Genomic DNA, 72,089 nt, shown 5'->3' with positions numbered 1-72,089 from the left:
GACCCAGGAGTAAATTTACACATGAGCAATTTAGCACACCTGTGCATTTGCGTTCACATGACAGCATATGCACACCTGAGCAAATTTGCACATGTGTAAAAAAATACACACGTGAGCAAAACAGTGCATATGAACGAGGCATTATATTTAGTAGCTGCACCCTTAGTACTTTCAGTATTATAGTTATTATAGTTTATAATGAAGGTAAGTTTAATTTTAGAATGGGCAATTAAAAAGTGTCATTTGTAATACAATATCATCGCACACTAATTTCCATAAAGTCATGGTCTGTTGTGGCGTTGCAAAAAATCCATAGCAACCCTTGCCGTATGAAGGTGAGCATGGCGTTGCAGAAAAGGAATTGCCACAGGTCGAAGAATCTGATCACCCCAGTTAACCCACACCAGTTAAGTTGCCCTGAACAATCACCAAAGGAGTTCTTTGGCGTGCTGTTATTCCACTCCAAATCATCACGGAACTACAACCACCACCAAAGCGATTCCTCTCCAAGACACAGGCCTGTGCTTAACGTTCTCCCACGCGTCTATAGGCATGTTGACGTCCATCACTGTGGGAAGTGTTAAACCTGGACTCATCTGTAAAAACAACATTTCTCCACCAAAACAAGGGTCTGCGGACATGACTTCGGCACCACATTCGGCGAGCATGTCGATGACGTTGTGTCAGGATAAGTCATATGGCGGGACGTCGTGGTCTGATCCCGTGATGACGTGAACGTTGTCGAACTGTTTTAGGGTGAATACGGCAAAGTCCTGGGATGGTCCGGGCAGTCATCACTGCACTCTGAAACCTGTGGTGAAGATGGGTCACCCTTATCCATCTGTCCTCTCTTGGCGTTGTTACCCGTGGACGTCCAGAATGTGGCCGATCAATGACGTCATTTGTGTTTTGGTAGCGTCTCACAAGTGCAGAAATGGTGTTTCGGTGGTAGTAGAAATGTGCAGCCACGTTGAGACACTCCCCCATGGACCATCCTAATGGCCTCATGATGACGTTGTGCAGACGTTAGCCTTGGCATGCTATGCGTTTCAATAGCCGTTCAATATTTTTAACGATCGCAAGGCAGTAGCTGAGATTTCCAAATTGACTGTATTGTGTGGCATTCATTTGCTCATTGTTTCATTTGTTTCTCTTTCCCGGAATGCACGTGCAACAACGTACTGCGCGTCTCAACGGCGAAACCGCTGACGTCACGGAATGTGGCACGTGCATGCATGTTGGATACATGTCATAAATTACTGAATTTAAATAGTAATGTATCTACACAGGTTTGATAAATTTAGATTTTAAATTTTTGTATGAACAGTTTCTTTATATGACTACAATAAGTTGCTTTCAACTTCGAAAAAAAGCCGCATTGCTCATTTCTGTACTACTGCTTGACAAGTATTAGGTGAGCCACGACCTGACAAATGACCCCAATTTGCATATATGGGAACGCGCTCCAGGACATTCCATTTGAAACAAGAGGGAAACAGGCTGTCGTCGAAATATTAAAAAGTACAATTTCCTCGTGCGAATCGTGTCGTGATGGTATTGATTTTAAGTGCTTAATCGCAAATTTACCTGTAGCAGCCAATTCGTCCAGATTACTTGCCCCGCCTGCTTGTCATTAACGCGTTCACTGCGCTAGCTCATTTAATACTTGTCAAGCAGTAATCTGTCTTCAGTAAAATCGTTTTTCTAAGTTACCTATCTCCCTACCACTCAGACTGTAGTTAGGCCGAATTTTATTTAACAGGTATTTCACATTTTCATATATTAACTACACTGATTGTAGATATAAATGCGAAAAATGTTTTTATTCTATTTCCAACAGTACTTTAGCATTAACCTCCACAGTAGGTGCAAGTAGTACCGTCTGTACTATCACTTTCTCTAGCGCGAAAAGCTTTACATGTAAAATTATAAAGAAAGCTTCTTGAAGCATGTATCCGTTCTTATCTTACTTCTAAATTTTGTTGAAAACAGTGCACGCTTCAACACCCTTACAGGATTCGATGATTATGATTTAACATTTTAGGTGTACTGGGATTGTAGCCCATAGTCTACGCAATTTCCGCACCATACTTAGTCTCACGTGCATACGGGGATTGGGTGGCCAGGCTTAGTGACGCTGGTGACGCATACCATGGTTTCTCAATTGCGTAGGACGATGCTTATGGTGTTGACCACTAGATTGTCGGGTCTAGACTCGATTATTTAGTTGGAATTTTGCGGCGTTAAACATCAAAACAAATCACGTGTTTATTCCAACCCTTCACTAAGGGTTTACGCATCATCATCATCATCATCATCTCTTGACATCTATTTCGTGTTAGGAACACAGTTCTTGTCAACAGTCGAGATGTTAGGACTAATAGTGGAATAACAAGAACGAGATATATGCAGCTACTTCTATAAATATGGGTATTATTTCAGAGCAAAATAAGAACTCTGGGTTAAATTCCTTTGATCCTCACATTAAACCCAGAAAGAAAGCAAGCTTTGACCTTTTGATGTTCACTTCCAGCATCAATGAACGCCATTTTGCACAATGTATGCATGCATCTGTTATACCATTCACGCTTTGCGAATTCGGTTTGTAAAATAATAAAACCCTACAAATTCCTGCTCTGGGTTTTGCAAGCACGTACGTTTGCAATAGAGTAAGTGAAAAATATCGGCGAAATATAAAAGATCGAGCGGCTCATGGCAAGGGAGATAAGTCCTAGTTTTAAGAACCAAAAATACTGTCTTCTAACTGCTCCTGCAGCTTCACTTTAATACGAAGAAAATGTTTACATCCGATTTGTTTATAAACATTCATCTTGCTGACAGTACGTTTGAATACGCGAACTGTTTTTAGGTGACGTTTTGTTGAGTATTTCTGTTGTTATTTAGTCTTTGTTGTTCTACTCATGTTATGGCGTGAGAGATTGTCGCTAAAAGCCCAAAGTAATGCAATCGAAGAAACTTACCAGCATGAATATGAAACTGAAAAAAGCTTGAAACTTAATCAGCGATTTTAACCCACGATCAAAGGTTTCTGTCATGCCTTGGGCAACATAGCACAGCGAACTGCGCTGCTTAATTTTTTTTTAGAAAATGACACAAATGACTCCGGCGGTGTCAGATATAGCCAAAGGCTAGATTTAAAGTGTATCACAGAGTACATTTAATCAACCATATAAGCATACCGATTCAAGGTGTCTTGCTGCCGCAGTAAGACTGTCAAATATTCTCGCTCAAGAAAACGATGTCTTTAATGCCAGAGTAAGCACTTTACGAGCATTAGTAGTTATTAAGGTTTAATCGCATAATCGAATCTTGGCATGCATAACCGGTGGCTGAAAGAATGAGCACCCAGCAATGGCATCAGGATCCGAACACAAGGGCCCGGCCAAACCGCCGAGTCTCACTTCCCCGCCATGTAATACTAGCAAGAAGACAAACGTTGATGCTAAGGACCTAGTCTACCTATAATTCCTTTGGGTGTATCTTTATAGCAACACTGAATTTGGTGTCTTTTTTTTTTTTTTTTTTTTTTTTTGTTAACTGGTATCTTGGACAGGAACACCACTAATCCTCGGAAATAAATCTAATATTTTTTTTGCCATAGGCTCTGGCGTAAAATCTCGTTTCCGGTATTGTCGAAATCTTTGACACCCACATCAGTTCTTAAGGAAATGTTGTCAGGTTTGCCTATAAAACATATCTGTGGTATCACTGGTAGCTGAAAATTTCCAATCCTTCTGCTTTGGTGGAGTTTGTTGCTGAAACAGCCCAATTTCATCAACACGCCTTTTCCCACGCGACTGTGGAACCCACTGGAGTAAAAGGCACCTTTAATGAATTGTCCGCCATGTGTAGTCTCGGTGTTCTCATTCTCATTAGCGTGAATACACGATTTAAATAGTGTCGCCTCAGCAAATTATAATACTGTCCATAAGCGGTTATACAATTTTCGGTCCAATAGGAATTCTCCAGAACACTTAAAGGGAGTCAGTTGACAGAGTCATTGTTCTTCAAAACAAATTTTGCCTTCTTCAAGTTAGGGAGCATGCGTTCTCTTGATATTAATCTGTGAATCATCTATGGAGTATTTCACGTATAACGACAATGGCTTACAGTACTGGAATGATTTGAATCTAGAGTTGCAGCCATTTGGCTGGAGTCTAGTTTAGTATGAGTCGAACGTCGCTTATATCTAGCGGCAACTCGATTATTTAAGAGTACAGTGTTGTTGTATACGACCACTGCACAATCCTGGTTTCACTCTGGCAAGCCTGTATCTCAGACTTGTGGAGCTGTAAGCTTATATCGTAACAAACAAAACGAATCAATAGGTATATTTAAGGATACTCGTTACTTTTAAAACGCGTATTTATTGCCTAACGTCATCGTATATCCCCTTATCCAAGTCAGGAATTTGAATAATGACGTTTGCATAGCCGATCCTCAGATGAATCGATACCGAGCTTGACCTAAAACACTGATCTACTAAATGTAAATTGGAACTGTACACTAAACTATTTCGCCGAACCACCGGCTTTGGGTGCATGTGCGCTATCAATCCAGTCAGACAACGTACACGCGGCTAATGGCATATTTATTCTAAGATCCTTTGTTTTACCGAGATGTAAAACATGTTATAATGACGTTTTCATCGCCCCCTCCTTCCACCCGTCGTAAAACATCCGCCCTAGGATGTTTTATACGTTGCAATAAAACGGCTGAAATAATGTATGAGGACAGACGTATTTTCAGTGTGTAAAGGGACTTAAGTATATGGCCCGCATGCTCTCCGGATGTACACTCAAGAGGACATACCGAATGATACACCACACCACTGTTTAGACGAGCGAGCGCAGTGAACGCGTTTGTGACAAGCAGGCGGGGCAAATAATCTGAACGAATACACTTGGTTGCTACTGGTAGATTGGCGATTAAGCACGTGCAATACATGCTGACCGTGGCGTGAGATCAATACCACTACTACCGACACGTGTCTCGTAGTGCGATTTAGTTCAGCAAAACACCATCACGACACAATTCGCACGAGGAAATTGGAAAACTTCTCGATACTGAGACGACAACCTGTTCCCCTCTTGTTTCAAATGGAATGTTCTGAAGGGCGTTCCCATATATAGAAATCTGGGTAATTTGTCAGGTCGTGGCTCATTTAACACTTGTCAAGCAGGAAGCAAGGTACTTGGTACACAGCAGGCTAGTACAACTCCCTTTTGGTCTCATCTATGTCTGGTAATGTAAATAGGCCTTACATTTTGTGTTTCGATTCCATCGAAAACTTTTGAGGTTTTTTATCAAACCGTCGGAAGTAACCATACATTTTTGTTATAAACGATTCTATTCCTCGAAAGGTGTGGACGCTTCAAGTAATATGAGTGTTTGATTTCTCGTTGCCTTTAGCACCATTCGAAGTATATCACCCGAGATGGGCTTCACATATTCTGTGGGAAAGCGAACCAGTGTCCTTGACAACCTAGCGCTTATCCACCAGGCTACCCCGTCGCACCAAGGGTATTTGGATGTCGTAAGAGGCGACTGGCGGGGTCGGGTGGTTAGACTCGCTGACAATGAATCCAAATTATGTAGATCGATGTTCATGATGTTGATCACTGAACTGATCGGTTTAGACTCGATTATTTACAGAATGCCGCCATACATCTGGAATACTGCTGCGTGCAACATTAAACAACAACCAACCAACCATTTGTAACAGAAAGCAACATATGTCATATTTGGGATTTCACTTTCTCAGTAAAATACAAGTTCTAGTACTTTTTTGGTTGAGTCCCATCCGAGATTCGAACCCGCACCCTCAGTGTCAGGAATCTAATCGCCAGCACACAAAGTCAGCCACCCAGCCCGCTCAGCCACCGCGACTTCCACCAAACTTCCAGTCGCGAGTGACGGGCGTAGGGGCTACGACAACATCACAGCACTGCGGACCAGAACCTCGTCTACATTGCGGCAAGATCGCGATATGCCACCACCACAGTTACAAAAATAGCGCTGTCGGTTTTGTGCAATGAAAACTATTTGCACACATAACATAACGAAAATCGTGGATAAAATTTAAAAATCGGGCACTATTCTTCTCCCTGTTTACCGCTACACAGCGCAGAATAACGCATCATTTATCAAGAGAAAGGATTTTTTTTCAAGGACAGATTTGTTCGTGGATGAATAAATATTGTAAAAGTAAACCTTTCCAACTTTCAGAATACACTTGTGTTTTGCTTTTGCAAAGATCCGGGTTAGAATCATTCTCTTCCCACGGTGGTTACTTGTCATATCTTCCTACGTAACCTCTGTTCTAATATGACCCTTTCATGGTGCGAGTGTTCAAGACTCGTGATTGGAGGCAATCAGATTTAGTCTTGCAATCAGAGACCTTGTTTCAAAAGTGATCGTTCGCAAGATCTCGGATGCATCGTGAAAACTAGAACCTCTATACTCTAATGTTTCTTCTAGACAGAACTCAGTTATGTCATATTTGTTTCTCCACATTGCTTCCATATGTCATGTTGAATCTAGGTCGATGTAACACGTATTCTGATTGGACAGAAAAAAGGGAGATCAATCTGCTGCCATTTTTTGCCGGTAGGGGATTTTATGAGAACCGCGAAATATGGCCGTATTAGAACAGAGGTTCGTAGGAAGATATGACAAGTAACCTCTGTGGGAAGAGAATGGGTTAGAATTGGTCTTCAATAATCCATGCTTGTCGCGTAAGAGGCGACTAACGCGATCGGGTGGTCATGCTCGTTCAACACTTAAAGGGGCACTGATGCGGAGCAGTTTCCGTGGACTGGTGTAAACTTTTGTTATTGTTTTTCTCCCGTGAGTACCCGGATGATATCCCAGAATTCGTGACTGGTTCGTGACCTCTGCTGCGCAGTCCGTAAGCGCAATTGATAGTTTAATTATAGACAGATCAACTGAGGTGAAGTCATTTTTACTTCATTACAAATGTATTATGAAAACAAATGAAACACTTTGAAGGTTAATCATCTGCCAGTGGTAGTAATGGTAAAAAAACTATTAGGACGGGAAAATAACGAAGCCAATGTACGTCTCTATATTTTGTCTCATAACCCTAATTAGTTTACTGTCATATCTGTATGATTCTGAAAATTAATAAAAGAACACACGATTTGCTCATACTCATAGTAAATTTCTAACATAACAGCAACATTTATACATTGTATAGATTGCCAATGTGGATCCTATTTCACACACATACGCGATCTAGTGTGTGTTTTCTGTCATACAGATTCTGCTGAATACTACAACAAATAAATTAAAACAAAATGCAAACAATGAATGTAAAACAGACTAATTTTATAGCAACAATGTCAGGTTACTACCTTGTTCAGGAATGTATCCATCAATATCCACGTAAAAGAAATCGTATTCCATTCATCTGCAGCTGGTAAATAATCCTGCTCTGTTTCGCGTGTCTTACAACTGTCTCATTTGCGAAAAAGTAACACATCGTTTCACGTCTTTCATTGGTGAAAACCAGAGAAACCTCTCATTGGTCTCCCAAGATAGTACACCTGGCAACTAATTGTATGATGTCCACTATTCTAAGTAATTTAGTTAACCAATATTGAGCAATCAATCAATCAACGCAAGGGTGGTTAATTCTTTGAAGGGAGGATGTTGTTTTTGCACTCACACTTTACGACAGGGTGTAGTCATCTACACACACTGCCTTTTGACAAATCCGCTAGAAGATAAAAGTAATTAATCAATCAGTGTGTTATCGGTTAATCCTTTGATCGATGTTTGTTTTTATAACTCAGCTGATAAACCCTCTTGCATCACTTACATGCATATATTACATAACATACAATACATTTGCCATTACAGACCTTAATTTATAATGTTGAGTATTTACTCCAGACAGGAGAAATGCCAAATGGGAACCTTTGTTGAGTAACCGAAGTGGTGTTGCTACTAATTATACCTGTTATAAATTCATGAATTGACCATCCAGAGAATGATGACAAATAACACGTGTAGGTTTACACCATCAAACGCGAGTTACAGCAAGGAAGATGTAATCTCTGTGTCGCATGCAGCCTGAAAACACTTATGGGCCGAAACTGTTTTGAGGATACCAACGGAATTTCGTTACATAAGGAATACACACAGGCATTTGCTGTGTACTTTGGTAAATAGGTGAAATAAGGGGTTTTTTTACGTAAGACAATTTTCAGATTTCTCTACCAAAGGCAAAGTCATCGTTTTTTGGTTTACGAATTCAAATACATCAACTGTGTGTTATTATTATCATAAATAACAAACCATTGTAGCTACCATAGCTACCAAAATTTACGTATGCTATTTGCTATCACAGCTCAACCAACACTCAAAACTACCTAAATATAAAGCTTTGCAATCTTCCGTACTGAAACAAATGGCTTGCTACGTGCCTGTAGACATCATATTTTCATGTAACATGATTAAATATCGAGGTTAAAAACACAGAAATAGGATCAAATTGGATCAGTAAGTATACCATCCAAGCATCCGAAAAGAACTACACTGCTGGGATATATGGTTACGATCAGACAAGGAATACCATGGATATTTTTAAACAAATGGCATGTGATGGGCAGCCGGCCTCATGACTGCTTAGGTGAAGAAATTCTGCTAATATGGACAGGAGCCCAGTTCCTTTGTCCGTCACGGTCGAAGGAGTGAGCGCTGACCAATTTGCGGTCTGCTTTCGTAATTAGACCGTTGGCGAGAAGCATTATTCGCTCCGCATCAGTGCCCCTTTAATGCTGCGTAGAACTAAACTCACTAAATCACGTGTGTTTTGTTTGACTCACTGGGGATCACTGGAGCTGGTGGTAACGTATAAGCATATTGAGTTGAGTACCTGCTTTATACCATTAAAACAATCTGAGGAAAGTAAATTAAATCCCATTACAGGTGTGACAAGGAAATGGCGAATGGCATAGATCCCGATGCGATTGCCGCCTCGCTGGTACATATCTCCACCGGAGACCACCAAAGACTTGATTAAATATTGTACTCGTCTGGGAGTGCTATACGGTGTAATGACCTCACGATTTTGACTGGAGACTTATCAGCTTTCGGACAATCTCTCTGAAAGATTTCAACCATTCAATATCGCCCCGCCCCGTGCCTTACTGGGTCTGTCGAAATTGTGAACCTCGGTTATGGAGTATTTATCCAAAGGTTAAACATGTCAAGGGACTGAGTGCTTGCGTGAAAGTTACTGGGACGAAAATGATGAAGATGTGATTTTATGGTTGATATATATGTCGTGACTATTGAAGGCCGAGGGATACGTTCAAAGTTCATTCAAGCCAAGTTGCTCTGAGGCGATATAGATTGATGGGGTGAGAAATCTACAGGCATTAGAACGCGTGGCTATTACATCTGGCATTATTCTTCTGACTTTGAGAGATGTAAAGGGGCGTTACAGAATAGAAAGGGCTTTGTAGGATGTAAAGTGTCCTGTAGGACGTGGATGTACAGTGTGCTGTAGGATGTGGATGTAAAGTGTGTTGTAAGTTGTATAGCGTGCTGTATGATGTAAAATGTGCTGTAGGGTGTGAAATGCATTCATTTTTGTAAGTTGAGTTGAAAGGAGGGTAAAGTGCGTTGTAAGTGCGTATGTAAAGTCAAAGGGGCTCTAACATACTTCAAAATATGTAAAGAATCCGCACAAGAGCAATACCGAATTTTTATCAGGTACCGGGTGCTCTTCAGTTCATGACTTAGTGGGGCGGTAGGGTAGCCTGGTGATTAAAGCGTCGGTTAGTCACGCCGAAGATCCGGGTTCGATTCCCCACATGGGTACAATGTGTGAAAAACATTTCTGGTGTCCCTCTCCGTGATGTTGCTGCTGTTGATCATACTTGTATTTGATTCATGACCAAACGCTATATATTCCATATATCATTCTCCACTACGTCTATAGGGTGTATTCCATATATCATTCTCCACTACGTCTATAGGGTGTATTCCATATATCATTCTCCACTACGTCTATAGGGTGTATTCCATACCCAAGTTCAAAGTGTTTATTGCACGAAAGGCCATTGGCCTATATACAAACCATAGATACAATATGTGAGTCTAATTCATGCTGCTCTAGTCATTCATTCAATTTTTAGAAACATGGATATTAACCTTCAGTATGCAGCTAGAATAATCATACGACAGAATGTCTTATAGTTTCAGTGCGTGATGTACATGTAATGCCAGACCATATGCTTCATTTTTGGAAGCCATCAGATTAGCGAAAACGGTATAACTGACATGTTTTGGACAATGATGTTCGCCGATATATTTTCCTCGCAGTAGCTTAAAAGTTGGGCACGAAAACATTAAATGGAATTCATCTTCAATTCCAGAACTACACAAAGGACATAATCGTAAAGACTTTTCTAGATCACGTTTTTCAACCTTCATTGATCAATACACTTGTAAGAGCCAGCCTAAATCGAACAACTGCGTGTCTAATATTTTTGCCTTGAGACAAGATAAATATTTTTCAGGTTCCAAAGTATCTTTAAACTAGACATAGGTGCCATAACATGAACTGTCTCTTAACGTAGATATCCTCATCCCCATATTCCAAACCCGTAACCCAAACTTTATCCCACAAAGTCAGTCTTGAAATACATATATAACTCGCTAAACAGTTGTTTCATATTCACCATTCAAATCTATTCTTGAAAACACCTCTACGATTCAAGTCATCAGTTAAAAATACACACTGTCTTGGAATGACGGATTCTGCTCCAACTTCGGAGCTTTACATATTCTGCACAATTATTGGTAAGGAAATCGATACAAAGTACACGTAGCTACGGTAGCTATGTAGTTTTGAAGAGTTGCTTGTCGCTGACAGGATCCGCTAAGGTACTCCATCTTTCGTCGGGATGTCTTTAAACGTGAGTGATAGAGCGATTGGACAGCGAGTGGTGGGCGTGTTGGTGGTGCCCGATTGCGGAGGGTGCATAAGTGGGTGGTGTCCGCGTGGGTGGTGCAGAAATGGGCAGTGTGCAAAATACTTTCTAAATTTTACTAATAGGCGGGGTAATTGCGCCTGAAAGTTCCTAGCCTACAAACTAATTCACCAGCACGAACTTTCAATGAATGTATTAAACAACAGATAATAAAAGTAGATGAGAATAAGAAATTGCCGCCATGCACGGGTTAATTATAAAGCTAGGTTTACATGCGTACGAACTGTATGCGTAACTGGGCGATACGTAGTGTATGTTCGTAGTGATTGGCTTCGATCATTTGACGGACAGATGCGATCACGTGGTCGACACGTGATCTTACATTGTGACAATGCTGCCAGTCACAAGTGTGCCATTGTCAAACTGACCAACGTGAAAGTTCATTTCTTACCCCTAAACACCACATCGCACATTCAGCCAATGGATGCTGGCATCATAACATTCAAGGTCCACTACAAGAAATATCTCGTCAAACATTCATTCGTATGTTTTTGTATTGCCATGTCAAAGGGAAGTTTCAGTAGTCCGTACGTTTCACTATCCGAACGTTTTTGTTGAAAAAACAGAAGTGTCCGGATTAACGAGGCCTGACTGTATTATTATGGTATTAGTGCGGGATACACGTGAGCTGTGTCGATTGCCATGTGTACGTGCGCAAAAGGCTATGTGATGCTTTAAGTCAAGTCTTTCTTTTCTATGTGTGCAAACCACGTGACATAGGGAAAACCCACTGGGAATCCCTACTTCCGGCCTGCGCACATAGCTGCCTGATGCGTGTTCGGACACTTTAATACCGTCAGCAAATTCACACACTACGTATCGCGCGTCATGTTTTACGCCTGCATGGAAACTGCTATTACCATTTAGTAAAAAAAAAGTGTATACGCATTAGGCATTACGCATCACACACTTAGTGCACATGGAAACCTGGCTTTAAAGTGTTAATATGCTGAACATTTTCTTCAGGCCACAATACTGTATGAGTTCAAAGTGTATCTTAAGTCGGAGAGAGTGATGTATTTGAAGACTAATATCAAGAAAATTCACTGGGGCGATGGTTATTTCGCGCACTGCGTATGTGTGATGTCAGTGTGGGTGGATGAATGGTTGAATGGTTCAATGGTTGAATGGCTAATACCTAAAACGTATTTGTACAGGGTTCCGCACGGGGAACGATTAGTCGACAGGAACGATTTAATTGCGATAATGATTATCGGCCTTCATACCCGTAAAGATACCCGTTGTAATTGGTCTTCAGTGACCCAAGAGGCGACTGACATGTCGTCGTATTCCATATGAGTAGATCGATCCAGACGTGATTACTTAAAGACCGAAGCTATAAAGCTTGAATCTTGCTAATTGCTGCGAAAACTAAACTCACTCACTCACTCATCGAACTCACTCACTCACTCACTCACATGATCGGATGCCCAGAATGGCCCAAAATAGAAAGGCTTTGGTTCGACTTCAAATAGAGATCATGGCCCTTTAAATACAGAAATCGTGGGTTTGTGACTTTCGTATGTTCTTGAGACAGTCCTCACGTTCAGATTTACTTGTAGAACCGGACTCAGTGCCTACTTATACTACTACTATTGTATGTAACAACCCCAAAAGCAGATTCCAATTTCAAAGACGTATGTAGCCCTGTGCGTGTGTCACCTGTACTATATTTGTGATAAATGTTCTGAAAATATCTTTCAGTTACCATGGCAACAGGTATACTGTCAACACATGTTGAATGCAGTAATCGAATTTCACTCTTAAGCATGTGAAACGGTTGCTCCATGAAGGATTGTCATAAATATCTTTTCTTATGAGATCAATTCAACTAGCAGTTACAGATGCTTACCCAGACGCCAGATTCCCTGGCGAGACAGTCGGAGACACTGTGAAGCTTGCTCACCGCGAACGAGTAAGATATCATGTTCCGGAGATTTTTGTTCGTGTTTGATGAATGCCACAAAATTTATTGAACGTTACATGAAGACAAGGGACAATGAGTGAGTGAGTGAGTGATCTATATAAGGGACACTTCATCGACGTTGGGTGAGTGAGTGAGTGAGTTTAGTTTTACTCTGCACTTAGACATATTCCAGTTATATAGCGGCAGTCTGTAAATAATCTAGTCAACCAGACACACCGGTGATCAGCATCGCGAGCTGATCTATGCAAATGAGATACGGTGGCGTTTTAATAAAAATCAAGTTAGCGAGTCTCTTAGGACAAACAGGGGACAAGGATGAAAATGTTTCAATATAAGTCTTAATTACGTAGAGTTATGTCCCTTTGTCTTTACAGTGATCGCTGATCGCTGTTTGTTCACAATATCATTCGTTTTGTCAGTTCTGACTTTTTTTTTACACGATTCACCGACATTTAGATTGAGGCATTCTCGCGCCCCGAGTTACTGCAACGGTTTGCATACTTGGTCTGTTGATCTGTTGTTTAACGCTGCGCTCAGCAGCATTTCAGTGATACATCGGCGATCTGTAAATAACTGACTCTGGTCCAGACAATCCAGTGATCAACATCTTGAGCATCGACCTATCCATTTGGGATATAATGACGTGTCAACCAAGTCAGTGATCCGAACCACCCTATCCTGTTAATGGGATCTTAAGAGAAACATTTCTTTGCTGAAGACGGACCTGTTTGCCTACTCTCGACTCCCTGCTGTATTCGTATCAAGTCAAAACAATGATTACAGAAAAGTTCTCGTTTCCTGGTTACCGGGGCCCGTCCTACTGCACAACCTAGAGCGAAAACCAATCCAGACGTTTTAGGTGAATTCATGTAACTGGATGCATAATATTAATCAGTATGACTTGAAACATCTAGGCACTTGTATATTGCAACATTACGGTTTTTTTCAAATCCTTGCAAACACGTCGTAGGGCGCGCGTCGTACAGAGGGCTCTGACAAACAGAAACCTGGAAATCGTGGAAATCTCAAAACTAGGCTCTGCCGCTAGAAACGTTTGGCAGTCTGGTACCGAATGATAATTATATCAACCTCATTGTGCGTTACAGAACTACACTGCTTTAGCGCAAAAAAACACATAACAGGTGTAACCAGTGAACGGGAGGCATAGTGAATCGTTTTATCACCTCATCAAACAGGACACTCTGTGATTTCTTAGTTATTGTATGCTGCTTAAACCTCGACATAAAATATGGAAATACGGTTTTATGAAATTTTACAATTAAAATTCACCTGTAAATACCATTTGCTTATAAAACAAGGAATTGGAAATCAGTGTAACCAGAGTTGTATGTGGTGTCTATTTTCACTTTCACACGACAAAATTGTGATCGGCTGAAAAGTAGGTCATTGTCTGAACAGTTTAATGAAACGTCATGTTTCGGTATGCAGTGCAGACACCGTGCGTTTCTAAAAACTAGTGTATCTCGAAACCCTCTTCTAAAACCAACAACATGGTGTCAAAAGAATAAGATTCAAACCCACCCGCAACACGCATACGGGCCTGGTCCCTAAATACTAAGAATCATTACAAAGGCAAATTAAAACTTAAGAACAGCGGATCCTGTCAGCGACAAGCAATGGAAAAAATACATAGTCTCACTTATCCGTAGCTACGTGTACTGTGTATCTATTTCCTTACCAATAATTGTGCGGAATAGTTTACGCTCGTAAAGCTCCGAAGTTGGAGCAAATCCGTCATTCCAAGACAGTGTGTATTTTTTCAAGACTTCTGTTCCAAGACTTTAAGACTGACAAATGGCCGAAGTCATTAAGACTGACATCGAAACAGTCCCAGTCGACACGCGGAACTCCAGGGAATACCTTCAGCATCTTCCCCGGACAGACGTTGTCTGTGGCACCGGTACTTCCACTAAATTACTGTCGTCATTTGTGCGTTACACATTCATAAACAATTTCACTAACTCAGGGGAGGATGCAACCTTACAATACATTTGGCAGAATATCAGAAATGCACCCATTTTTCCAATTTAATGGAAATGGGCCAACTATATCCATCTATCTGTCACCGGGTTGATATTTGGTGTTTCCGTATATTTCCGTACATCCGTGATTTCTCAAAGTGGTTGATGTTTTTTTGAATATGAATGGTAAAATATGATTTTAGATGCAGACATATTTTCTTCCCTTGTCAGGATATGCATGCAGCATTTCTTATATAATGTTGCAAATTTCGTAGATTACCATTAATGAACAGATAAAAGAGTAGATGTTGACGTCTTGACTTGGCTGTCGATTGACTTCAATATCCCAGCTGTATGATGCATCTATGGATAATCGAGTCTGAACCAGACAGTCCAGAGATTGAAACAGTCACGTGATAGGCGTCATAGGCAAATGTGATTAATGGACACCCCAAATCAACGAGACCCGATCCCGTTAGTCGTGTCTTTAGACAGTGCAGTTGCGTCACGACTGGCGTTAAGCTTAGCACCTTGAAATTCTAGCACTGGCATGAATGGCAGCAGGACACCCCCTGCATGTGAAATGAAGAAGCTTGCAGGTGGCATCTACATACCAAGAACTCAGTGAAACTGCAGGCTCTGTGCCTGGTGCTAAATTTGGTCAACACAGAGCTTACAACGCTGGGACAGAAAAACCGTCTGGGATGCTGTAGCTCGGGTGTAGCAGACCCCGACTGGGTCCAGAGTGAATCCTGGTGGGCGAACACCTTAAAACCAAGCATAATTGCCAGTTCCCTTCTGGGAAAAGTTACTGGTCTGGGCCCTGTTTCACAAAGCACTCGTGAGCCTAAGATCTCGTAACTTTTGTATTAGCATTCTGACCTCCTGTACTGTAACACAGGAGGAACGACTGGTTCGAGAAAAGTTTCGAGATCTTAGGTTTACGAGAACTTTGTAAAACAGGGCCCTGGTCTAAATAAAACTCTTCTGATTCCTTCTGTGTATGGTGTACTACATGTGTGTGCTATAATTGGAGGAACTGTCGACCTCATACATAAGACGACATCCGGTACAACACAAAATTCCCCTATACCACGACATCCAGTATAACATGACATCAGGTATAACACGACATACGGTATAAAACGACTACAGGTATAACATTCATATTATATCCGCCACAACACAACATGGCACTCAATCCGGGGCGGGGTCCGTTAATCTCTCCATGGAAGGAGAAAATGGGTTCGTCTCTAAACCAAATGCTAACACGGATGAAGCCATTGCAGTCTTTGAAGTTGATTACATTGAGGCACTGAAGAATCTCGAAAGCGGTCCAGTGACAGCATGTGCAGTCTGTGTGAGACGTACACCAGGAACTTGTGTTATAGATTAGAGTGTAAGTTAATATGGTTTTACGCCGCTTTTAGCAATATTCCAGCAACATCACGGCGGGGGACATCAGAAAATTGGCTTCAAACATTGTACCCATCTGGGGATTGAACCTAGGTCTTCGGTGTGACGAGCAAACGCTTTAACCACTAGGACCCCAACGCCCCGTGATGTAGAGTAGGTTGCAGAGGGTGTTCTGGTTGCAAGGCGAAATGCCAGGATGAAGTTATCGACATCCGCTATCTTTGCAGTGATCATTCCCATGTTACCATGCATGTTTGTTGTTCAACGTCACACTCAGCAACATTCAGACTATACGGTGGCGATCTGTAAAACCTCGAGTCAGGATCGCGATGACATGGGTCAGCCAAGTCTGCGAGCCTGACCATTCACCCGGATCAGGGTAGTCGCCTCTTACGACAAGCATGTTTGGAGAAGACGAGTTTGTTACCATGTAATTGTATAATGTATACCTATTACTGTAATACATGTGTTATAAGCACGTGGTTCCTTAGTGTCAGGAATGACCGCAATGATTCAACAGCGTCATTTCTTTGTTTTACTATAGAGCCTGAAACTTCAATTCATTTATTGAGGGCTTTGCGAAAATTCAATTTGGTAATTCACTGCCTGCAGTGTAATTAACTCAAACACGTCAACATGAGCCGGAAATACCTGTAACAGACACGAGAGTGAATCTATTTTGGACGATCTCTTTACCTCATGTATCTTGACTCTGTTTATCCCATATATGTTGACTCAGGACTGACGTACAAATATTGTATTTTTGTATATAATTGTGGAACGTTTTTCGGATGTCATTATTGTCGTGTGACTATAGTATTTTTGTTTAAATGGGTGAGATTATGTAAGACATCATATATAAAACCCCATGTTTTCTTAACAATAGTTATTTTATATATAGTTATTTTCAGTAACGTTTAAATTGAAGTGAGACGTTGTTTTAAGTGGTTATTCGTTTTTGTTTTACTTCACGAAATGTTCCTTTTTCAAAGAATGCATTTAATTAACTACGGCGTTAATTCCGGGAAGGTGGTATTTTTTATCAAAGCAACATATTTTAGAGGATGGACGGTATGTGTTGCAGCGATGTCTACACGACACACTGTCGGTATAGAGAAGAAATAGTAGTGCAATTCCCAGTCGATTAACTGAGAAACGCCAGCGTACATAAAGTCAACCAAGCTTGATAAACTGTTTTGTTTAGTAGACTATAAAGACTAAATGTTTTTTCCGCAACATTATGTTCAGAATCTTCACTGGCCGTGATGTCACAGAACTACGATTTGTTGTTGTTAGACATGTTCTAATTGGTCGTGTCATGGCTGGATTATGACTGGACGGGCTGTATGGGCTTTACTGGTCTTGCTCGGGCAGGTTTATGATGTGTTGCTGTGATGCAGATTTGTCATAAGTACAGCATTGCACATGGTATGGGACTACCTCACACTGTTGCAGAATAAGGATTAGTGAAGTACTAACAGACGACGGCTACTGTTGCCGGACAAGGATTAGTAAATGAGTAACTATTTCATGGCAAAAATTTATGAAGTAGGAAGATTACTTAACTATTACAGGAAATATAAAAAAATAATAATAATACAGAAGCCCTACTGAAGGAGGAATTACTCAACTATTTCAAAGCAGTAATAGTGAAGCTTTGTTGGAGGAGGATTTCTCAACTATTTAGGTTTGGGATTGGTAATGATTGCAAAGCAAAGCAAACTAAGACGCACTAACGGAGGAGGATTGTATTGCAAGAAAAGAATTAAATACATAATACTGGAGGAAGACTCAACTAGTTCAAAGCAAACATTAAAAGCATTATTGGAGGGGGATTACTTAACTATTGCAGAACAAAACTATAGAGGCACTATTGGAGGGGGATTACTTAACTATTGCAGAACAAAACTATAGAGGCACTATTGGAGGGGGATTACTTAACTATTGCAAAGACAAGAATATAGAGGCACTATTGGAGGGGGATTACTTAACTATTGCAGGACAAGAATATTGAGGCACTATTGGAGGGGGATTACTTAACTATTGCAGGACAAGAATATTGAGGCACTATTGGAGGGGGATTACTTAACTATTGCAGAACGAAAATATAGAAGCACCATTGAGAGGAATTTCTTAACTATTGCAGGATAAGAACATAGAGGCACTATTGGAGGGGGATTACTTAACTATTGCAGGACAAGACTATAGAGGCACTATTGAGGAGAATTCCTTAACTATTGCATGACAAACACATAGAAGCACTATTGCAGGGGGATTACTTAACTATTGCAGGACAAACACATAGAAGCACTATTTTAAGAGTATTACTTAACTATTGCAGAAGAAAACATGATGAAGCGCTACTCGAGGAGGATGACTGAACTATTTCATGGCAAGAATTAGTGAAGCATGTTTAGAACAGAATTACATAACTATTGTAGGACAAAATTAAAGAAGCACCACTGGAAGGATTACTGAACTATTTCAAAGCAAGAGGGAGGATTTCTCAACTAGTAAGAATTACAACTGGTACAGCACTACATGACACTGTTTGGTCCACCTTTGGCAGGACAATGTTTAAAGAACCATTCGAAAAAGAAGCATTATGTGATCTATTCATGAAAAAGGATTAGTAAACAATAGTAGATTGACTTGGGTTACTTCAACTGTCAGTGGACACGGTTTAGTGGATGGTTGTAATGGGATTACTCAAAGACAAGGATTAGTGAACTATTGTATGTCAGATTAGGACAACTCTACCCATCGCAAGACAGTAATTAGTGAAGCATTGCTTCACGTCGCCATGGATATTTATTCACTTTCATGCACAGCGTCGACTGGTCGTTTTGTCGCTTGAGGACCCTCCACTGGCTCCTTCAGTGGTCTTGATTCTACAAGGCCATCGCTAGGTTGTGACCTGATGCGACGTGGTGCCTCTGAATGGTAGAGAATGAAGTTATCTGGAAGTAACCTTTGAATGAATTATCTTTACAGGGTGTATTTTTAAACCTGCAGGATCAATTGGCATCATTAACAACCCGTGGTGTCTTAAGCGTTAAATTTGACCTCGATCTCTGTACCCTCGGTCTATGCTGCCAACGATACAGGTTTGTAGGGTCATGCAAGATATTCATGTACGACTGCACTTCCTGGAAAGCCACACTGAGTTTGTTGTTCCCCAGCATTGATATACGGCACCGGTGTGCACGACTGCAGCAACTGCATGATCAGTGACCGACCGAGGTGCCCGGCAGGGGTTTGGAGGTGAGTGCTCCGAGCCCCGACAGGACGATATGCCGATCGACCAGCAGGTAACGAGTGTATGATGACATAGACTGGAGAGCACTGACAGAGGGGCGGAATCAAGACCGATTGTGAACCAATTTCTGTCCGATGGACCTCCGACATTTATTGCTAGATCTGTCACAAGGTGGCGCTACCGGAGAGCGCCAATTGCCTTTTTTGTCCCGCTTTACGAGTAACTGTCAGGATGGGATTCGTCAGAGCAACGGCACGCAACGGATCCCTGTTGCCACGCTCCTGGTGAAGATGTAGGTGGCTGCAATTAACTTTATGGTTGGAAATAACTACCAGCAAATTCAGCGTAAAAGTCCTTTAGTTTTATCGATTTTCTGATACACTCGGTAATGTTTGTAACAAAAAAATCTCCAAGCATTTCATTTCGATTTTTTCTAAAAAAACGTACTCAAATTGTGCTGGTTGGTTGTCTGGTTAGTGCTGAAGGGAAACGGCTTAACGTAGGTACCTCCCGAGAGGGATATTAAAACAAAACCCATCGATACTGGTCTTGCTGGTGATGCTTACCATCTGATGTAAGTCCCACAGATATATCAGCTACGGTATAGTGGGATCACTCCACTTTATAACTGTCCTTATGTTGTGATGTCGGCCAGCTTCTGGTGCCCCCTCATAAGTCACTGTGGCTCTCTTCTGGACGGATATTTATCATGTTCTGGCTAGATTGGTTTGCTGATGCTTGCAAGGTACACAAAGCCTTTTTTACGACTGTAGCCGACTTACAACCACGGTTTATCGTATGGTTGAGCCTCTGTCAGTGTCCAGATATGAATATACTGTTCGGCTTCCCACGGAGCTGCGCTTGTAAGAGACGTCTTTCGACGTCTGTTTTCAGTTTGCTAACGTTTTAACAATATCTGTAACATCTTTTGATAAGGGACCGTTCATAAAATATGGCTAGGGGTGATGATGATTTTTATGGAGTTGAATGTACAACTTTGAAAGAACCCCAACCATCACACACACACGCACGCACGCACGCACGCACACCAATAAATAAATGAATGAAAAATAAATAAATAAATTTAAAAAAATAATAATGAAAAAAGCCCGGGACAACTGTGTGTCGAATCCAAGTTAACGGATCGTGATGCAACTAAGGGATGTAACTCCCTACCTCAAACAGTACGCCTTAAATCTGCATCATCGGAAACCTAAGCATGTGTCAGTTTATCCTCATGCATATTCAAATTCTCGTTTCCCTCACACAGGCGGCGGGGTAGGCTAGAGGTTAAATCGTTCAGTCGTCGCGCTGACGACCCGATTTCGATTCCCAACATCGTAATAATGCGTGAAGCCCATTTCTGGTGTCCCCCGTTGTGCTGGACTATTCGTAAAACTGCGTAAAACCATACTCACTCACCCACTCACACATTTTGCGATGGGGGCTGAAGTGACCAATGTATCTAAAAAACCGGACTTGACTTGAAGGCCATTCCTGGTGTCCCGTCATGTTGTTGCTAGAATGATTCTAAACGCGCATCACCAGTCAACTTTGACATAATGTGATTAGAATCCCCTAACATCACCCTGCTGTATGAACGGCCTTGCTGGGAGTACCGACCTCAATCAAAGCCATCCGCGACTCACCCAAAACATCTCTGGATTCATGTTACACACGCAAATCAGCTTTAAATTTCAACAGATTCCAATTACAAGGTTGTAACTCTGCACACCAATGGTTTAATATATATAGACCTTGGAATTACAGCGTAAGTCGCGAATATGCTTTTTATCTAAACTATTTTTCAAATTGGCCTTTATAACCCACAATCTATCCACGTTCAGAATGAATAATATTTCAAATCACGGATATGGAGATCATGGGGGTAATAAAGATCCGAAATACGAGTCTCTAGATTTGGCAGGTCATGGACATATAGTGTATTTTAGCAAAATACATATACTATCCCAAAAAGAAACGCATAGGCGATTTGTATTTTAAAAAACTCTATTAATTGCCTAGGGTGTTCAAACAATCTTCAAAATATGTCACAAAAGTGTTGATAACGTGATTTTACACAACTGCACAAGAAAAAAATCGATTTTATTTGAAAACGTTGATTTTGATGAGTTTTCTCACAAAGATTAGAAAGGTATCGCCACAGATATCACATTCCAACTGAAATTGTGCAGCAAAGAGCATTCACTGTCTGGCAATAAAAATCCAGATTACTTTCAGAAATTGGCATTCGTTTTGATGGAGCTTCAAGGTCAATCACTACGTCACGTCTTGACTCTGCGACACGGAACATCGCCATTGAAAGAATGCATGCTGGAGATTACCAATCTTCTGTTGCCAGGCGTCTGAATGTTAGTCTAAGCAAGCTATCATAGCTCACTGCAACCAAACAGGTATAACAAATGACCGTCCATGTACAGGCAGACATCGAGTTACCACTGCAGCCCAAGATCGGTACATCCGGGTACTCCAGTTGCGTGACAGTACTGCAACGGGTGAGAGCATAGCATCTAGGGTGCCTGGACTTCAGAGGATTTCCTGTCAAACTGTAGGAACAGGTTGAAAGAGATTGGTCTGAGAGCCAGGAAACCCGTAGGGGTTGTGCTACGTCGTCACCATCGCGGTCATTGTCTCCGTTATCTAAAAGTACCCACTTGGTTGTAGAGATATCACCTTCTTCTACAACACTTTCGCAAGAGATTTCTCGTCTGTGCGTTTCTTCTTTTGGATGGTAAAACTATATTTTGGCATTTGTTCCGAGTCAGTAGGCGGATTTCATCGCCGAGTAACATTACTGGCTACAGTTTTGTTAGTCCAAATAAAGCAAAGGGCAGAGGTACATGGCGTCTGAGAATTGTCAGTGTATTGAAATTAAAGTTGACAGACGTTTTACATGTTCCATCGTTGTTTTCATGTCTGAGAAAAAAGTATATATCACAAAGTATGTCATAAATAAGAAACAGCTGGTTAAGACTGCGTGAATATTTTACTTGCCTTCCGGGCAAAAATAGTTGACTGCAGCATACACACGTATCAGAAACCAGAGTTTAATATAAGCTGCACTTTGACAGGTTTTTTTAAATGCTTTATGCTTCACTTTATACATATGTACTTCTATTTGCTGAATGAAACCTGAAAATGAATGGACTTCTGTATTCCGGCTATTGAAAACCTCAAAGAATACGAGTACATACTGTCGGGTGGATTATCAATACTCAACGAATGAAAAAAAACGCAACATCCTGTTTCTCTGCCTCCCCAAGATACGCTTGCGGTGCAGATAAAGTGACTGGCTCTAAGATATATGCAGTAAACATTGCACATTGATTCGGTTCATTTTGAAAGCGTAGCGTGAACTACTGATAATAATATGGACGGGTTATAAACAATATGGCCGAGGCAAGGTACACCAATGGTTGACAGCATGAAAACCGATGACGAATCTGTTCTGAGCTATTGTATGAACATGACGAAACGCTTTTGATATAGTTACTGTTGGAAAAAGGCAAGAGTTTATAAAAATACAACCAAACGACCTATTTTGAGGTCTGGAAATAACTCCTTATACGGAATTAGACCGAAATATTTTCCTTTCTTTTGCGGTACATGAATGTGAAGTATTTCTTATAATTTATCACAACAAAAACAAACTAATGACTCTACCTAATCCACTTCCCGAATTGATTTATTCAGACAATCATTCATTTCTTTAAGCGGACTGATTCTGTGATTCCAAGTAAAATCCTATCTGATCGTCTCCGCAGAAACTCACACACACACAAAACCACACAAAGAAACACAAACCAAACAAAAGAAGAAAAAAACAAAAACATAAAAAACAACAACAAACGAACATCCAAAAACAATATAAAAAAAAAAAAGACCCAGAAACAAAATCGACTTGGACGACAGATCAACCAAGACAGATGCTTCAACATTACACAGATTATCAGGTAGTCTTGGGGTATAATCCTGTGTATTCAGTGGGTCGAGGATTCTTTGATGTTGGAAACTACAATACAGCTGTCGACTTCACCACCAAGTCACTTCCACGCTCTGCAACTTGGCATCTGGGACTGGCGTTTCTTTCACACAAGTCTCTATCTTGGATTTACCAGCATATCCGTCAGTGTACTTCCCTACAGACTGGGGATGATAATTGTCATAAACTTCCAATTACTCTAGATTCAATCTCAGTTCATCACCGGGTTTAGGTTTTATGTTCATCCCGCGTCAACGTCCGTACAGTCACGCCGGGAAATAGGCCTACTTGGCTTGTCGTAAATACATATAGGTCTGCGAAATGTTGCGCCGAGCCGCTCGGGGCTTGAGATGACTAATAATGAAGAGCTTCTTTTAATTTCATGGTTGCAGGTGCCCGTCAAGGGTCGTATGCCGAGCGGTCATCTGGGGACGTTACGTCTACGTCTTGTGATGAATAAGAGAATAGGGAGTCATCTCATCTGTCTTTTAAACCTCCAGTGTGCGAGCTTGAGAACTGCAGCCTGTGTTTTGCAAGTTTAAACTCTGATGAAGACATGGCAACTGCGTTGTAGTTCACAAAGCCATTGTTTGTTTGTATGTTACTTGCTAAACGCTGGCTTCGATGGAAATATAACAGGGCAATACATCTGGTGGTGTTTTGTAAATAACCGATTCTGGACCAAACAGCCCAGGCATTGCCTGTGTTGAAAATCAACGCCGTCGGGTTATTATAAACAAACCCGTGAGATCCTGGGTTAAACCTGACCCATGCTTGTCATAAGAGGTGACAAACGGGATCAGGTGGTCAGACTCGCTGACTTGGTTGTCACGTCGGCGTGTCCCAGTTGCGTAGATCGATGCTCATGTTGTTGACCACTTGATTGTCCAGACTCGAATATACACAGACCACCTTCGGATAACTGGAATATTGTTGTGCGCGGCGTTAAACAATACCAACCAACCAATCAACCATCCATCCATCCAACCAACCAGCTAGCTAACCAACTCTAAACAACCAACCAATGAACCAGTCCACCAGAGCCCCAACAGTGGGCACCCGACCCAACTGGCCGTCTTCTACGACTAGCATAAGCTGTTGAGAACACCCTACACGACCAGTGAACACCCGACCCCACTGGCCACCTCCTACGACTAGCATAAGCTGTTGAGAACACCTTACCCGACCAGTGAACACCCGACCCCACTGGCCACCTCCTACGACCAGCATAAGCTGTTGAGAACACCTTACCCGACCAGTGACCATCTCACCCATGTAGTCTTGTCCTTCGAGCAGCTTACTTTGCTACAATTCTTTGTCGAAATCCCAGCGGTGTAATAGGAAATGGACTCACCATTAACACTACAACAGAATGCACACGGTGTCTGAATAATGTCTGGATGCCGCTGTTGTGTGAAGATCACCTGGGTGACTTAAAGTTCAAAGAAGATGTCGTTTTATATCACTGAGAGCATGTAGTGGTTGATGATAATGAATTACAAAAAGGTATTAGCTCATGGGTCGTGCTCCAGAAACATTGGCTGTTTCTTTATCGATTTCTCTTTTGCAAATTAAAGATACTGTGTGTTTGCCGTTTCGTCTTAACGAAAGCAATTTCCCGAGAACTAAATACGCCTATCTATCATGATTTAAAAAGGAGCTTTTTGTGCTATTGAGTTATTTTGATAACTGCCTGTGTACTGCTGAACACACTTTGCAGCTGTAGGACGGTTGTTATCGTCACACAAGCCTGACGCTACAAACAACAAAATACATTCAGGAGATATAAGCTTCTGCTCTGTTTAAGCATTTGACATGCTTGTTTCCCTGTACGACAACTCCACAATAAACATGTATTAGCTGAAATAGTTTTATGTGTTTATTGCCGAACCCTGCAATATTCAAGCTATGTGAGGTCGGTCTGTATGTGGTATAGTCGGGAAAAGACAATCCAGTGACTGACATCATGAACATCGCGCAATATTTGGATGCGATGTTTGAGTCTGTATATACTGTGGTTGGAATCTGGCTTTCAATGAGAAATGTTTGGACATAATTACGAGGAAAGAAAACAATAGTGAGTGAGTGCGTTTGGTTTTACGTCGTTTTTAGCAATATTCCAGCAATATCACGGCGGGGGACACCAGAAAATGGGGAATCGAACCCGGGTCTTCGGCGTGACGAGCGAACGCTTTAACCACTAGGCTACCCCACCGCCCCAGAAAACAATAAATGATGTACAGACAGTCAGCAGTCCAGTTCGGCTCACTAAGGCATCATACCACAGAGCTAGGTTTCATTTATGTGGTAATGTGAGGGGGTAACCCTGTAGTTTTGGCATTCGCTTGTTATGCTGAAGACCCAAGCCATGTGACAATCATGCAATGACTATCTTAAGACTGTTATGGACGACATTCCATCGGTAAACTGTGACAAGAGCGAAGATCTTAACAAGGCTACAAGAACGAGAAGAGATGCTTCACAGAATGTCTGTCCATCCTGGTAATCTGTAGAATAACAGTGATTGCGTTTGTTTCTTATCAACGTACTCTGCTGTAGTCAACCATTATGAGTCTGGACCAGACAATCCAGTAATTAACAGCATGAGCATCATATTTTGGACACAGTCACACAATGCCTTCATACAAATAAACAGCTTGAGTAAGTAAGTCGTCGAGCCTGATCACCCGATCCCGTCAGTCGCCTCATACGACAAGCATGAGTTCTTGAAGACCAATACTCGGCCGGATCTCCACGGGCCATTTGACTATGACGTCACTGTAACGATGACGTCTCACTTGTGTACCTCTAATCATATTACTTTTCAATTTCGTTTAAAAAATGTGTTAAATATATAATAGAGGTCAAATTTAAACCTAAGCTTGGCCTAGATACAAACATAAATATGTATCACTGAATGACTGAGGGAGGGTAATCGGAAACAAGGGTAAAGATACATTATGCAGTCGTGATGACGACAGCGGTATTCATCCTTCAATGACGAATTTCGTCCGTTTTGGCTTTACAGAAGATGATACAATGTGACCAAAAGGCCGAATAAAGAACAAACAAAAAATCCTCACTGTCTTGCGGGTCATTTCTAAGCTTGCGGTTCAAAGCTGTTTCCGGTTTCGAAATCATTGATTCCTTATTTTCCGCATTCCAGACTTTATAGTGTGACATTCAAACTTCAGTGTCTCTGATTGTCTTGTTTCATCAGCTATTTGGAAACAAATTCATGCATACAAAAACAATGTTTACCAAACGAAAAAATACATTTAAACCTTGGAGGCCTTCAATGTTAATATCTGCATTTATGAGAAACATTTATTTCGTTTTGTGGTTTACGTAACATATCAATACAGGAACAACGTTCTCGAACCTAATCTCCATGTTATGCAAAATATCAACCTTGTAAACACAGCGTTTTCCGAAAGGACATGTTTCCAATGGGAAAGGTTGGGGAGTGATTATATCATCTGACATCACAGATCCCCGCAACATCCATTATATTGTTTACCTCAATTGATGCGGAACTGCGTTGTTTTATATCGTGTAACAATGAAATACGCCAGCGGAGAAAAGCATCCATCTAATTTTAAATATTTCTAAATTTAATTTCCACCAACGTAGCGATGTTAAAACATGTCATCTGTATAACGTTTAACATTTCGAATACTTCACAATGGAATTTCAAGTCAAATATGTCTCCCGCACAGCACTGAGAGCCAGAATAATTACATTACTCTGAGCTCAAACCAGTATCGATGAAGACGCTTTATAGAGCCATTTGTTACCTAACACCAAGCTAAATGTTTGCATCCAGGAAATGATATTACTCGTGATCGACGGTCGTTACATAAATGACAGCTAGGTTTGCAAGAGGGCTCTTGTTTCCAAATGGCAGCGGACAAGCCACCATTGGACACATAACCACATTTAGTGTTCTTCCCTGTAGACTGAATACAGCGCTGCATGGAGCTCAAATTGTCTAACACAGGACGCACAAGGCAATTAGCTGTGGATTATGCGCCTTAAGTTCACGACAAATAAGAATCAGCCTAGGAATATCATCCACTGTGTCGTATGACTGTCCAGATCAGGAAGATGACGAAGAGCATGAGAGTTTTACAATGTTTGTTAGATATATTCACGAGAAGAGTGGCACTCGTGGCCAGGAGGCCTAAAGCGCACAAATTAAGATCAGAGTTGCTTCCTCGGCAACATCTGTATCTATATTGTTCGAAATGATTATGGTGAGTGAGTGGGCGAGTGAGTGAGTGAATGAGTAGGGTTTTACTACGCTTTTAGCAACATTCCAACAATTTCACGTCGGAAACTCCAGAAGCTCTCTTAGTGCTAAGAATAGCGTTCGAAATACCTGTCTGCTCGACCGCTTCTAAGATTCACCTGCCCGACGGTCGTGTTAAAATTCAGATATGTACAGAGTCGTGCAAAAAGTATTCGGACACTTGGCGTAATTTCCATAGACTTACATCTTCATTTAGTGTAGCAGAAAAAAATCTTAAATTTAATTTTCGTAAGATCCAAGTCAAATTTTGCACATTTGTGAGGAACCACAAATTGCTTTGCTTATTTATCAAATGGCAACAATTTAATCAACATATGTTCAGTGCCGTGAACTCCTTTAACAAGGCGGCCTATATGGGACTGTACGCTGTGGAACCATACGTACAATAAATGTGATGTCAATAGTAAAATAGTCGTCGCAGAATTGAAATGAAACTTTGTCCGCAGAGCAGAGATGATTTCAAATCAGTCTGTCAGATTTGACAAAGATCCAACCTAAACTCACTTAATTAAAATTATCTATGCTACACTGAACTAACAAGTCTATGAAAATAACGCCAAGTGTCCGAATACTATCTGTACATCTCTGAAAATATTTTGTGGGCAGGTAAATTTTGGTCGGGACTGGCGAGTTTTACATCTGGCCAGCCCTGAGGCCTCGCTGAAATGTTTTCACGTCCTGTTCGTAAGTACCATACATTAACATTAAGCCACGCGCCAAGAGAGTTCCGAAAATTTCAGCCCGGGATCGGATGGTCAGACTCGCTGACTTGGTTGACACATGTCATCGGTTCCCAATTGCGCAGATCGATGCTCATACTGTTGATCACTGGACTGTCTGGTCCAGACACGATTATTTACAGACCGCCTGCTATATAGCTGGAATATTGCAGAGTGCGGCGTAAAACTAAACTCACTCACTCACTCTATAACTTCTACATGACGTAAATATGTTTCTTAGTATGATTTCAGCAACTACAAGCGTAATACCACATTGAACGTGCACGCATCATTAGTACACCACGATTTATGGACATAATTAACATCCCTGAGATTAACTATAGTACCATTCGTCTCCGTCGACGAACGAACGAACAAGAACAGTTATTAAGGATATGGAAGTTTGTACCACTTGCTGGATAACGGGGTTCCTCTTCATCACACCACTTTGTAAATGCTACTTAAAGATGATATCTGGATTGATCACTGGATTGTCTGCTCCAGATTCGCTTATTTACAGACCGCCACCATATAACTGGAATATTGCGGACTGTGGCGTAAAACTACACTCACATGGATTCTGAGCAGGGGAGACATAAACGCACCTCAGTTTCGAAGAAGCTTACTTTATTCATTCGTACAAAGATAATTATGAAGCAATCATAGTATAACCAGAAGAACCAGTTTAGCAGAGATCTCTTATGGATGGGGAATGTTTCTAATCAACTTTATTTAAACTCTGGCTTAACGATATTGCAGCCATAGTTCTAGAACATGTATACATTTATTTTGCGAATCCGGCAAATAATGGAAGAACACAGATTTCGTAGTTGTCATGTTTACCTTCAAAGGATCAGAAGGAGACCCGATGCCTCATAAGTATATATTGTTAATCTGTCGAGACACGTGGTTCATATGTTATGACATATGCGAAAGTGTATCCAATCTTGACGTCAACGTGAATCCAATGAAAGCAGATAGTATTTCGCGTCTTTCAGGCACATCTATTTGACATATGGCAGAAAGTTCAGCAATTACGAGTGTAATTTCATCTCAACATGGGCAATACATCACCGATCTCCTGTTCTTTCAGATCAGCTCACAGAGTAAATGGGTGTATTTTGTCAATGGGTATTACAGAATACTTCATGATGCTGTCCAAGGTATGTCGTCCCTGTTTAATATAGTCAACTAATGTCCAGAATGACAGATGACATGCTCTTGGCTGACCTTAACAATTATCCCCGTTGCTGTTCGAATCTGTTCATTTTGTACTTCTATATTTTTAAATAGCTGTATTTCTGGGATTAAATGTCAATCTACAAAAGTGAGTGATTTAGTGAGCGAGTTTAATTTAAGGCCACGCGGCTCTCAGCCATATTTCAGCAATTAGCGACGGTCTATCGGATCAAACATTACACCCGACGTTCGTTTGTGGCGTTAGTGCCTGCTACCCGTGCAAACTATAGGATGTGTGTGAGTGCTTATATTTTTATAGTGATTGAATTTAGTTTTACGCCGCACTAAGCACTATTTCAGCTATATGGCGGCAGTCTGTAAATAATTGAATCTGCACCAGAATCTGTTCAATCTGATCAACAACATGAACATGGATTTGGACAGTTGGGATACAATGACGTGTCAAGCAAGTCGGCGATCCTGACCATCCGATCCCGTTAGTCTCCTAACGAGCAAGTGTTACTGATAAATTCTAACCCGGATCTTCACGGGTCTCAAGGTGAGTGAAATTCGGTTAAAGGGCGTCTTCAGGAAAGCAACACATTTACAGCAACGCTGATGCATGTTAGTGAGTAGGTGCTTTTACAATATCAGCTTAAGCTGGTTTTATTCCCAAACACCTTACTCAAACACAACATACGAGGCCATTCTTAGCTTTATCCCCCAGTACTGACTAAGTACTGACTTTATCCCCCAGTACTGATACTAAGTTCTTGCCGTTAACGTCATTTGGTACGACCAGCCTCTGCATCGAAAGAATGACCTTTACCTCTCTCCACTAGACAACAGAACCAGTAGAAGATGGATAAAAAAAAAAAAATAAAAAAAATAATGTCTTGACATTTAGCAAGTGAGGACTTCATTTAGGACTATATTTGTGATTACACTTTTCTGAATAGTACAGATTCCTATACCTTTTTAGGGTCAAGTCTTGAGCGGGATTCAAACCCACCAATTGGCACGATTTCATGGTCGTGAAATCCCAAGTACAACGTGTTCTATATGATCACGCTCGTACAGGGTGTTCCTTCGCCGATGGGAGCTGTGCCATTTAACAATGGTTAGAGAAGAACACTGATCACATGATCTGGACTATCAGTTGTCAGAGTTCCATTTTTTTTAAGAAGCCCCGGTGAATGAGCATATTAGATCGCCGACGTTTTGAGCTGGCGATTGGGTTCGAATTTTAAGTTGGGCGTTGAATCCTGACCGAGAATCTCAGTTTTCTGAGATATAAAGGATATTTTGTCTTAGGACGCAGGAAATCCCACCGAATAGGGTTGTCAAGACCGTGCCCTAGACAAATGAGCGAAGGAGTTCGGTTTTACACCACTTTTAGCAATATTCCAGCAATGTCACAGCGGTGGGCACCAGAGAGGAGCTACATTGTACCCATGTAGGAATCGAACCCGTATCTTGAGCGTAACGAGCCTTTAACCATTAGGCTACCCGGCTGCCCAAATCTGGACCAGACAAACCATCATCCAACGCCGTGGCGGAGATGTGTCACACTGTCAGCAAGGCATACAGTGGCATCCTCTGTTCCGCAATCAACAGCGTTGTGAAAAACGAGAGCCTTGCGTAAGGACCAAGTCATCGATGTGTCCTAATCCATTACTTGCTTCTGAATTACTAAAATGTAAACATGCGATGTACGCTGCCACTTTGGTACTTCAGTTTCCTGAAACACCATGGGAAGATACAACAGAGAGGTTGAATGCTGGACACACCTCGATGTATCATCGATTTCATATACTCTTCAGAATTGGGGACGATAAATTAGAAAATTTAATGCAATGAATTAAAACTAAACTCCCAAAGACATTTTACAGTTTGCACGTGCAACTCGCACTACCACCAAGAATGAGCATCGGGTGTCATTTCTGATCTTGACGCTATCAATGAAGGTGGAGTAATCTCCGTGGGCCCAATATTTATGTCAATGTTATTGATTTTGCATATCATACATTTGTAATTTACTTGATTTCACTCATCGTTTGTGCATAAAGAAGCCATGCGGAGTCTGTAAGGTGCGAAGTGTATAGGGGTTATGGGGATGGTGAGACGCCAGAAGTCAGCGTACAACACCCAATACGTTCAATGTTCACCGTATAAGATACACAGACTATGGAACAGGTACGAACAACTCCCCAAAAACGTTAGGAGCGTCTTAGGTTAGCGGTCAGTGTCCCGTATCGATTGATCTGAAACAAGGCTCTTCGCAAATGGCCCATAAAATTGCTGCAAACTACTGTGGTAGAAGTTTCTGGTCAGACGATTTGAAATCCGCCTAATGCGGAGCATCTTCATGCTCTGCGGCCACGTTTATGCTGCCTCCGACAGTGGTGTACACAAAGTCGAAACCTGTATAATTGCCGCTACTCGCATGTCACGTTTTTAGACCGAATCCCATAATCACTTTCCAGGTGTGAGTGAGTGAGTGGGTTTAGTTTTACGCCGCACTCAACAATATTCCAGCTATATGGCAGCGGTCTGTAAATAATCGAGTCTGGACCAGACAATTCAGTGATCAACAGCATGAGCATCGATCTGCGCAGTTGGGAACCGATGACATGTGTCAACCAAGTCAGCGAGTCTGGCCATCCGATCCCGTTAGTCGCCTCTTACGACAAGCATAGTCGCCTTTTATGACAAGCATGGGTTGCTGAAGGCCTATTGTACCCCCGACCTTCATGGGTCCCTAACAGGTGTGGTTGTGACTAGCGACGTCAACATGAACCTAAAGCCACTGACAACCTGAAATCACATTACGACGGATCGGTTATGGTGGCGGCTGACATCAATGTGACAGAAAATATTGGTCAGTATTGCATAAAGGTAGTGTAGTAAGACACCACCATAATGAAAGCATTGACGTATTTTCTCTATCAGTAACATAATGCCCTGCTTTACGTGCATGTATCCCTCATGCTCCCCTCCATGATGAAGAGGTATTTTCCGAAAATGAGTGAGTGAGTGAGTGGTTTTACGCCGCTTTTAGCAATATTCCAGTGATATCACGGCGGGGGACACCAGAAAATGGGCCTCACATTCCTCAAATGAACTGGAACATGAGAGAGATATGTGTGCACACTGGACACACTTAGCTAGGGGCTGCAACAGGAGTGAGACAAGATTGACTGACTCATAAGCCCTATGTTTGATCTGTGAATGAGGAAGTAAATATAAGTACTTAGGGACTATCATCGACAACAAATTGAACTGGAACAATAATACGGACTCTATCTACAAGAAGTGTCAACAGCGATTATATTTCATGAGGAAATTTAGATCTTTTAATGTTGATTGTTTGTTGATGTCAAACTGTTATCACTTTCTTATTCTTGTTTTGTTTACTCTGTTTTATCGTTTGGTACGGACCCCTCCCCCTTAAAAACAAAAACAAACTCATGAAAGTTACCAACATCGCCTCGAAGATTGCAAACACCCCCCTTGTAAATCTATCTTCCTCATATGAAACCCAAGCTCTGCCCCTTGCGCATAAGATTATCGCTGATGAAACACACCCATTAAACTCATACTATTCCCTTTTACCTTCGGGCCGCCGATTTCTGATTCCCAAACTTAAAACCAACCGTGCCACAAATTCCTTTATTCCAAATAGTATTAAACTTTTAATTAGCAACTGTGATAAATAAGTTATTACAATGTATATGCCATTTTAGTATCACAATATGGTTTCAATTAATCATCTTAATGTCATAATTACTCACTTTTTATATTCATATTTATATTTTATATGTGTGTTGTGTTCTTAACTGCTGTACATTTGTTACTTCTGTGAGCAAGTGAATGTAAAAAGAATTCCATTCTGGGTAATAATGTTCTTTCTTATCTTATCTTATCAAAAATATTCCTGGTTTGGACATTGGCCCTTTCTGACCTTCCTGGATGTTCCTGGATTCACTATGCTCCCATCTAGATGTTCCGGGATTGGCTAATGTTACATCTAGACGTTACTGGATTGGCAATGGTCCCATCTAGATGTTATGGGATTGGCTACAGTCAGATCTCGATGTTCCTGGATTGGCTGCTGTGACATTTCAGTGTTCGCAGATTGGCCATATTTATGTCTAGATGTTCCTGTATTGGCTACTGTCACATCAAGATATTCCTGGAATGGCTACTGAGACACACAAATGTTCCTGGAATGGCTACTGTAACACGCAGATGTTTCTGGGTGGACTATTATCACATCTAGATGTTCCTGGATTGGTTGTTCTTGACCTGGGTCTGACCTGACTCAAAATATGTGGTCTCACTCATGTTATTGTTTATTGTTGTTAGGTCTACACTGTTTATCTTGCTGTCGATGAGCTTTAGATCAGCTGTGGATCAGCTGTGACATTCTATGGAGTTTGTCTTGATGCAGGTTGGTCCTCCAGCACCAGCTGAGTCCCCTGCAGCTTCTCCACTACCATGTCATCCATCTGGCGACTCATATCCGGGGTCAGGTGGTTGGTCCAGTCTCCAACAATACCTGGCAACAAAGACAATATGTCAAACCCAGGCAGTCAGTCACAATACTAATTGGTCAACACCAGCAATAAGACAGCATACTAACTAATCAACACAGACAATAAGTCAATATACTAACAGGTCAACACAGGCAATTAGTCAATATACTAACTAATCAACACAGACAATATGTCAGTATACTAACTGATCAATACAGGCAATAGGTCACAATACTAACTGGTCAACAAAGGCATAAGTCAACATACTATTTTGTCAACAGAGGCAATATGTCACAATACTAAAGTATGTCTCATCTATTGAATAACATCATACATGTCTTTCTTTCATAAAGTTTACATTGAGTTATGTAAAAGAGTATGATACCTGATACCCATAGAAAAGCATTGTATTAAATGACTCGTAGCATGACCACCCGTAGATTGACATGACTGGAAATAATTTGTAAACTGTTATGACATGTCGTGTGCTTCCACAGTTTAATTACCCTAAAGGATTACCAGATAATAGCTGATATGTCTATCCCCGAGCCCGACCCCAACCATTATCTGCTACACCCATCCTGGTTTTACTTTTGAGACGACCCCTCCTACCTGTTTCTTTCTATAGTGATAGTGAGACTACATGGTAGCTACATCCTTAATAGTTTCAGCATGAAAGTTATTATTTTTCACATCAGTTACTGTTTATAATGAAACTAAGTTTAATTTCAAAACAGTCATTTAAAAAATATGAAAAAAACCCCCATATTTTTCCTATTTCTGCCAGCACTTTAAGTGGTCAGCACAGGCAATATGTGTATATACTTCCTGGTCAACACTGGTAATAGTCAATGTACTATCTGCTCAACACACGCAAAGTCAATATACTAACTGGTCAAAAGAGGCAATTACTCAATATAAAAATATCGTTAATAGGACAACATGTCAACATACTAAATGGTCACCCCAGGCAACATGTCAATATACTGTCTGGTCAACACAGGCACAAAAACATAGTCAAGAAACTAGAAACCGATGGACAGTTTGGCTGGGATTCAAACAATATGCATGATTGATAATCCCACTGTCATTAAATATTCTAATATGCAGGGCTCCAGATACTTTTTCAACATCAAGAGTACATACTCCTTATTATTTCAATATAAGAACACTAGAAAACATTAAGAGTACATGTAGAGTAAAAGTAATCATGTGTTTCATCTCATATATGCATGACAACATTGCTACTCTTGTGTACACAGGTCAATAAATAACAAAACAATACTTTTTCAAATAAATATGTCTCTAAATGATTCTTAGAACCTACATCACTGATGTACTGTATACCTGCTATGTTTTCTAAATTATTTCCTATCGAAACATGCATATTTTATATCCTTACATATGCTGCTATGACCCTTATCTGCAGCCCTGTAATATGTACTGTAATGTTATTTAAAAGATAGATTCAGTGAAATACTTTTAGATAGATAGATAGATAGATAGATAGATAGATAGATAGATAGATAGATAGATAGATAGATAGATAGATAGATAGATAGATAGGATATTTATATAGCGCACATATCCACCCACTAGTGCATGCTCAAGGTGCTGGTATTTTTCCCTCGATCACTGGATGTCAATCTCAACAGCACATCGTATTTCAATCTCAACTCCCAGGGGAGTATACAACTCTTGCTGCCACTAGGGGCATCAAGTTTATTGTGGCTCTCTCAACGAGGTACCCAATTGACAGCTGGGTGGACTGGGACCATCTGACTGGGACCATCTGAATCATACTTTGTTTTCATCTGGGATTAATTAAACATTGATTGCCAATTGCTTTTCAAACAGATAATCAACAAAGTTTCATAAATTACCGACAATGGTCTGAGACAAGTAGTGGGCAGAAATGATCTCTTTAGCAGACAAGGTAGGAAGATTTATCTCCCTTTGGAAAGAAAGGATTATATGTTTGCTTCCTAGAAAAATCACATACTTCCCATCAAAGTTCACTAAAATGCTCAAAATATGTACATATACGTAGTTACATCAAAGATTGATTTCTCCACTAACTTTGGGAAATCAACTACAAACTTAATGCATAGGAATTGTACGAGTCTTATTTATCAAATTGCTGAAAAGCACATACAAAGACATGTATCGTGCATGTGAACAGTTACCTTTTGGTGTAAAGTTTTGTTAAGATTTTTCCAATTTTCACTGATTTTTATCATTTATTAAACTCATCACAATAATCTTTTCAACACTGAGAATTTGTTTACAATACACCAGTTGATGTGTAAACAGTAGCTTTAAACAGTTAGGAATATTTTGCAAAATTAGTTTAGAATTGTTGACAGCATAGAGCAGCTATACACTTGTGAGTGTAAACTTTTGATGGGAATATGTGTCAAGTTTCTTTTTCTTGACCTAATCTTGGAAACTAGAATAAGCATTTTCAAGTTATAGGACGATATATACTTTGTGCAAATAGTTTAGTCATATAGTCAAATTCACTTTCTCTTGAAAACACTTGTTTTCACATATTTGCCCGGGGTCTTGCTTTCAGTCTATAGTCCGTTTGACTCAAAAGTGGACCGATGAATTGCAGTCTAGCTTGAAAACTGATAAAAGTAACATACTAAGTAAAACGATGACCATAATCAGAACATCATACCAACTCTGTGAGGTTTTTGCAGAATATTTTTTATTGAAATACAAATGTTTAACATACTGTCATTAAAATCTTGACACAGAGGGAGGAGTGCAGAGAAAGGGACAGCCAGGTGTGCGAGAAAGCACGGAGACAGCACAGCACAGCACAGGTAAATGAATAAATAACTTTCTCGGCACTTTGTGCACATACTTCTTGAACACCTGGCTGTGCCTTTCTCTGCACTCCTCACTCGTAATAAACAGTGAACTGTGTCAATATTTTAATGATAGTTTGTTAAACAACTTTTTTATTATTAGGAAAAAAAATTCTCAGAGTTGGTATGATGTTTTGATTATGATCAGCGCATCATTGACAATGTTATGTATATTAGTTTTTGAGTTACACTGCAATTCATCGGTCCGCTTTTGAGCCAAACAGACTATAAGATGCAGGCTTGATGGCAATAAACTCAAACCACAATCATCACTCTGTAAAATATGCTACTCAAAGTATGTTAAGGAAATGCCAGATTGTTTCATATATCTGTAGTATACAAAAATATAACTCTCGAAGACTTGTGACTAAACTGAGTGCTAATAAAATAATAATAGTCCATCTTCTATGTAGTGCATAGTTTCCAAACACCATCTGATTGCTTGTTGCTTGTGTGAACTTAATCATGATCCCCTCACACCAAATGTCTGATATCAAAACAAGTATCTGATGTAAAAAAAGTATGCATGAGAAAAATACAACCAAAATTATTCTCGTAACTCTCTGAAGCAAGGACTGCTCTGGCATTTCAAGGAGAAAAGTTTTGGACAAAAGCCAATGAATACACGCCCATATTATGCTCACCTTTCCTAAGGAACTGATTCTCATAGCCCTCCTTGACGGCCCATCCTGCCCACCAGCTGTAATTGACGCTTGGGTTCACCTTCATGCTGGTGAAGGTCACATGAGTGGCCAGCGTCTCCACCTGTTGGTCACTCAGAGACTTTTCCAGAAAGTTGGCCACTGTGCGAATACAGCCTCTGATATCCTAATGTTGATAGGAAGAGAAAATGATTTACATAATATGTTCTAAAGATATTTTGGAATACTATATAGGGCTGTGGCAATGCAGCAACAATTAGTGTTGGGACTTATGGTGACCAATTTTCAATTATAATTGAAATATACATATTTACTGGTAAACACATATAAGATGATCCACGACCTGACAAATGACTCCAATTTGCATACTTGGGAACGCCCCACAGAACGATCCACTTGAAACAAGAGGGAGACAGGGTGGCTGATAAATATCGAGAAGTTCATTTTCCCCGTGCATTTCATGCATGAATTGTTATAGCACGCTCGATTTGGGAACAGGTACAATCCCAACGAATTGAATCAACACAATATACTGAGCAAATATGTTTAGGACCACCAATCCATTTCACGAAGCAAATGACATTTTCCTGGGGTTTTTTTTAACAAAATTGTTGAATATCTAAAATGCTTGTCAATGCTCCAATCAACTATTTGTCTTCGTCTTAACTAAAGGTTAGCGTGGAATATCAGTATCTCATGCCAGAAATTGCAGTCTTATCATTCGAAGGAATATGCGGTGTTGATTTCATGTCACGGTTAGCATGTATTGCACGTGCATAATCGTCAAGCTACCTGTAGCAGCCAAGTGTACTTGCCCAATTCGTTGTACCGCCTTTCTTGTCACAAATGCGTTTAGTGCGCAGGATCATCTAATATGTGTCTAGCAGTATAAATGTTATCACCAATTTTAAGGGTTTTAACCCAGTTTTTTTCTAATTATGATTAAAACAATTATTTCTGTCCTGAAATGCATGCATGTGTGTATGCAGAACAGACACTGGAATTGTAATTAAATAATAAAAATGTCTGAAATTTGACAATTAACATAGCTTAGTGATTTTGAGCACGTTTGTTTGTGAACATTCATCAAAATTTTTGGTTACTTTACTTCATTCAAGTATGTTATACAAAAACAACAAAATTCCAATTAATCAAAAATGTTTATTTGCAATCACTGATCATTTTTTTATCCTTCTTTTTGTTTGAGCAATGGGGTTCCAGCTGATACCAAGATAGGAAACTGAGCCTTGATAAGGTCTTCACAATACTTTTAGCTATAGCAGGTGGCATATTTCTCATGAAGCAGGGTCCTTGAGTCTGCATCTCATTTTGAGACATGGGTTCTTGAGTCAATTTTTTGCTATTCACGAGAGAGGCAATGGGGTAGCCCAGTGGTTAAAGTGTTTGTTTGTTAGGTCCTGTTTAAATTCCCTGTGTGGGTACAATGTGTGAAACCCAATTCAGGTGTCCCTTACCACGATATTGCTGGAATAAAGCTAAAAGTGGCATTCAACCCGACTCACTCAATCACTCTTTTTGCCAGAACTCAGTTTTATCAAAGCCTTCTGACAGTGATGGGGTCATCAAGCCAATGACCCGGGTTCAAATCTCCCAATAGGTACTATATATGAAGTCCTGTTCTGCATGACAGACATGACGTACAACAAAGACATATATTTGTTCATTTAAAGAGTCGTCAACTGACCTTATGCAGATCTTCATAGGTGAGAAACAGGACATTATCCTTGTGCCTCAAGTTCCAACCCTCCTTCACATGCTTCCACCACGGGCCGTAAATAACTGACAAACATAGACCATGACAGACTGTGTGTTACAACAAACCTCCACAAAATCTGTCGTACAAAATCTACAACGTATAGCACAATAAATTTAGACTTGGTTGCATAGAAACATGAATGAATATTTTCAAATATCCAGTTGCTTAACTGGGTGTGTGATCACACAAGCAGACACATTAGAATGTATACCTCTCTGTCTCTACTAGGGCTGTGTATTGGCAAACAAAACATCTTTTAAAACAGGTATATATTTGGAGTGTGTTTAACAGAGATTGACACTTAACTGTGCAGCCTATCCTATTTTTTACACTAGAAAGGAAATATTACAATGCAAAGCTAAAAAGGTCAGTGGCCACTACTGGCAACAAGTCACATCTACAATTGTGTGTTTTGTCCATCAATTTCAAAGGCAAAACATCATCTCTGAGCAAGCTAAAAACTCATGAAATGAAACCTGTAACTTTACCCTATATACCTAAACAGAAAATATATATATACTCTTGGAAACAAATAAGGAAACACATGAAAGTACAAGTGTTCCTTTATTCATTTATAATATATAGATGTCGTCTTATTGTACTGTGAGTACAATTCTGAAAATAAATGAAGGGACACGTATCATTTCATGTGTTCCCTTATTTGTTTCTATGAGTATAGCTTGAAAACCAGATTGCATTGTTTTACATATATTTTTAAAAACATGCTATAGTGATTCATGGTAAAGGTTTTTGTAGGTCGTTTAAATACATTTGTGTGCCAGGAAAATATTTTATCAATAAAATAATTCCATTATTACACTGTCCCCTGTTGTGAGTGATCTGATACGGTGCATAGTATTTGTAACCTAATAATATTAATTAATCCGATGATGATTTTTATGGAGCGGCATGTACAACGTGAGTGAGTGAGCTCCCTTCAATATAAGTACAAAGTAAGCACACACACACTCACCCCCCCCACCCACACATACATATATACATCCCCACCCACGCACCCACCCACACCCACACACCACCCCATCCCACATGCCATGTACAAAATCAATGATCCCCCTTCCTATATTTCTTAAGCATAAATTCTAAAAAATGTAATGTGTACAAAACCGCTGATCCCCTCCCTCTTGTAACTGTGTACAAAAATTGATGACCCCCTACCTCCCAAGAACAAAATGGGTGCCCCCCACCTCAAGCCATAAACTATGAATGGTCCAAAAGTTTATGTGTCATTAGACACACTGGGGACACTGCACAGAAAAAGGTGGATTAGAAGTCACCTTTGGAAGTATTAATGGCACCATTATTGTGAAGCATTGTCTACATTACAGACGCCCTATTCCCCATAGACTAGAGATGCAGAACAGATACTGAACCAAAATAAGCTATTAGAATACAAGGAGTAGGGTTATGGGAATAATCAAAATTTTATCTGGGGCAATGTATCAAGAGTAAATTTGCCAGCATTGTACACCATTTCTGGTCTTTCCAAATGATATTCACAATAAAGAAACACGCAAGGTTTATAATCTCATATATTGCAATTTCCAAAATAATACATGTACGAGACATTTTCCTTCAAATTTATATGCAGAAACTGTAGAGGAACAGCTTGAAGAGTCATAGTAATAGTTTACGGTTGTTGCTTAATGCTGCACTTAGCAATATTCTAGCTATAACGGTAAGAGTTCTGCCGGTACCCAAACCCCAATCAAAAGCCAAAACTACAAACTGACATGCATACCTGACCCTAAATGTACATTCGATAAACTAGAACAGGCATAAAACCCCCCAAAACAATCAATGAACTTGTTTACACTGGGGAAGGGGGAAATATTCTATGTAAAAAGAGTGGGGTATGGGTGGAACTCTGCTATAACATGGCCACTGGCAGATGCAAGTTGGGGTGGGGGGGTCGAAGCCCTCCCTTTTGAAAATGATTATATATGGACCACGTTGAAGTTAATGTTTTGAACCGTCTGAAACCACAACCACCAACCCCACCTCCCATGGCAGTATGTACACAACTGACAGTCCTGTGACTGACATCATATCTATGAAGCATTGCAAAATAGATGGTAGCCGGGTTTGATTACGAAAGGATCACAATTGGGAAAGCACTATCTAAACATCTTCAGCCATATACAACTCACAGAATTCAGACCTGTCCTACACAGGAATTGACAAACTGTCTACCATTGCTTCATACTGCAGCTAGTGTATATTCAAAGCAGAAAACCTCAAGGGCATGACACCTACTGCATGGACTCTTTCTGGTCTCTGCTTTTAGCAACATTCCTGCAATATCACGTCAGGGCACACAAGAAATGGGCTTCACACATTGCACCCACAGGGGCATTGAACCAGGACTTCAGTGTGACTAGTGAATGTTTTAACCACTAAGCTACCCCATCACCCCTTTGCAAGCAAACACAAACTTGTGAGATGTGTCACAAGGGAGATAACTCATGCAGTTCATATGCTGGGTGACTCCAATTTGATCTGCTAATTAAAAATAGCAACTGCATCTCACAGTGGACATTTATTTATAAGGAATGGAGAAGTGAAGTGTATATGACAATACTGACAATGTTATATGATTCATTATATGATGTGATGTTGAGCTATGAGTTGATGTGATCACTCACTTGTGTCATTGATGAACTGGTCAAAGAACACCTTGAAGTCTCCAAAGTAGTTGATGGTAGCAAGAGACTTGGTGAAGTGGTAGTACGACACAACCGTGTCCTTGGGATTTCGGGCAAGGTAGATCAGCTGAAGTCAGAAAATCTGTCATGTTTATTTAATTGTAAAAGTTCTGCAGCTCAAATGAGCTTTTCTACTTTCGTCAACATTATCAATCTATATAATTACTACTGATAAAAAAATCATCAATGCACATCACATACACTAAACCTGAAAACATATATGACCATTCTTGTCTCCAATCCTCAGTCAGCATACATGACCATCGTAGCTCTGTCGATTAAATGACTTTCAACTGCACTACAAACTTTGTGGATCAGGTCCGGAGATCATGATAATATTTCTTCACTTTTTCACTTACAAGGCACTTAATGGCCATATAGGACTGATTACCTTTGGATTCTTGGAGTGAACTTCCCTTGGTAATAGTGATGGTGGTAAATGTGTTTTAATAAATCTTGGAGATTCCATGCTGGAAATAGCTTTCATTCCTGGGTTGACAAATTCCAGATATGGGAACCTCTCCTCCAAGATTTTACTTCGTGCCTTCTCAAAGTCAAGGTCATTAGCAATGAGATAAACAATTTCTTGAAGCCATGTTGTACCTGAAACCCAGAGGATAAATACATACCAATGTGCGGGTAGGTATAAATACTGTTTTTATATATATAACAACTACAGTACAAACCATATGCATTAAATTATACAAATTGCCACAAAACAAAAAGGTTTCATAACCATGTTAGATAAATTGATATATTCTACATTTCCAAACACATGAGTGAGTGAGTGTTTACTCTCACTATAACAAGGCAGGTTGAGTCACAAAGACATTGTAAATGCTCACATGATGGCTTGCATTTAAGATATCATTGTCTTTAATACATTCATGACTATTTTTTACAATTTCTCTTATAAGAATAAAAAAAATAAATAGATGATTTAAGCATCTAAAAACTCATGACACAAGGATACATCAACATATAAGTTGGTTATAATGTGTATATTTTACGTATACACATTAAAGTTTGAAAAGAATAAACCATATGACTGTATAAAACAATCTGGCTATGTACATAAACACTTCTAACGTGACTGAAACTTTATCATAAAGTTTGTCTCTGTTAAAACATACTGTTATCTGAAATAATACTTGTTAAGAAGAAATGCAAAAATTAACAACTTGTTTAACCATTGAGTTAATGCGTGTTTTTGTTTTTAACAAAACTATATATCACAGAATTAGGGAACTTATATATGTGCCCTATTTCAGTTTACTTAATCTGTGCCTCACCTGCTTTAGGAAATGTGACAATCCATATATCATTCTCTCTAACCTGGAACCGGTGCAGCTGATCCAAATTATCTACCATGAAAGCTGGGATAATGTAGCCTCTATACTTATAGGAGATGACCTGTCTACCAGTCACTTGCTGATCCTTTATAGCTTCTGCGCCTCGAGCCCTACGTGTAAACCGCGTATATTGTCTCCATCCTATTGCTGACAACAAACAAGCACCAATACCGCAAGATATATAAGATGCAATTTGAATTTTACGTTGAAATGGAGTCCGTTGCGAAGAACTGTTAAAATTCCTAAAGGAGACTGTACCAAGTCTAGACCCCTGGTGCAAGGACTGCTTCGACAATTCACGTACATGTGCGGTTATGTGCTGCCTTCTTTGGGTGATCAGTGACCATTTATATTGACTGTCTAATAGTTTACACACGCAACGACATGTACACGTTGATAAAATCCTCTTTGTAAGCGCAGTGCCTTGTAAGACCGGCATGTTTCAAGGACAAGTACTGTCAATCACCAGCGCAAGTTCACTTCCGCTCAGAATCTGACTTGGCTCTGTCTATAGATTTTATATATGCTGAAAGGACTTTCGGCCAAAAATGTCGACTGGGGTGTGAGTGAGTGATTTGAGATTTTGATACTTACTCTTTGAATAGGTCAAAATAGTCAAAATGGCCACAAGTCCTAGTGAAAATGGCCATTCCGGAAATACAAAGCCCCTCCCCACCACCCCCGCCTTTTTTCAAGACGAAACCATATCTACCTTACCATAATAACGATTTCATTTTGATTGTTGATACTTTTCATAAAATATCATTATGAAAATTTTCACACAAAAAATTAAATCACGAAGAATTATTTTGGTTGACTGCGTCCATCCATCTCAGTTAAGTGTAAATTTATTGAAACCGTATTTACAAATGGACTTAATGTTAAGAAATTTCTAAATCCACATTCCATGCACAATTTTCAAGTATATTTTCTCGATGCAATGTATATGCTTTTAATGATGTGATGTAAAAGTGGTCAAATCAACGATACTAGCCAGTACTGTAAATGACAGGAGGTGTAATTGCATCATACCCGTGAAGGTCCCGTGGTAGAATAGGCCTTCAGCAACCCATGCTTGCCATAAAAGGCGACTATGCTTGTCGTAAGAGGCGACCAACGGGATCGGGTGGTCAGGTTCGCTGATTGGTTGACACATGTCATCCATTCCCAACTGCGCAGATTGAAGCTCATGTTGTTGATCACTGGATTGTCTGGTCCAGACTCGATTATTTAGACTGCCACCATATAACTGAGTGCGGCGTAAAACTAAACTCACTCTAGAAATCTGACCGAATGCCATATTGAAGCTATGGAGATAGCTGTGTTCTCTCCCAAGTGTAACTAAAGACACTGGCGAGACACTCTCTCTAGAACATAGCTCCGAACATAGGTTCATTCAGCTTTTGAAATTAAGAGCACATGATAACCCCGTACTATGTATTCGGGAAAAGACCAATAAAGTACACATCAGATATTCATATCTCAAATAGTTGTTCAACCGATTCAGAAGTGTCTATTTTTGGCTGACGAAGCTGTATCCAACAATGAGAGCCTTAAATTGTGATTTGCTTTCGTTGGATTGATAATGAACTCCCATGGGGAGTTTGTTGGATTGTATAGTTTGGCAAACACTGAGGCATAAATTGTATTCAGAGCAATAGAAGATGTTCTAGTTCGATTGAATTTGAGCTTTAATCAAGTATGGGGGCAATGTTGATAGCATTGAAAGTGTTGTGGAAAATTATGGTGCACCTCAAGAGCAGTGGGATGAGTTAGTGACCTGCATGAAGGACACAGAAATGAAAGCTTGACTGAGAGGAGTGGCCTCTTGCATGAACAACTTTGAGTTTATGTTTGGGTGTATGTTTTCATCGCGTATTCTTCGCAAAGTGACAACCTTAGCAGAGCTCTACAAGCCCAAACATGTTGAGAGCTGAATGTCATAGGTTAACTCACAGTACTTTGGCCGCACTGAAGAGTGTGAGAACTGATAAAATGTTCCATCTTTTCTGGCAGAAAGTCTGTCTCCAGGTCAAGACGTTGGACGTGAATGAACCTCTTCCACGAAATAAACGGTCACCCAAGCTTCTTGATGATGGCTCAAAGGCTCATCAGCCTCTGTCCGTAGAGAAACATTAACGACAAATGTATCATGAAGCTCTGAACAATGTGGTGTGTAGCATCAGAAAAGGATTTGACCAACCTGGATATACAGGCTACATGAGTCTCTAGAATCTCCTTCTTACAGCTGCTGCTGCTGCTGCTGCTGCTGCTGAGGACTATGCAGAGGAACTTCAGACATGCGCATTTGACATTAACAAGAGTAGATTAGACACACAGCTACACACACTCGCAGTCTAAGTAAACTTATCCTCAGTAGGTGGTGGAGTGTAACGAAATGCACTGAGAATAAAGTTTACTTAGACTACACACACTCGGTGTAAACTTTCCCGACAAACACAGATCTAAAGCAGACTTTAAATGATTTGATGATTTTGAACATCCATGGTGACATTTCAGATCAGCTGAATTTGCCTGATGTTGCATAAGAGTTTGGTGGACACAGTGAACTCAGTCTCGGCGTTTTGGGGAGTTTCGGAACCCAGATTTTTCGAAGCTCTCTTAGCGCTAAGACAGTCGTAAGTGCCATACATGAACACTACCTTACGACTGTCTTATCGCTAAGACAGCCTCGAAAAGCTAGGCCCTGAACCTTGTTTTATGATATCCTGAAATGTTTCTTAAAATTATGACGTAAAGAATGCATCGAAGTAGTGACAAATCAAGTCCAACATATTTCACTACGTATGACATCGCCAATTAGATAAACCAAAACGAGATATATTTGTTATGATTATCTGGATATATTTGCCATTTTTCACTATGCTGAAACATGGATTCGAACGAAGTAAAAAAAGGCAGTCAGTTGACGCATTTCGCGAAGTTAACCGGATATCGATCAGAAGTTATTTCCCTTTTTGGGAAATCGGTCGTAAACAAAACAAGGAATTTCATTACGCTTTTACATAAAATTAGCAATGTAAACCTGGATAGCTGTGAAGATCCCGACAGGAGAAGGATTTGGTGTTGGAGCAGAACATCTAAGTGATTTCAAGTGGGTGTTATTTTAATCAATACGAATTCGAAGCGCAGTAGAAAATACTTCAGTCAGTGTACTTGGTATGCATGTCCAGTTTTCGATCAGTGTCAAACCAATAATGTTTTCTGACATAGATGAATAAATCATTGCTTTGACCCAAATAACTCTTATTGAGAAGGACTGTTATGAGTGTAATTTAATTATTTATAAAGCAATATCATATGGGACTTACATCTTGTCACAAGAAGCAGTGATTGGTTAACACGTCCAGCAAGAATAATCTTGTTTGAGCGTCATTGACAGTTTCAACAACAGGAACGTAATCTCTTCTATTCAGTATTTTATAAGATGTAACAATTGGCCCAGATAGCAGTATTTACGTCTACCTTTTGGGCCAATAAATACAATTATATGTGAGTGAATTTACGTTTCCTCAACCCTCAGCAATATTCCAGTTATATTGGCGTTTCCTGTTCTCGCGGTATGCAAACAGTTCTTATCGTGTAAATGCTTGTTGTTTTTAAATGAAGAGACTCCGCTAACATCTGCATCTATCAACTGCTTGATCCATAAGGTGTATTACCACTCTTGAGTGCTTCGCTCGCCACTGACTTAAAAAGGCATCACCCATTCTCGCGGTATAAAGAGGAAGTGTAAGGAAGAGGAATCCTGTTGGAAAGGGTGGGAAAATCTTATGATTTGTCCAAGGTGGTAAAAACTCACTGATATTCGTTATATTGCAAAATTGTTATCATTTGCAGACTTGGGCCACTTACTAGTTACTGGTCAGTGATGTAAACAACCGCTAAGTATCGTGCACTGGCAGTCTCAGCAGAAAATGTGTTAACCGTGAGAATAGGAAACCTGTGAGACTAGGAGACTCACCTATATATGGTGGCACAAATATATATACATGTAGTAAGGAAAACTTGGCTTCCATAACATTGTGGTACTTATGTTTGATGCAATACACTTTGATTATTTCTTTTAGAGCATTCAGGAAGTTCACCTCATTTTCAATAAAATGGCAAGTCATGATGGTCTTCCAAAAGAGGGAAAGAAGGAATCGGACAGTCACCATGGTCATAGTCGCAGCAAGAAGAAAACATCACAGCAGCAAAATGTCTACTCTCATCTACCTATGGACAGGAAAGCTAAAAGTATGGTGCCATTACGTCATTTTTTTCAAAACTTATCAGTCTTCATATTTATTTCTCAAATCATACCTGAGAAAAAGTCATGATACGTCAGGGGTCAATGTAATGCATTGTTACTTTCACCAGGTGCAAGTCAATTTTTCAGTGGGTACACCTCAGAATAAAACATGTATAATTCAAAAGCATTCATTATACATTTCAGTGAAAGCAGTGCATCTGGAATTTGTCTGGTGCATCTAGGTTTTTATCTTAAATTGCACCTGGTGCAAATAGGATAACATCTCATAAATCAAACCCTGTACGTATCATGAGTGTACATGTGAGGCCAATTATGGATAGCCATTGCTTATATTACACCTGGGACATATGTTATGATTGTTGCAGACAAACTTGACCGCAGTGTGACTGAAGCATCTCGACCCTGTGAGGAACACTCATTCCTGACTGATGTTGCTGACGTGAGAGAAATGGAGCAAGGCCTGTTGGGATTGCTTGAAGACTTCCATTCAGGGAAACTGCGAGCGTTCGGTGAGATGTACATTAAGCACTGTGGTCACTGATAATAAGCCATTGTTTTAATATATGTTACATAGAATTCTATTGCAAATCCAGACTGTTTTACCTGAAGGCGCATGTTTTTGTGAGATGAAATTAATTTATTTGGTGACTTTCACTTTTTTGTTCAGTTAATACTTGTTTGTATTGAAACTTTCTAACCTTACTGAATAATGTACTACTTAGTCTGTCCTGAAACTATTGATTGAAAATGCAAATCATAAATGATCTCTGAAAGATTAGATGAGCCTCAGAAAAATATTGTAGCAGCAAATTGAAGTTGTTATATATGACATGAAACGTTGTGTGTCAAAGAATTAAAAGGAGACTTATCCATAAAAGGTCTTGGTCATATATTTCTTGGTGATTATGCAAGGTGTGAAGGAACATCTATGATTGACTGGTTAGAGGTTACCATGGTTACAGCTCATTCAATGTTACGTGATATACGTCCATCCAGGTGGGGGGGGAACGTTTGAGAAGATGGACCAGATCCGTGAGCAGCAGGAGAAATTGGCCAGACTCCATTTTGAGATGGACATCCAGCAAGATATGCACAGGTGAGTCATGTGCCTAATTTGACGATGTATTGCAGGGTTCTGCAGTTCAAAAAATGTGTCTTGAAAATAACAGGTGTGTTGTGTCTTGTTTATTTCTTGAAGTCATTGGAGAACATTTACAGTACAGTTTTTCAGCCTCTCTCGTGAACATGATCTCAGACTTAAGTCATATGTCACGGAGGCAAGCAGCCTGTTCAGTGAAAATCCAATAGTTTACATGGATATTTTTTTTGTCAGTGCCTTTTGTAACCAAGTTCAGTCGGAACTTTGAAAGAAATTATATTGTGTCACGTTCCAAAAGTTTGTGGTGGTGAATTATAAAGCTAGGTAAAAAATATCCTTATCCCAAATCAGTCAGATTGCATGTTATTGATGAGATATATAATTGCAACAACAACAACAACAACAACAACAACCACAACAACAACAACAACAACAACAACAACAACATACTGCTCCAAGATAACACATTTGCGTGGATGCTGACTCACACTTGTTTTTTTTATGTGTTGAGCTGACCAAGTTACTGTGTGTTTTTTGCTCTTTCGTCATAAGACCTGTGCAAGAATTCATCTTTAGCAACCAATGCCTGTTGTAAGAGGTTGTTAACGGCACTGAATGGTCAGATTTGCTGAACACGTTGACACATGTTATCCCAATTGCGTAGATCAATGTTCATGCTGTTGATCACTGAATTTTGTGGTCCAGATTTGATTATTTACAGGGTGCTGGAATATTGGTGAGTATGGAATAAAACTAAACTCACTCACTCCCTCACTTTCACCATAGTTGTCACTTGTGTCATTTTCTGTTTTCCAATTTCAGACTGAATTCAGATGAAGCGAGGACAACTGCTAATGACAATCTCTCTAAACTCATCGATCAGGTAGATGAAAAACTATGCATGATCTCTTCTAAATGACTTCTCATTTATTGCATGGAGGTGTTCGATGTGAAATTCCTGAAAATAACGACCCTCCATAATGCTCATCAACATTCTTGATGACCATCCTCACATTTTTTAATGACTTACCCTAAAAGATAACGTCCTAACACAATATGTTATTGGAACATCCATTTTATTGGCGAGCCTTTCAAAAATGTTCATTAATTGTTTATGACACTTTATTTTTGGGTCATTCTGTCTTGGGATTATGTTCAAGTTTGATTTTCTAGTATACTGATCTGGGTTAGTTTTCCATATTCGATTTTTCACTGTTTTTGTCAAGTCAGAAATTGTGTCTGTGGGTAATGTAAAGTAATGAAACATGTTCAAGGTAAAAGCCTGCCTATGTTTTACCCTGAGGAAGGTGCAAGAATATTCTCTGAAATGTGATTTTCATAAGATAGAGGTTGACATCCATAAATTTTCATTGAGTAATAATATATTCTGAACCATGTTCCTCTAGTTGTTGACATTTGCCCCTTCATGTTTATCTCTTCTAAATATCTTTTGACAATATTTCACTCACTCACAACTTCATGATGTTAATGGGGTGATGAGGGTAGCCTAGTTGTTAAAGCACAACTTGTCATGAATATGATCCTGGTTTGATTCTCCACACTGTGTGTTAGACTCATTTCTAGTGTCCCGTGGTATGATATCACTAGTATATTGCTTATATACTCACTCACTCACTCACTCTTAATGTTTGTTTCAGCTTCATGGGCTCAGCACCTCCATGTATCCTTTGAGAATGTAGATATTAAGTTAAAGTAATTCAGCACAGTTAGGCTGAGCAGAGTTGTCCCCCTTGTTTCATTAAGGTTTGTCTTGTTTTCTTTGTTATTTAAAGCCAAACTCAGCAATACTCCAGCTTAATGGCAACAGTCTGTAGATAATCGAGTCTGGACCAGGGAGTCCAGGGATCAACAGCATGAACATGATGCTACATAATATGATGCAATGATCAGTGTATGAAATACCGTCTGCCAGCTGGCCTGCTGCTTGCTAGTTACATGGCAGGCTTACAATTTTATTTATAACAGGCACTGTTGGCCAATACATTTTCCAAGGGTATATATTTGACCATGTCATTGATTTCGGGTGATTTTTTGAAAATGGTTTACAATTGTGGTTGCTAGACGACATCTGAATGTGTAGTTCATGATCAATCAAACCGTAACTTCCACAGATCCACCTACCCTTTTATCTAACACTAAATGTGATTGGTCTAAAGAATGCTTTCAGTGACCAGGTTCTGTTTGTCAAATTTGCTGTTTACTTTTCACAAGGAGGGTTACAAATCCCTTGTGCTCATTTCATGATGATCATTTAGAGACAATTTTTGGAAATGATGCTGAACATTCTGACTTTGCCTGTTTTCTGATTCAGATGGTGGTGACACTTAATAAATCAAAAGTGACCACCAAGTCATGGTTTTGTTAACTTTGGTTTTTAAAATTTGCTCTTGCACATGTTTAAGTTTACCTCACTACAAGTATTTCATTAATTACAATATTTTAACACCTTCTCTCAGTTTCCTGTTTCTGATACAGGGCTGGTTACATGTTAACAGGGCCGGCAACATTTTTCAGTTATCAGCCCTATGGACTTCCTGTATTTTTAGGAGTTTCATATCCTGCAATGATATGTGTCAAGTAAATCAGCTAACCTAACCAGATCCTCGTAGTTGCCTCGTACGACAAACATTTGTAGCTGTAGACAAATTCTAACCCACATCCTCATGGACAAGGTTTGTCTAGATCTGTTAGTTCCCTCCAGGGTTTCAAGTGTGACTGTATTTCATTTTCTTTGAAGGTGTACATGTGCATGTGTGCATGGTGTCCTGAGAGGGGATATTGTTTGAAAGAAGTCGCTGAATAATGTTTTATGGAATCTGACATTTACATCTTGTTAGTAAAACGTTCTTAACACCTGCAGTCAAACTCTCCAAACTCATGACACAAATGGCGGGGCGGCAGCAGGAGCAGACAGCAAATTCTGATTGGACAAGACTGGAAAGAAGAGTGATATTTGCTGCTACCAACCATGGGAATGAACTATGCTGATTGGTTGGTCTGGCATGAAATTATTCCTGGTGTCTGGATTAGGTCATGGTGTTTAAGACATGAATCAGTTATCAGTAGAAGTTCAGTCTTAAAAACTGATAAGTGTAATTAAGATGATGAATTCAAGCATGTGATGAAGTGAGATCTGTTGAAAGTCCTGATTATTGAACCAATCAGGGTTGACCTAGTCTGTTTTTGTTAATTGTACATGATTTATTTATTCAACAATGTATTTGGTACCATTTCACTTGTTTTACAACATGTTTTTGAAAATGTTGAAATATTTATTCCAAGATGTCTCTGAGATTCACATGTTGCTTTAAATCTTTTGCTGTTTAAGAGCTGCATAATGAATGGTGTATATATTTCAGAAGTGGAGATGAATAAACAATGCTAGTCGCATTAACAGTTAGAAGTACTGTTCCACAATATTTGTGTATCAGTGCTTTGCAATGTATGCTTGAAAATTACAAAACTTTTACGTCATCATTTTCGATTATCCACTGTCTCCATTCTTTTACAATAAATGCACTTGTTTATCATTCTAGCTTTTCATAAACTGTGCAGCTATCTCTGTCGCAGCTGTTTGTTATTCTAACACACAGGAGTAGGATCTCTACTGTTTGCATTCTGTCATACAAATCAAGTTGTTATGTCATGAGCAAATGGTATTAATCCCAAAATAATGGAGGTATAATATGCTGGATAATCGAGGGTGATATGTTGGTGGCTCTGTCATCCTTAATATCTCCAGGGTATACGTTCCGATATGTCTCTACTATACCCTGGATGCATCTACCGCTTGATGAATTTATTTTCTTCCTTAGCTGGCTTTTTATCCAATCAGGTGTCTACTCTGGGAAGCTGAGCGTACCAATCACAACTCACTTTCACTTTTTAAATCATCTAACTGATTAAACTTGGCAACACAAACCATGCAGAGGTTCCCTGAAAGAGTTAGAAGGAGTTCTTGCATAAGTTTCAGACCTGTCAGTTTGTCAATGATTTCCCTCAAATCTTAGACACACTGCGAATAAACCTTCACAACTGCAACCACTATCTTTGTTGACACTCGCAAGCTCAGTTGTAACTGTGTGTCTGGACTGATTGGCTACTGCGAGAATGCGGAGCCGGCAAAGGGAGGTAATAAAATTATCAGGCCAACCCGTAGATGCATCCAGGATATAGTGGAGATTCATCAGAATGTGTACTCTGGAGACAAAGAGGATAGCTGTGTCCCTACTTAATCTAAATACTTACTGCAAGGAATCTAAAGCAATAACGGTCATTAGCTCAGTCACTCAGTGGATATTTTATGAACTTTAATAATGACATTGTCAGTATATTTCAATGTCAAGTTGTTAAGCAGAATTATGAATTGTTGAAAACTAGAATGTCTGGTATTTTCATGATCTGTTAACATTGAAAGTATTGCCAACACACAAAATCCAATTCCAGTCTGTGAGATGATCATGTGACATTAATCCACGTTTTCTGTTGTTAAAATGATCTTAATATGGTGGTGACTGCATGCTGATGGAAGTGCCATGTTGCCATAGAGCTCTATATTTTACCAATATTTATCACACTTGTGCCAACTGTTGAAGGTTTCACATTTTTAATGTGTGATATGATATGATATGTTACTAGATACGATATGATATGATATGATATGGTTGTACATTATATCTATTTTTTGTAGATTTTCGCACTCCTAAGAATATCTGTTGATTTCTCGATTATTGCTCGAACAATTGTTAGACAGGTCACCATATTAACCACAAACCTATGTTAAACAATCATCTGAGAATGTACAGTGACTGTGTGACACAATCTGCCATATAGCAAGAGAGAACACGACTGTCCGAAATGCTTCATGTCCCTAGAATATCTGACAATATAACTAAAAACTGAGAGCATAGGTGAAACATGACAGCCATCATCTATGTGGAGGCTCATCACCCAAAACATATTCCCTTGGCCTTCATGAATAAGGATTAGATTGTTGTTTGCAGCGGATTATTGAAGTAGCTGAAAATAGCCATTCAAATTCAGACTGTTCTAGAATTGTATGGGTCTATTTCATGTATTTGGAACTTCTTTGAATTTTTGTAAGTGCTTGCAAAATTACTTTTCAGATGTGACCAAAGCTTGTTGTTTTCCTGACAATATATTTCTGACACACTGAGGAGACTTTTCCTTTATCCAAGTTGATTTACAAGGACAGGGATATGGGTGGACCTGCTCCAACTGATGCTGCATTTCATCCCAAGCAATCAACAACTTCCAAATTGAAGTTGAAATGTGCTTGGTTTTGTCAGTGTGGTTATTGTGTTTAAATGATATCAGGACCAATGAAAAAACAGAGGCTTGAATGTCTAATTTAATATTATAGCATTGAATGTTAAGATAAATCATAATGTTGAATGGCACTAAATTTAGAATATCCCTGTGAAGACAATATTTCATATTTTCACTATTCATATATCAGGTTATTGCAACATATCACTTGAACAGCATTCAGATATTCACAACCACATGTACAGCTGTACAGAAAATGGGTACCAGGTGGGATGAGTCATGTGACTATAACCTTCTAGCGCCTCACAGGCAGCTTGGGTTATCTGTGGTAATGATGAACTGTCTGTTTGCTTGCGCTTTAAGCATGCACTTGGTGTTTGGAATTTAGCGCTAAATGGAAGTGAATCATTCTTACTTAAATGATCATACAAACAATCTGCTGGAATGATGTTTTGACTTGTAGCCTGGGTGGCCATTTTACTGTAAACAGCGTATGCATTGTTGAATGCCATTGGTCTTGGTTGTCAATTTATAATGTGATGAAGAAAGTAGAGAAGCTATTTATCATTTTTTTGACAGTAACATTTATTGTTTTCGCACAAATTCATGATTAATGATGTTTCATGACTGCCAAAGAATTGATCGCATTCCTGTAATTTTGGCTTGAATTATGACAAAAAATGCCAACAATTTTTGTACCACTGCAAACACGTAATATGAAAACAATAACATTCTCACTTAAAATCAGGTTATTATTTAATTGCTCCAAATGTTGGCCTTTATTGTCAAAGAAAGGGAGACATATTGAGACATCTGTGTTGTTATAACTGTTTTCAATATTCCAGTCATTTTGCCATGATAAAGTTGCAATTGTATTTCTTTGTGCTAAGAACGGATAGTTATTTTATTGAAAAGTGCCACAGTACTTGCAATAGTTTGAAGTGTTGTTTCCGTTTACACATTCAAACTTAGAATAATATGTATGTCTTGTTTAGTACTGTAATGTAATATTGTTCCATTTTGTGATAATTAATTAGCAATCAAAACTGACATTCTGTGACTTTTCTTTTCAGTTCATGGAAATAATGTGATGGCATTGATGTGACAATGTTCACTTTGAATATTTCTAGAAATGCAATCAAATACTATTCGCTTACATTTTGTTTAAATCAACAAGAGCTGTTAGTAGTAAACATATGCGATACATTGCATCTATGGTTATATTTGATGGAACATTGGAGAATGAATACACGTATTGACTGTTGCTGTTGCTAGTATTACTAGGGAGGTTGCATTCAGAATAGTAACTCAGTATGAAAGCATACAAGAGAATTAAATAAAAACCCATATTCCTGAAAAAAATTAGTTATTCACTATACATAAAAAATGCCTTAAATCAAGATAATATTGCAATATCCCATTAAGAAAATACTGATGTAATTCAGGTTAATCTTAAGGAGATATTGCTGGTTGCATATCAGCACTTGTTAACTATTGACTGGATATTCTAAATGCAACGTTGTATGATAGTCTATTTTCTTACATATCAGTGTACATGTATATGAAATACAAACTTAATTGTAAATACATCAGAGCTGTGATAAGTCCTGGTCCGTGGGTATTGTTACCCAAACAGATCGCAACACTTAAGTGATTGTAACTCCTAGACTTTATCTATGGCTTGTCATCAATGTAGTGCATAGATTGGTATGTGGAACAGTGCTGTGAAATCTTAATACTAAGATTCACTATTAGTAATGATTGATCACAGGTTGTATCTAATTGTAACTCCTAGACTTTATCTCTGGCTTGTCATCAATGTTGTGCATAGATTAGTATATGGAACAGTGCTGTGAAATCTTAATGCTAAGATTCACTATTAGTAATGATTGATGGCTGGCTGTAACAATATTTAGCAATATCAAATCATGTCAGTGTCATTTTGCTGTGTTTTTTCTTGTAAGAATAATAGTCCCCAGCTCAAATGCTTATTAGAGGTTACTTAATAGGTTGGTTTGACAGACTTGGCGATTTGGTAGACTGCATCCTTGTAGATTGATGTTTTTGTTGACAGTCTCTGGATTGTCTGGTTCTAGTTTGATTATTTACAGTTGAGTGATACCGCAGAACAGGTGTATATTACATGAACAGAAAGGAGAAATTGTAGTAAACCTTTCTTACAGGGGTGGTGGGATAGTTTGGTGGTTAAAGCATTCTCTTGTCATGCCAAAGACCTGGGTTCGATTCCCCACATGGTTTTAATATATGAAGCCCATTTGTGGTGTCGTCTGCTGTAATGTTGCATGAATATTGCTAAAAGTGGGGTGAAACTAAACTCATTCACTCACTCCTGGGACTAAAATGAAACCCAGGTTGTGTGGGTTATTCCATTTGTCGTCTTCATGACTCAAAGGATACAAACCATATTCCTTAATTCAGTGATTGAGTTGAGTTTTAAGCAGCACTCAGCTATATGGTGGCAGTCTGTAAATAATCGAGTCTGGACCAGACAATCCAGTGATCAACAGCATGAACATCAATCTGCGCAACTGGGAACTGATGACATGACTCAACCAAGTCAGCGAGCCTGACCACCTGATCCCATTATTCGCCTCTTGCGGCAAGCATAGTTGACTTGTATAGCAAGTGTGGGTTGCTGAAGGCCTATTCTATCCCGGACCTTCACAGGTACCTGAATTTAGTCTACCCATTGAGGCATGCAGCCAAGAACACACTCATGTCCCCTGATTTGCTGCAGTTATGTTAGGGCATTGTCTCTAGAACAGTCTCAGTCTTTTAACAGGAAGATGGGGACTGTGTGCTTTGGTTCAGTTTGCTTAATGACTGTGGCGTTTTGATTGATTGCATTCCATCTTTGGCAAATGGCATTGATTAGTCATACTTTCAGTCACTGGTTTGATTCAGTTATATCCTGAACCACAAAGCATTCATATCATCACGACTCATCATAACTATAATTTAATGAAAGCACTACGTTATGTGGAATGGGTCCCGGGCCTCTAAAATATTGCTTGATCAGTGCTTGCAGTTTACCTCTGTCATATTAACCATTGATGACATATATATAGGCGAGGTTCCCTAAAGCGTATCGTAGCACTACTCCATTCCTAAGCCTATAGTAAAATGTAGAGTTACACCAGGTCATGACGTTATGAATGTTTTCTGTTACCTGAGTTTGTTTGGTGAGCACAGGCTTGGTGGGTATACCGAAAGAGACTTCATAAGATTATATTTTTGGGGAGGGGAGACATTCTAAGATACATTCTTTTTTTCCACCTCTTATGTGATCCCAGTACAGACTAATGTTTTAGTGCAAAGATGTTTTTTCTAAAGATTTTTATACACTGAACTGAAACATGGACCAATGCTAAGATTGTTCACTGACGTCCATACTATGCCTGTACAAAGAGGTTTTTGTGAGTTGGTAAACATCAGTTGCTCTTTGTTAGCCTTGGCTCCTTGACAGGCATATAGATGTCCCTCAAATAGTCCTCAATAATATAATGTCCCTCAGATAATCCTCAATGGTTGAAATAGTCCCAAGAAAATGTTTGTGTTTTATCAAATGTTATAGGGATATCAGATAAATTACTGACATGGCTCAAGGTGAAAATTCCTAGAGGATCAGTTGTGGCTCCCAAAAGATCTGCTACAGCTTCCTATAGGATCTGACTCAGTCCCTACTTAATACAGGTGCCAGTTGACAACTCTGTCTGTGATTTCAAGTCACCATGGTAACAAATCAAATATGAAATCATGTTAAATTATTTTTAATCAGAGTGTGTGAATGTATTGTAATCATCGGTGTACCAAAACATGTCTGTTTTTGATCATGATATATTCACATTGTGTATTGTCTTCAGATAGTGGTGTTGGTTCTAGAGGAGGAAGGCAATATTGATGAGTCCCAGGGACTATTTTACACTAATTTTGAATGTTATATGTTTTTTCAATGCATGATTCAACATCCAATAAGGTGGATGCATTAGATGTTTTACACAGGACTTTTGTTTGGGTTATTACAACCACCACCAGCTTTGCACATTGTACTTATGTTCGAACACTGCTTTTATCTGTATATTGAAGCTATTTTGTTCATTTCCAAATGTTGATCCTTTTAGAAGGGTTCTACTTGTACCACATCATTTATTATCCTTATAAGCCGTAATTGATGCAATTTGTAAGCTTTTGTTTTATGTATGCATTATGAAGACAACTGAATGGATTACTAAATTCTTTATGTTGAAATACATTTTTATTGAACAATAGCACTCTTTCACAGTTGTTGTTCTTTAACACCATACTGCTGAATGCAGCTTTGAAGAACAGCTGACAGAAACAAGACAGGGGTGTCATTATTCAAGATGTACTTTAGCTTTAAACATTGAGTTATCAATTCAGTAGTCCTTGTCATAGATGGGCTCTCTTGCAGAAATATTGTTGATGTGAGTTGTACCTGTTCAAGATATATTTGTGTATTAACAATCTGTACTTCTGGTAAGTTTCTGATAAACTCCTGCCACCATTAGAGAGGTATGTTTCATCATGTAACTGCTTGGAGGCATGCAAACTGGTGTAATTGCGGTAGGGTAGCCAAGTGGTTAAAGCATCTGCTCACCATGCCGTATACCCAGATTCGATTCCCCACATGGGTGTGAAGCCCATTCCTGGAGTTCCCTGCTGTGGTATTGATGGTATATTCCTAAAGGTGACATAACACCATACTTAATCATTCACTACAAATTGGTTTCAATTTTGTGTTATTTGGGGAAACCAGTCATTTAATGTGACTGATGGCAAAAATGATGTCGTGTTTGGGAATGAATTAACATATTTTGGTCATAAAACATTTCGGTTGTGACACAGAGGTTTGTAATGCTGAAAACTGCCATCAAGGTATATATTGTCCCTAAGGGGGTAGTAGTAGTAATAGTACCCCATTACAGACTATATATACCTTGATGTAGTAGTAATACCCCATTAGGGGCAATATATACCTTGATGGCAATTTTCAGCATTACAAGCCCCTGTGGGTTGTGATACATAACAGCAATCATTGGCCAAGTGTTGTAACTTGTTGTGTGAAGTTGCAGCCCTTAGCCCTGACAGGATCCACATAAATGAGTTTGAATCACAAACTGAACATGCAACATCGTGCACTCATTTCTGGCATTTAACGGAGAGCTGTGTGCCGAGTAAAGTGGATCGTGCCAACCCAGTTGGTCAAACTGTGTCAAGCTTCAATTGTCTCAAAGTTACTGATTTGGCCTTCTGTTTCCTGTTGTGTGAGATGAAACTATTAAAGATGGCTTGTTCCATTTCGTCACAAGAGTTTTTGATTGTATGTTGTAACAACAAATCAAAGCGACCTCATTCGACATGTTCACCATCAAAACTTTGTTAAGAAACTTCTTAATGAATGTATGACACATTTTTATAGATAATAATTTATTTTTGTTATTTATGAAATGTTTCAGAGCTAATTTTTACTCAATTAGCTCGGAAATGTTGCAGAATGAGTAAAAAGAAATTGTATCCCTAAAACATGTCATATATTCATATTTGTCATATATTCATATTAGTTCTTTTCAAAATGCCTGAAATATGTAATATCTTACTTTCAAAATTTTTCATTCTTAGTCTGTTTTGTGTTTGATATTGTCAATGCCATGGATTGCCATTCTTTTCAAAGACAGGGTCTTTGTCAACATGCCGGGCACCCTGGGATGTTCATTCATTTGTATTTTGGAACAGTTCGTATCCTTTCAGATCATTTCCAATATGAGTTGGTGTATAGCATGTTGTCCCTTGTCAACCCATTGACTTTCTGGTTCTCCAAACATGTTCCAAGAATGAGCTTACTAAAGATACTAACATGTTATTTTGACATTTATGAAAATGATCTTGAAATTTAAGAGAAAATAGTAATGTAGTGATTTCAATATAATAAGTTGAAATTTCATAATAATTTTTTGGAAATTGAAGTTACTGTCTTGAAACTTCAGTAAAAAAAGATACAAATGAATAGCTCTAAAAGGTTCGATTATAGATACCTTGATCCCATGTTCTGTGCTTTATATAGACCCAAAGGTGGAATCAGATTTCATCATTGTGTTAGATGTATTTTCCAACTGTATAAACTCTTGAAAAACATTTAACTGCCACCATTCCTATACTCATAGTATCAATTCTGATCGAATTTGTCATGATGAGTTATCTCAAAGCTACATCAGTGGTATTTTGACAGGCACAGAAGCAATCGACATTTGTTTCTTGTGCCTATTTTGCCAACATGTGAAACTTGTTCTAAAATACCACTATGTAGTTATGAGGTAACCTGTAGTGGCAAATTCATCTTCAGCTTTCAACTACTTGTGGTGGCAGTCAAAATGTTAATGTGCTTCCTTCTTCCTGGCTATAACACTTTCGTCAGCACCTGGCTTATATCACTGCAGGAAATAACTGATTTTATACAATATATTAGGATGTACAATATTGCCATGTGCCATTTATGTATTTAAAACGTAGGAACTTAAGGTGTTTTGTCAAATGTTTTTCAAGGTGAGTTCAAGGTCTTCTCCCCAAGACATGTTAAAAGATGAGGTGTTTTTTCTTGATTATATTCCATTGGATTTTGTTGGCACTTTTCTGGATATCACTCCACATGTTTTGTTATAATTTTTGCTTATATATGAAGTCAGTTTACCATTGATGTTTCTTTGGTATGTCCTTTATGTTTTGGGGGACATTTGGAGTTTTGATATGATTTTGTCTTAAAAATGTGTTCCTGTCTGTTTTTATTGATTGCATTATTATTGACATGTGGTATGTCTTCAACAGTTTTATATGCTATTTGCATGATTTTGATTAATGATTTAAACATGTATGCTTTGTGTATATGGAATGTAGTGAGTCCAACCTGAATATTGAATGTGAAGTTAGTAGACAGGATGACAACATTGGTAATTATTAGAGCTGGCTAATTTTAAAATAAATGCTTCACAGCAATTCATAATGATGATGATCTCAAATAGATAGCGCTGATATCAGATTGCATATTCTCAGAGAGGCATGTTTTCATGAGGAAAATTTCTTTAAGTAATGGTAACTGCAGTAATATTAGTTTTGGTAGTAGCTTAGTGTTGGTTCTATGGATCATACATTGCTTAGCGTTTTGAAATGGGAAATGGGAAATGGTCATTAGGCCAGACCATTTTTATTTCTGTATTTTTGCAAAAGTAAGAAAAAATATGAAAGTGAATTTTTCCTGTTCAAAATTGTTTTTATTGGCCAAAAATGTAAACTAAAAAGAAAATCTTTGTTTTGCCCCATATAGATTTCATAAATTACCAAAAGTAAAATACTTTGAGTACTTAAATGGAATATTACTTTTACTGGTGATTCTATTTTTATTTTTTCCCCTCTTGCCTTTGGGTTTTCTGAGGACAAAAAATCTGTAAAACAAGAAATAAATTGGTCTGGCCTTATGATGAGATGCCACAAATGATCTCATAAAAACACTGCCAGATCTGTTGACTCCACTCAAAGACATCCATAACACATGTCAATTCATTCTAGAGTGTAACTATTTTATGCTCAGAAATGTCAGCTGTAAGAAGGTAACCTTATGAAACAAGTGAATGATATGGTCACTCGTAATATTATGTTTTTGTCATTCCAGCTTTTTGTAGAGCTATATGTCATTGAGTTGTCCTTTCATGTTTCTTCACAGTTGGTGTGGTTTAAATTTTGACCAAACATTTCAGTATGCATGTTTCTTAAAAGAATGGCATTAGTAATGAGGGAGTTGACATATCTACAGTGGAAGCTGTCAAAACCAGCATCTGTCTAATCCATCAAGTTGTCAACATTGGCATAAAATCTCAGTCCCGTCCATGGCTTGTACATTTATCATCAACTCTACAATCTGGCACATTGTTGTAAACCAGATTATTTCTTCAGTCCCAATGAGTGCTGGTTTAGACAGCTTCCACTGTACTATATTTAGATGAAGGTAGCTGATATTTGACTCACATTAATTTCCAATGAATATTAGTTTAACGCCAGTTACATTTTCTGTGGGGATTTCTAATTACAATGTGATACCACTATTGGAATGCATGTTATCAAAATGACTTTTAATAACTGAGATGTAGCTAAAGTTGATCACGTTTTTGTTAAGTGTCAATAAGTAAATAAGTTTGTTTTGTGTAAGAACAATGCTAGTGAGATATTGTAAACATGTATGTTGTATTAGTATTTATTCCTGTATGCACACATTCCACCTTCTCATATCTGTTAAAATTTATGTTGTGCAAGCCATTAATTAAAATTGTGTTTTCACAGGCATTTGGGTGTTTGTTTGCTGTAATTTATTTGTAATGTCATACCCAGCCATATTCCACACAATCCAGTCAGTCATCCTGAGCATTGATCTGTGCAGTCATGGCTGGAGACATCAGAAATGGACTTCACACATTGTACCCATCTGGGTATTTGAACCTGGGTCTTCAGCATGACACAAGCGAACCAGTAACCACTAAGCTATCTCATAGCCCTTCCAGATCTTCATGGGTTCTATTGTTTGTGCTTAAAGGTAGGCTAATGGTTAAGGTATTCACTTGTCATGTAGAAGACCTGTGTTCGATTTCCACATGGGTACAGAATATAAAAGATGGTCCCCTTCTTAAGAAGGTACGGGTTAGAATATTGATCTTCACCAACCCATGCTGGTTGTAAAAGGCGACTAACGGGATTGGGTGGTCAGACTCGCTGACATGGTTGACACTTGTCATCAGTTGCCCATTGTGCAGATTGATGCTCATGCTGTTGATCAATGGATTGTCCGGTCCAGACTTTATTATTTGCAGAAATGCGTCATATAGCTGGAATATTGCTGAGTGCAGTGTAAAACTAAACTCACTCTGAGAGATCTCCCGCTGTGATATTGATGGAATAATGCTAAAAGTGGGCAAAACTAAACTCACTGACTCATTGTAAACAATGATGAGAAATCACCCAACACTGTTTGAAACTGGGATAGGTGGAACGCGCACGGACTGAGTAGAGCCCCAAGAACTGAATGTTCTTGCAGCGTATCATTAAAAGAGGACATCTTGTGAAGAAGTTGCTTGAGATAGTCGTTATTGTTGCCAGTGCATAAAACGGACACATTACTCACGAAAATAATATTGAACACCACCCAAGGGCAAAATAGTCAAATGTTACGGATCAATTTAATGATATCCGGCCACATCTAGGTTTCTGTTGTTCATGGTTCATAATGTTTCTTTCATCAATTTGTTGTTTTATAGCTACTAATGACAGCTACAATTCGGACACCAGTGCACCCTACAATTGTTAGTCATGGAGATATCATTTACCCTGTTACATTGTGACCCAGTTTGGAACACTTGGACCAGCAAGGTAGTTCTGTGATGTATAAGTTAACCTTTGTTCTTATGTTACTTCTCATAACTTTAATCATTTTAGGAGAAACGCGTTTTAGTTAGAAATTACCAGGTTATCAGTTATTGTATCATTGTTATACTTCAGAACAAGTGTATGGGCCTACAGACTGTAATCCCACGTATATTTACAACAAAATGTCCAAATTCATTGTCATCGTTTTAATTAAAGTCATCTGAAAAAAGGACAAAGTTCCGTAATATTTTTCTATTTGGTGAAAGAAAGACAAATATACTACTGACAAAGTTAAAACATTCGTGCAGTTCATTACATGCAGATCTTTTTTGTGTTAATTTATCAGAGAGTAACGCTTGCAACTGTGGTGCTCCAGTGGCAGATGCAAACCATTTCTTCTTAAAATGTGTAAACATTGTCGGCTGCCGTTCTGATCTGAAGCAAGACTTTGAACTATCACATATTCACGTAAACATTGAAACCATTCTTTACGGCAACCCTGCTCTGCTAAACACTATTGGTGTAAATATCTTTAGTCATGTGTATAAATACATTGCTTGGATTAATGAATAATATGTCTTGATATTATTATATCCATACATTACGTCCATTCATTATAGTTAATGTTTCTTATGGGAGCGGGCGGTAATAAGTTACATAACTTGTGCCCAGTCCTTTTCAATATTTAATACAATATGTTCAAACATACAAAGAAATAATAGTTAAAACATTAAGGATAAATTTGAAAAGGGGTCACACACACACACACACACACACACACACACACACACACACACACACACACACACACACACACACACACACACACACACACACACACACACACACACCTCTCCATGGTCACAATGTGTGAAACCCATTTCCGGTGTTCGCCTCTGTGATGTTGTTGAATATTGCTAAAAGCAGCATAAAACTAAACTCATTATATTTAGGTGAGTGAGTGAGTTTAGTTTTACGCCGCACTCAGCAATATTACAGCTATATGGCGGCGGTTTGTAAATAATCGATTCTGGAGCAGACAATCCAGTGACCAACAACATGAGCATCGATCTGCGCAATTGGGAACCGATTACATGAGTCAACCAAGTCAGCGAGCCTGACCACCCGATCCCGTTAGTCGCCTCTTACGACAAGCTGAGTCGCCTTTTATGGCAAGCATGGGTTGCTGAAGGCCTATTCTACCCCGGGACCTTCACGGGTATTATATTTAGGAGTGATATTGGAAATATAAAGGTGTTGCATACACACACCTATTCATGGATAATGTGAACGTAGTTAAAGTGATTGTGTAACAGAAGCAGGCTTAACCATACAAAAGAACGGACACCTTATTCCGATTCATGTGCATGGCGAGGTTGCATGGTAAATGATAATACACCTGAGATTCCAAACATTATTGTGACTTTACAATAAAACAAGATTGATAAATAAATTATATAAGTGTTTAACAGTAGGTACACACGTGCAAGGGAACACTTATATAAATGTGAAACTTACAAATGAGCCTATCTGGTGCATTATTGATGCTCTACCCCAGTATGTGTCATTCTATCTTTTAATCAAGAAACACCCGTGTATAACTGCTCTGGGTTCTCAGCGTAAAGCGTTGGCTTCAAGGGCATAGAATTGTAAACTTACGCACCATGTACGTGTGTGCGCTCAACATACGTGCTCAAAACTGTTAGTCGGGTCCCATTGTAAATATGATCAAACTGATCGTGTAACACAAGCAAGTAACTATAGATAATGAACGTATATGCATGAGCACGACGAGTTTGCATGATAAATACCAATACGTATATCGCTGATTTTTACACAGAGACAGAATAATGAATAAATTACATGTGATTCATAGAAGGTGCACACATGCAAGTGAGAGTTGACGGGAACGTGAAACCAATTAATGAGCCTGTTTGCTGCGTTATTCATGCTTCTATCTAATATGTTTTGATCAAGTAACACCTCTTGATCACGATACCCCTAAAGATCCGGGTTAGATTTGGTCTTCAGTGACCCATGCCCGTCGTAAGAGGCTGACTTGCTTGACGCACACCGTATCCCAACTGCAGAGGCCGATACTCACCGAATTCTCGTCTCCAGGCTCGATTATTTCTAGATCGCCGATATATAGCTAGAATATTGCTGAGAGCCAAACCAAGTCACGGACAGCATGATCAACAATCAATTATTAGCGTGGATTCGGGAAAAGATGCAGAGGCATAGTTTACTATTTTAAAAAGAATGTCCCTAAATCCCAAACAAACAATACACTGCACCTTTTTCAGCCTGTATTGAGGGGCAGATTGACACACTTCGGATATCAGTTTTTAACAACACATGATTTAAGGTACGAGTTACGGTACGTCCTGCCAATTTCAATCTATATCCGGGTATCCCCCTGGTCAGTATCGTACTTTTGACACTTTTCTAGCATCACGATTACCAGTCTCATTAAAGCATGTGAACTATTGTGTTAATTCCCAAAAAAATAGGGTAATGAAAATGACTCCAAGTTTTCAAAGTCCTAAGCAAATTGCATTTACTTCTGACGTAGATACAAACAGCACAGAGATCCAGATTTACTTCCGGGTGGAACTCCTATGAAGGTAGTAGAAGAGGCTAAATTCTGAAGGTATTGTGCCCGAAGGCTCTGACTTGCGGATCAGACAACCCATGTTTATATGTTTAGGTCATTAATTTGAATTTGACCCTTGAAGATCCGGGTTAGAACTGACCTTTAGTAGCCCATGCTTCTTGTGAAAGGCGAGTAATGGGATCGGATAGTCAGGCTGGTTGGTTATCGACGCATCCCAGAGGCTGTTGAACACTTGGTCGCTTGATCTAATTTTGGTTTGTATTACAGTTGTTGGAACAGTGAAACAAATGCACATGCGGTACGTCCTGAGCGTTAACTTTGACCAACCCTACTTGTTCTCGATGTTTCATGTAATGTACACACTCACCTGTCATACAAACCAATAATGGGGATTTCAAACTATCATCGTTTGTTAAACAACTTGTGTCCGAAGTTGAATAAACTTCTGAGATTTAAATGTTCAAGGTAAAATTAACAGGATTCGCATACTTACTTTCACTTTAATCGATTTACTTTTTCTAAGTGAAATTCACCAGTACGTTTTCACTGCAAACAGACTATAGCTAATCAGATTGACAGGAACTTCCATTCTTTGTGAAACAATACCCTGGCTGATGGGTAGTATTCCGTGATTGATTTTTCCATGACGCCTACTTGTGTATAGAACAAAAAACTATGCAACCGAACATCCTACGAAAACAAGCTTCCAAGCATATTATTATTTTATCGCATTCTGCACGATTCCGATTGTCTGACATCTCGATGTTTGTGTCAGCATTTAGAAGCGAAGTGGATGAGTGAACAAACACGCAAGAGTTTAACAGTGAGTAAATGGCAATAATGTTGATATTCTTTAAGTGAGTGAGTTAAACTGTGAAACATCAGGGTAATATTTCAGCTATAACATGCCGATAACTTTAATATGAAACCAAACATTAGTATAATTAAGAAGCATGTCACTGACGGACAATATAGTAACTAGAACATCACAGATACACTATAAAACTAGTTGCCATCGGCTAAAAGAAAACGTTGTTTATCAACAAGACATTATAAAATGGACTTTAGATCGCCAGCAACTGAATGTAGATCACCATACCGGAGTCCATGGAGACGTACGGTATATTTGCTACATTTGCTATATTTGCATGGACCCTAGTTTGATTTACACCATCCCTTCCGTCACTGGAAGGAAGGAAGAAAGAATGAATAAGTCCAAAATTTGAAATGACGATTATGCTACATTTAAAATTCTGAAATCCATATAGAACCTTATGCTTTATAGTATCATAATGTTGGATTTAGAACAAATGAATATTTATAAACATAGCGATAATTTACATCCCACCCGTTTCCCACCTAACAAACACAATCAAAGACTTCAAAATAGAAACTGATTTGAGCTTCTTGACCAGAAACGTCCACACCCAGTAACAGAGATGTACAGTTCAAATGACAACTACACGGTGCGCTAATATGATTCTTCATGAGTTTGGTGGATGAACAGTCATACCCAGCCTTCATTTGCAAAACTGTATTTACAATTTAGATGAAGGCAATTATTTCAGATGAAATTATATACCAGTTTAATGTTTATTTCAGCAATACACTTCCAATGAAGGAAATCTACTTAGAAGTCCTCAAGTAAGTCAGTTGTAGAAAGGTGCACTTCAGAGGACCAATCATTTATCCTGACAATTGCTTATAATCATATACGGTAAAAGTATGACAAAGAATTGACATGGAGTTTTCATGAAAAACGCTTGTTAGTATATACCTCATACAACATTTTCTAACCACTATTTTTTTGCATATCTATATGAAGTCAAACTGTATCCGAGGGATAACCAAGCATGAGTGTATCTGCTGCCTTCAAATGCATTCATGGTGCCTTTTATGGCTTTTTAGTGTCAAGCGGTTTACTTCATCCTGAACAAGAACTAACCTGTCCTGTTTGGTTAGTTATTGTGTGTCAGCTTTCTTCAGTCTTCACGGTGTTTATTACACAGGGATCACAACGTCTTTACACTTCAATTCGGTTATAACTAACTAAAACAGACCACAAAATTCAGTTCGCCATAACCTTATTGTTCAACAACTGAAGACAAGAGTCCCAAGTGAGTTCGTTACATCTGTAGATAGTGCATACAGGTTTTAGCGTTCTCTAATGGTGTTCTCTTATGCACATTGCATGGATACTGACTAAAGAGTCCGTATTCATTTACCAACCTTCTTAACTATCATCTTGTCTTTCCGACAATGCTCGCAGTCTGTGTACATTCTACCCATCATCGTGAAGGAATAATTTCAGCAGGTCATCTGAGCAAACATGGAACATGCTATCGCTAACAAGCAAATGCTCATTTTTTCACTGGCCGCTGCCACACTCGAAATCATCCAAAGCCATTTGGTCCTAAGATGTGTCAGGACCTATGTCTGCGGGCTGCTGGGTGTACGTCTTATGTCTTCTCGGCCTCCAGTCTAAGTTGTTACATCGGAAATGGCACAGTGAAAACACAAAGAAATGTGTTCCCGATGAATCAGAGGTGAGCCGCTACAGTGGCACAGTTATCGTATTTGCCAACATGCAAGTTGTACATTCTTAACAGACCGCAAGTGTAGTTAATTTTAATGTGACGACGTATTGACTTTGTATAATGAACAAGTTTAGAGTTCGAATATTGATATCACCAAATGTGTCACCAAATGTATCTCGGCAATTCAATTCACAGCATTTCACAGTTTCTTGAACTTATCGAAGTGTATCTTCAGTTCAGATCAGTGTCTTACTTTCTTGTTATTTACGGACATGTTACAGTTTGAGCATATGGTGATATTACCTCTGTTAAGACAGTAACATCTTGTCTGACGTATTACAAATAACAGAAGCCAACTGGAATGTGTCATAAACCTTCACATAAGTTCACACTAAAACGTTAGATCTGTGGAATATTTTCCTCCTTGAATAAAATCATTTTGAAAGCCCGTAATATGCGATATATCACACAGGTTATTTTCAGTCTTTGATAGGTTGGAGAAGCGTATCTTCTTCACTATGTGTGACAGATGAAGGCTGGAGGATAGATGTCTGATTTTCCTGTTGCCAGAGAGACGATTTCAATTCAGTTCTCATAAAGCACCTTGGTGGTACAAGATCATATATTGTAAATGCATGAACAAATACAAACTCAATATGTCAGAAAACAACACATAAACATCTTTTTCTGACAAGAGATGATTGATATAGGGTATATTTGATAGATTTAGTATGTCTCGAGATGTTTTTTGCAGATAATATTTTCTTGAACTGTATTTCATTGGGAAAAGAGGTTAGATGAGCGGTTAAATATTGCTTCCTCAAAGTATTTAGTGCTTTACGATGAAAAATGTAATGATAGCACATTTGACAGGTTTTCTTGTCCCTTGGAATATTATACTAGCGGCCAGTTTCAACAGGTAAACTGTGGTTACCAATAATGGTGAAGACATACGTTTTGGAATGAGGACACATACATCAAAATTAGGAAATGGCTTCAGGTGCTGTTACTAAATTCTCTTTGGGCTAGAAATAATGTCATTGTGCCTGCTTTGAATAAGTTGATCTTTAAAAGTATGTCAATTTTTGAGAACAGCTACTAAGCTGTACAAACTGAGGGTTCTTCAAAAACATACGAGAGTCCAGTATTATCATACATATTTTCACGTCTGAATGGAAGGGATTATTCTTTGGAATGATAAATGGTTGTAAGTTTAGTTTAGCTTAAAACACCCTTTTGGTAAGTTAACTTGTGCCAAAAGTTTTATAAACATTATTATATCATAACTCTAGTCAAAAATCTTTCATTGTATTGATTCCTGCTAACATACTACCTGACAAAAGTAAACACGTGCATTCTGAGGTTGTCCATAATATAACAGAGGGAAATGAGAACGTATTTTAACACTGGCGTTTTATTCCGAATCAAAAACAAAAACGCTGTGGAGGATATTTTAGATCGTGCTTTTGTGTATTCTAATACTTCCATGAAATATTTACAAAGTGTGTGATGTTTTTTTATTGTTTTCTCATTATGGTATGAATATAGGTGTCTTATAATACTCACCACACGATCTGCTGCTGTTCGTTCCAGGTAACATACATTCCTGCAAGGCAACTGTCATGTTCTCGAGATATTACGGTTATTCAGAGCAGAACAAGGGGCCTTCAGTGTGTGAAGGTTCTTGGGTAAAGCGGGCAAATTTTAGTTGTGTTTAGAGAGTAAAGCCTATGAGGTGTTCCAGAGTTCTGACTGAATAATATTTCTGGTGTTACCTGTGCTCTAAGCGGATAGCATGTGATATCAAGATGAAAAACATCTTTATTGGCTGGAATTATGCTTTGAAAATGAATCAAACTCAAAATGTCGAAATGTACTTTTGGTGGATAGTCAGTATGAACATATTAATGAACTAACCTCATCAAAATCGTAGGAAATCTGCTACTGGCAGAGTCATTGTGCAACTATGTGTTAATGAGTGTGTGACTCAATACATACTAGCAGTGAAACCAGTGGTCTGCGTGTGTATCCTAACCCACCGGCTGTTGTTAACTAATGTGAGGGCTTTTGCCAGTGTGCAATTTGTCATGATGTGGTGTTTGAATTTACCGCTATAAGGACGACTTTCAACTGAAGATCCTGCCAGAGGTAGATTTCGTGGAAGCAGAATATTCCTAACAATTTACTTGGACCAAAGTTCAACAAGAAAGACGTGCCAACTTCCTGGTTACAAGCAGTTAACCAAAGCTTCAATCTTCAATGTGGCTAAAGGCATAGATATTGTACTTTCTGTGCAACTTAACGTTAAAATTAATTCACAGTTCTTGCATGTGTTTGTGAATCATCAATTCTTGTGGTCATCTCCTCAGAATGGTAGCACGAACAGTTCCCAGACTGACCGACTTTAAACCTCAACACGATATTCATTGGATAACGTTCAACTTGATACGCACTGATAAAGACGTTCAGATCCCGATTGTTTGGGAATTGTTACTCAAGGATGTTAAAAATCATGAATTGTTAACGCTCTCTGTTACTGTCAAGACAAAACATCGTATTAATATTAGCTCAATGCGCCATGATGCAGTATGATGATAATTCATTTATTTTCAGCGACCCGTGAAGATCCGGGGTAGAATAGAAAGCATATTAAAATCATTTGTTTTCTCTATTCTGTCTCGTTATCTGAGTGAGTGAGTGAGTGAGTGAGTGGGTGGGTATGCTGTTACGCTGCTTTTAGCAAGTTTCCAGCAATTTCACAGCACGGGACACAAGAAATGAGCTTCATTGTGCCCACATAGGGAATCGAACTCGGGTCTTCAGCGTCTACCTCTTCCTTCCAGAACCTATTGCAATTAATCAATGAAGCTAATAAGTCTCTTGACTGACAGACGAATTAAGTGTATATTACACAAACACATATCGTCCTGGCACAATCCGGGAAACAAGGCAGCTGCGGAAACCAGTTTGAGGCTCGTTGGCATCATACATTATTTCTGTAAAATGAAATTTCTCCTTTTTCACGATTACATT

The 72,089-nt window shown here is 39.1% G+C and overlaps 2 protein-coding genes across 2 annotated transcripts; one reads left to right on the top strand and one right to left on the bottom strand.

The window, feature by feature from the left end:
• Window positions 1–33,503: 33,503 nt before the first annotated feature.
• LOC137286526 (sulfotransferase 1C2-like) lies at window positions 33,504–44,266 on the bottom strand. The gene is made up of 6 exons (XM_067818441.1): window positions 43,714–44,266; window positions 42,813–43,024; window positions 42,362–42,488; window positions 39,627–39,721; window positions 37,904–38,087; window positions 33,504–34,406 (listed from the first exon to the last, which is right to left on the bottom strand). Exons 1-6 carry the CDS (start codon window positions 44,210–44,212, stop codon window positions 34,276–34,278), a joined length of 1,248 nt encoding a protein of 415 aa, XP_067674542.1. The 5' UTR covers window positions 44,213–44,266; the 3' UTR covers window positions 33,504–34,275.
• A 2,516-nt stretch (window positions 44,267–46,782) lies between these two features.
• On the top strand, window positions 46,783–52,130 carry LOC137287472 (coiled-coil domain-containing protein 28B-like). Its single transcript, XM_067819784.1, has 7 exons — window positions 46,783–46,888; window positions 47,865–48,033; window positions 48,415–48,558; window positions 49,046–49,145; window positions 49,971–50,031; window positions 50,807–50,829; window positions 52,030–52,130. The coding sequence occupies exons 2-7, from the start codon at window positions 47,898–47,900 to the stop codon at window positions 52,091–52,093; spliced, it is 528 nt and encodes a 175-aa protein (XP_067675885.1). The 5' UTR covers window positions 46,783–46,888; window positions 47,865–47,897; the 3' UTR covers window positions 52,094–52,130.
• Window positions 52,131–72,089: the final 19,959 nt, after the last annotated feature.

Source organism: Haliotis asinina, chromosome 6 (genome assembly GCF_037392515.1).
Source record: "Haliotis asinina isolate JCU_RB_2024 chromosome 6, JCU_Hal_asi_v2, whole genome shotgun sequence".
Taxonomy (NCBI): domain Eukaryota; kingdom Metazoa; phylum Mollusca; class Gastropoda; order Lepetellida; family Haliotidae; genus Haliotis; species Haliotis asinina.
This window is presented reverse-complemented; position numbering and strand designations above follow the sequence as displayed.

Excerpts from the sequence above, each read along its gene's own strand:
- LOC137286526 (XM_067818441.1), bottom strand. The coding sequence starts at position 44,212 with ATGCCGGTCTTACAAGGCACTGCGCTTACAAAGAGGATTTTATCAACG. Across the intron at positions 38,088-39,626 it reads CCTATGAAGATCTGCATAAG|GATATCAGAGGCTGTATTCG; the intron begins GTCAGTTGACGA and ends TATCAACATTAG. Across the intron at positions 34,407-37,903 it reads GAATCAGTTCCTTAGGAAAG|GTATTGTTGGAGACTGGACC; the intron begins GTGAGCATAATA and ends CTTTGTTGCCAG.
- LOC137287472 (XM_067819784.1), top strand. The coding sequence starts at position 47,898 with ATGGCAAGTCATGATGGTCTTCCAAAAGAGGGAAAGAAGGAATCGGAC. Across the intron at positions 50,032-50,806 it reads TCTCTAAACTCATCGATCAG|CTTCATGGGCTCAGCACCTC; the intron begins GTAGATGAAAAA and ends TGTTTGTTTCAG. Across the intron at positions 50,830-52,029 it reads CATGGGCTCAGCACCTCCAT|TCAAACTCTCCAAACTCATG; the intron begins GTATCCTTTGAG and ends TAACACCTGCAG.